Source organism: Mustela putorius, unplaced genomic scaffold (assembly GCF_011764305.1).
Source record: "Mustela putorius furo isolate JIRA1106 unplaced genomic scaffold, ASM1176430v1.1 tig00000682_pilon_pilon_pilon, whole genome shotgun sequence".
Taxonomy (NCBI): domain Eukaryota; kingdom Metazoa; phylum Chordata; class Mammalia; order Carnivora; family Mustelidae; genus Mustela; species Mustela putorius.
In genome coordinates this window covers 1,974,647-2,045,814 of record NW_025421443.1, presented here as the reverse complement: position 1 = coordinate 2,045,814, position 71,168 = coordinate 1,974,647, and the positions used below count along the sequence as shown (strand labels likewise).

The 71,168-nt window shown below is 46.6% G+C and overlaps 1 protein-coding gene and 1 long non-coding RNA gene across 4 annotated transcripts; both read left to right on the top strand.

Moving 5' to 3' along the window:
- Positions 1-14,195: 14,195 nt before the first annotated feature.
- On the top strand, positions 14,196-17,959 carry HAND2 (heart and neural crest derivatives expressed 2). Its single transcript, XM_013063287.2, has 2 exons — positions 14,196-15,706; positions 17,078-17,959. The coding sequence occupies exons 1-2, from the start codon at positions 15,152-15,154 to the stop codon at positions 17,174-17,176; spliced, it is 654 nt and encodes a 217-aa protein (XP_012918741.2). The 5' UTR covers positions 14,196-15,151; the 3' UTR covers positions 17,177-17,959.
- Positions 17,960-25,333: 7,374 nt separating this feature from the next.
- LOC123392895 lies at positions 25,334-63,632 on the top strand. 3 transcript variants are annotated; one of them, XR_006607588.1, is made up of 3 exons: positions 25,334-25,612; positions 58,192-58,351; positions 63,500-63,632. It is a non-coding gene; the product is annotated as an uncharacterized LOC123392895 (long non-coding RNA). The 3 variants fall into 3 exon arrangements; XR_006607589.1 differs by lacking the exon at positions 25,334-25,612 and adding an exon at positions 49,920-50,158; XR_006607590.1 differs by lacking the exon at positions 25,334-25,612 and adding an exon at positions 57,152-57,451.
- Positions 63,633-71,168: the final 7,536 nt, after the last annotated feature.

Sequence of the window (71,168 nt, the reverse complement as noted above, 5' to 3'; positions counted from 1 at the left end):
TATCATATCAGGAAAGTAGTGCAGATTATAATTTCCAATAAATATATACCTAAAATGTCTTACTGTTGGAGTGCACAATTAAAACGCTGGGAAGGACCATTGCCATAACGTATTTCATTTCTTTAATGTGTCATTTTCCTCCATTTAGACCGTAGCATCAGGCACAACAAACCACACTACACGTGGGGAAAACAGCATGAAACTAGATTTCCACTGACCATCTGGAAGGTTGCTATCACTAGGACCATCTCCATATTCCTTTCGGGAGCCTCTAAAGACAGACAGAAGCCATTGCCTTTACCCTGTCAACACTGAGGTCTGGAAGCCAGTGTAGGCTTCTCATACCCAACTCCATGAAATCTGTGGGCTGTCAACATCCCCACACTTAGTGGCTGTCAGGACGGTAACTGCGGCACGCCACTTTTTATGCTGTGGAGCTCCTATTAAATTTTTACTCTATGCCGGACCCTCAAGCAAGAGCCTTAAGAGAATGGTCTCAAAAAATGTTCCTCATGGGGTGCCTGGGTGTCTCAGTGGATTAAGCCTCTGCCTCCGGCTCAGATCTTGATCTCAGGGTCCTGGGATGGAGCCACATATGGCTTGGGGCTTCTGCTCAGCAGGGAGCCTGCACCCCCCCACCCCCGCCCCTGCCTGCCTCTCTGCCTACTGGTGATCTCTCTGTCAAATAAATAAATAAAATCTTTAAAAAAAAAAAAAGTGTTCCTCAGGATACTGTAAGTCTTCACTTACTATCCACCTTCTATAGACGTGGTAACTGATGGCAGAGAAGAGCGATTTTTTCCAGATTACTTGCTACTATGGGCTGTAGTCTGTGCACGTGCTCCAGAACTCTGCCTCTGACACCAGAGACTTGCTCTCAATATCGATGTTAAGGTAGTTTACATACGTAGTCATAGCTTTATTTCCATGTATTATGATGACGATTTCTTAATAACAGAACACATTCTAAATCAATTTTTAAAATTTGTCTCATTTCAAATGTGACTTTGATTCATCTTGGGATCAAAGATTTGCCAGAACACATCATTGATCTGGTAATAAGCGTCAAAATAAATTACAATTAGATTTACAGGGATTATTTTTATAGATTTTTAAAATTTTATCTTACCAGTTATTGAAAAAAAAAAAACAGTGTTAGAGTCTTTCCGACACAAAGCAGAGCATAAACAATAACCCAATAAAATGTACACGGCTCACGATTTAGTCAAATGTATCTGAGATTGTAACCTGAACTAGCACTGGAAACAATGAGAAAAATTCAATGCTTGATGCAGTTGTTTCTCATATTCAGACAGTTAACAATGAAAACCAAACAGGACTAGCTGAGTGAACTTTTCAATTGTTAATGTAGCTCTAATATTTAAGGAGAGAAAAGCCCATTGGGTTGCAGGTGCTCTTGATTCTGTGACCTTTTTTAAAGATTTTATTTATTTATTTACTTGAGATTGAGAGAGAGAGCAAGCATGACAAGCCAGAGGGAGCAGGAGCAGTGGGGGAGGGGAGAGGGAGAGGAAGAAGCAGACTCCCCTCTGAGCAGGGAGCCAGAGGAGGGGCTGGAACCTGGACCCTGGAATCTTGACCTGAGCCCAAGGCAGGTGCTTAACTGACTGAGCCATCCAGGTGCCCCTCTGTGACTTCTAGTAAAATATAGCAAGCGGAAATATGGCAGGGGTAGGGGCTGGGAATGTCGGGTGGGAAGGGCAATGTCCTTTTGAGGGCAAGTTCCTCTACAGGATTGTATGCTCCTGTTTGTGTATGTTAAGGACCCTTGAGGTTTCCTTCCCACATATCCTCATTACAAATACCTAGGTCATGATTTAAAAGCACTATAGCTTACAAAGTGTAGCCCACACCTCACAGACTCAAATACTGCTTTGTTCCCATGACTGTTTTTACCTTTGATGAGCCATCGTATTTATCTTCATGAACACTTCATTAAATACAGTCTATCCGAAAAAAGAAAAATTCAGCATTCAAACAGCTAAGTACTTAACAGCCCATATATAACTTCTATTTGTAACAAAGCAAAAATAGTCACTTAATTAGATTCTGTAATATTATTGCTGACATCATCTTTACTTGAATAGCAAAAGATGCATAGACCTTAACAATGTTTGGAAAAACGAAAAGAATTACTAAGAATGTAAGAAGGCAGTTTCTTTCTTTATTTATCCCAGAATAATAACAAAGTTCCATGTTTTATTCCTGAAAAATTTGCTTTTTCAATTTTTTCTCAGCATGTTGGAGTGTATGTAAATTATCTCATGGATATATTTCACCAGTTTGAAAAAGTTCCTTGCTTTTTGCCATGTATTCATTTAACACAAGGTTCTTTTTTTGATTGTATTAATTTAATATACATTGTATTAATATATATTGTGTACTAATTTAATATACATTGTGTTTAACTGTATTCATTTAGAAAGAACCATGGTACAATGGATCAAAGGTCCTTATATTTTAAACCAATATTTCAATATCATGGAAGCCAGCATTTTCCCATGTATAAGAATTTACATTTTTTTCCTTGTTTGGGCTTCTGCACCCCAGTGAAAAATCTATTTTTAAAAAATCACTGAATTGAAGAAAAGAAAAGCAATATCTTTGATTATATGGATCCAATTCATCACTCTCCCATTTGTAAACCAAAAGCCAGATCTTACCTAAGGAAATTGTCTTTTTCAGATTTTGTTTCTACATTCCTTCTGTCTTCTATTTTTCATCCCCCTCTTCCAGTCATCACTTCATAACTACAGTTAGGAAAAGCACTTGCTCATTTTCCCTGATTTCACATTAACAGAACTTCTTTTATTTATTTTTTTTAAAGATTTTATTTATTTATTTGACAGAGAGAGAGAGATCACAAGTAGGCAGAGAGTCAGGCAGAGGGAAGGGGAAGCAGCTCCCTGCTGAGCAGGGAGCCCAAAGCGGGGCTCCATACCCTGAGATCATGACCTGGTCCAAAGGCAGAGGCTTAACCCACTGAGCCACCCAGGTACCCCCAGAATTTCTTTTAGATGGACCACAAACAATCTCATAGAAAAACCTCATTTTCTGGTACATTCTGTAAAGGATAAGCAGTCTGTCCACTGCACTGTCCATTTGTCACCCCCACACAAACAGGGAATCCTATTACCTACAAAGGTATTAAGAAAGTGCTCCCAGCTGAAAGCATTTATCCAATTCCAATTGTTTGGAAGTCTAAAACACTAAGAGTAGTATTGTTCCAGGAGCTACTGTTTAAAACAATGCAATGCCTGTTTAGAGTGAAAAAAATCAGTACTTGAGAATCTGAGTTGGTTTAAAAAATAATAACTGTGCATCCAAAAAAGAATTCTTAAAGAAACATTTATATGCCAAGCACATGTTTTTAATTTTAATAACATTGGCTTACCTAAATAAATATGTAGAACCTAATAATTGTTCTCTATATTTTGATATTTTTGTATATTATTCTATTTTTGTGAGTTTGCAAAGAAGCTGATGAATAACAATGTTGAAAAAATATGTATCTGTCAGTACAAAGTTGTTGTGGTTTATAGATACTGCAAAATGCCATGTGGAAAAAAAATCCTGTTAAAAAAGTAGTTGAAAACTGCTCAGATTTTAAGAGAAATGAATGTAGCCATATCCTTATAGGATAATGCCAGATAAAAAGTAACCATGTTCCCTCTACAATTGTGTTTGTTGGCATTTATAGAATAATAATAATGCCTTAAGGTTATTTTCATAGTTGTTCACTTAACATGGGATTAACATCAAAATCTTCATAATTATCTGAGATCACCCATTTGAAAGCAGTGTGGTAAAACATGTTAATGATTAAGACACTAGCAGTTCTAATACTAAACAGATTAACACACATGAAAGTAATATTATAATTTGTGCATTGAATAATATGCCAGACCAATTTTTTTTGGTGAAGAGAGAATTCTCATGAAATGGTACCCTTTCTAGCTACTGCTTCCTATTTCTTGAGAGATATACATGAGTGTGCATGACATATGAACTCGAAATATTATGCTGTGGTTTTGACGTTGCACAGTTTTATGAAACCATTATTTCTGAAGTTTGCTTTAAATAAAACTGAACGCCAAAATGTTACAATAGGAATGCGATCCAGAAGAATGAAGCTACAATCCAGGTGGGATTATAAACCAAAAAAAAAAAAAAAAAAAAAAAAACCCTAAAGCTTGAAAGAGATTGCTAATTGACTAGAACAGCTATGCATTTATTTTATGACCACCAGCATACAAATGTACGTCCATCCATACCTTACACATTTTTAAATAATAAAGAAGTATATTTTAATATGCCCCCCGGGGTTCTCACAAAAATATTTCTCTGCCTCAACTTGAAGTCCACACGAGAGGAAAATGAGTAGTCATTTATAAGGTAATATGAAATCGTAAAATGACCCAAGCCGTCACCTTTCTTGGATCAGTGTGAAAATAACGTTCAGGTCCTAGACCTAATTATTCCAAAATCCTTGCTGCTTTTTGCGCATGGGATTTTCAGTGTGGTGTGAAATCTTAGAAACTAAACTGAACGTAACAAATGAAGGTGCCTCCTCCCACCCCACCCCCAACCAAGCATGAAGAATGTCTTTTGAAAGACTGTATCTGCTCAGCTGTGCCTGAGAGGGGAGGGCTGAGGGCGTGGGGATTTAAATCATGTTGTTTCCACTTATGCAGAGAAAATCCATAAAAAGAGATTTATTATCATATTTTCTTTTTGAAATGTATTTGTTTTTTACTTTAAAAGTGCTCCTCAGTACAGAGCAGCGTACTATAATTTTGTTAAACAGCAGCCAAGATTTAATTGTCTGTGAAATACAAGGCTTAGGACCTGATTTGAGTTCACTACTGTTCTGCCGACACAAACGCGGCTGGCCCGCGCGGTGGCCCCACGCACCGAGCCGCAGGCTCACACAAAAGAGCCGTCCCGCAAGAACTGAGGGAGGGCAGGGGGGCCTGCACTCGACGACGGGAGCCCATCCAAAGGGCTTGGAGCTTTAGTCTTCCTGCGGCCGATTTAAAGTGACTTTGTATAAAAAGTCAAACAAGAAGCAGAAGCTATGGAAAACGTTAACAAATCATGCTAGCAGTTTAACAGCGAGAAAGAAGGGGAGACCGGTCCCCGCTAACAAATACTAAAGAAAAACGTCATGGAGATAGAAGTGAGAGGAAAAGAGGAGAAAAGGAGCTGGATAAGGACAGGACATCGAGGTCTGCATGTGCATTGCACATTTTTTATTGCTGCACACATCTCAGGGGCTCGCCAGGGAACCTGAGAAATCCCTCTCCTTTACCATCACCCGCGCCCTTCGCACGCGGGTTTAGGAAGGGCTCCGCCGCCCTCCTCCCTCTCGCGTCACCTCCTCCAGCGCCGCCCCCCCCCCTCCCGCCAGTGGCTCTGCGGGTCGCTTCCTCCACCCGCCGAGGGTGCAGAGGAGAAAGCGGGCGGCTGCAGATTTGCCCCGGTGGCACCGCTGCCACAAGCCAACCAGTAATTGCAAAGCAAACAAGGCTGAAATATTGGATTGGTCTCAATCGTGACAAGATCTACGCTTTTGCCGCCAATTTGTTTGTGCAGCTCTATTTAAAGGCACTTGATTGAGGAAATGTTGAAAATAGCGGTGAGGGTTTCCCTAATGAGACCTCAGGAGGGAAGCGGCGGCCTTCGCCCGCCGCAGAGGGCTCGGGAATAGGTGGGGGGCGGGGGGGTGGCGAAGGGGCGGGAAAGGGCGCGGTTAACCCCTTCCTGCCCGCCTCGGGCGAAAAGTCCTCGGACACCAGCTGGGGAAGCTGGGGGTCCATCCCGCCCCGGAGCGGTGACCTCCCCCGACCTGAGCTGCGGGGAACCGGCCTCCTTGGTTGCGGACGCCAAGAGGGGGGATGGGGATCAAAAGGATAACTTAACCAGGATGGAGGGGGCGGCCCAGCAGCCAACGCAGTGGCCGGAGGGCTGGCGGCCTAAATCCGGGGTGGCGGCTCTGGCCGCGCCCCTTGCTCCCAAACCATCCCAGGGAACCGCTGCAGTCTCACATCTCACTCTCCGGCGCCCAAGGTCTTGCGAGGCCCGAGGCCCTTGCGATCTTCGCGGAGCCCCGGTTGCGCTTGGCTCAGAGCACTGAGGCAAGCTGTGCGTGCCCTCCGGCGCCACCCCGGCCGTCGCCGTCGGGCTGGGTCTCTAGCAGGCTGTAAGGGAGGAGAAGAAACGGGAAGAGGCAGGAAGAGAAAATACATAAATATTTATTGAACGCAGCCTGTCAGGCGTCTTGCTCTCGCGTGCATCTTGATCTCATTTAATCTCTCCTACACACCCTCGAGGTTGGTGTCATTAACCCATTGTTCAGACGAAGAAATTGAGGCTTAGAGACGTGGCCAATCTTGTCCGAGATCAGGCAGCGCCTATTTGGTGCCCGAGAGTTCGCCCTGCCAAACTCTGACTCCGGAGCTTAGGTTGTCACCCGGAGAGGCCTGGCCCGGGCTGGGTTTTCCATTCTCCGAGCCAGGGCCGGCTGACGCTGACCCACTGCCAGCGGGATCCATCCCGAGGAAGTTTTCCCTGGTTCTCCGGAGGGCTTGGAGATGAAGGTCTGTTCCCTAATGAGCGGTCCACCTCCTCTACTAGGTCTAGTCGTTTTCAAAATAAAGAAAACCAATCCAGTTGCAATTGGGGTGTGCGAAATTCACCCGTTTTCTCTAAGTCACACCTTTTACACAATCTCTTTAATTCCCTACTGGGTAGGTTGACTGGGGGCTCAAGGAACCCAGAGTCACAAAGGTATGTGCTGCCTCTATCAGAGAGAATATGAGGGGGTACACCAGAAAGAGGACTAGATTTGGGGGAGAGAGAAGGTCTATTAGAGAGAAGAAAAGCAACACCTGGAAAGGCTTCCTGGAGGAGGCGGCAGTCAAACTGGGCCTAGAAGAAACAAAGAAGTGTGGATTCTTTGAGAAGAGAGAGAGATGGATTGTTTGCCAGCTTTGCTGGCAAATCAAGGAATGACAGACAGCTGGCGATAATCTGGGAGTCATACTTTCACCACCTGCTGCCATCTCCTGACTGCCCCTCTAACTGGGAGAACTATGGGTTGATCAAGCCCTGAGCCAAAGTTCCAATCTCTTTTAAGATTGAAAATTTAAGGCTTGGGGACAGACACCAGCAGCTAGACCTTGACCCTTCCGGAGCCCTGGACTTGAGCCAAAAGCGATTGTCAAAGACAAGGCGGAAACATGGCACTGGGGATGTTCTCACCAGAGTTCTGAACAATGAGAGCCACACAGTGCTGAGCTTTGCTTAGAGGGATCTGCTCAGAGATGTACCTTGGCCAATCTGAAGTCTGTCTTTCTGGAGTCAGGAGCAGATGCAGGCTGGGAAAAGGAAGACCCCCAGAGGGCAAGGGAGGACTGGTTTCAGTTGTACTTTCCCGAGAATGATCTGCACCTTCTGTCAGCAAAGCAAAAAAGCATCAGTCATACGGATTTAGTGAACCCTCTAACTGTGTTCTGAGTGGAATTCTCCTTCTTCCCCCACCCCCACCCCCGCCCCGTATGCAACCAATTCCTTCTTTTGAAGTTGGATGCTTCACAAGCAGAATGCAATTCCATTTTTTGTTCCTAGAGGTTTTGGCCTGTGTTAACTTAAGTGGGCACTCATACAAGTACTAAAAAGAAAGCCATTCTTTTCTGGAAAATAGAACAAAGTAGCGCCTCTCCTATCACGGTACAGATATATAATCTCTAACAACAAATTAGCCTCCTTGTGCTGCGCATTTCCAGCAAGCATCCTGCCTTCTCTGTTTATATTATAACTTCTTTGCCTGCAATTATTTTTATTTTAATTTTCTGTCACTTTAACAGAAACCAGAGCCTTTTCTTCTAATGTTTTGTACACAACATGTTCATTTTGATAAGATGTTCTTTCCTATCCTCTTTTAGCTTGCCTTTCCTTGTTTAGAGTTCTGTATCAGGAGTTTCTAATATTTCTCCCTCTTTTTTTTTAAAGAACTTGTCCCTGTCTTGCTTTATTTGTTTGTGTGAAATTTAGTTTGAAAGGAGATCAGAGAGAGCAGGAGGGGTTTGTAATAAGAGAATGACCGAATGACCCAAAGGCTGATTATCTATCATTAACTGGAGACTCGGTGTACCCAAATTACCAGGGGGGACCTCAGTCTGCCGGATCCTTACCCAGCCAGAAAGGCAAGTGTGGAATGCACACACTAAAGCAGGCTTGTGGCGTTGCAAATGAAGACACTCTGCTCACGCATTTTCTTAAGGAGGTTTCCTCCAAAACTCAACTCAGGTTCAGTGGACATATTTATTAGAATCTGACATGTTGTACACAGGTAAAACTCTTGCTGAAAGGCCAACTTTAACATTTTTGTAACTAACATTTTTGTGTTGTTTCGTTAGAAGCAAAATTGCAGCTAATTGTCTAAGCTCCAGAGAATATTGAGAAATCAAACCAAGCTGCTTTTGATCTACTCATGCTGCTAAACCTAAGCCTTGTAAAAATCGAGGTTTGCCATTAATATTGACAATAAAAGGGTTTCTTTTTGTTAACCTGAAACCTAACCATCCTGCCTCAAGTCCCGTGTCTAGAAGCAAAGGCCCTAGAATAAAGTAGAAAAGGTTTGGAAGAAATTGCCAGGGCTTTAAAAAAAAAAAAGAAAAAAATCTATGCGAATTTGCAAAGGAGGTTTCAGAACAGGACTTCCAAGGAATGTGAGCAACCCCGCAGTTAGAACTGGGAATTCACAGGGGCTTCGGGTCACAAACAAAACCTTCAGTCACTTAAATTTGAGGCTTGACCAAAGTTTCACATTTTAAGTTGCCATTTGCTTTTTTATTTTATTCTGAACCCCAGACTGTATTGCAGACTAGTCAAAGTTAACTACTACTTATTTTCTCATGCACCATGTATGCAAAATTAGAATTACTTCCTCATCACAATGCTGAATGCTTTCTTTCTGGTTTGGAAGAAAATGTTGTCAGTGTGTATGTAATTTGCTTCAAAGAAAGTAGTTAATAGAAATCCTGCGAGATGTATTTTCTCATGCCGCTTTTGCTCTAAGCTCTATCTATATTTTACTAGAAAGTAGGAATGATCAGATCTACCTTACTTCTAAACACCATTATAACAACCTTAATAACATCTCCCAGGTATACAACCTGCTATCTCTAGAGGGGCCCTTCGTGTACATTACCTTTTGTTCTCTTTAGTCTGAATACGTATTTTAGCTTTACAGACTGGCTTGGATACTTGGCAGAGTATTTCGTTCTCCCTCATCAATGAAAACCCTCCAGACCAACACTGCCAGCTAATATGAAGATCCAGTCATTGATTATTAGAAGAAAATGCAAATTTCCACTGCTGCTTGTAGTATCGGATATTAAGATTTTTCTTATACTTTGTGCATCTTAAACTTGCACAATGTGATATGTTAATTATACCTCAATTTCTAAAAAAAAAAAAAATTTCTTAAAAGACTAAAAGATAAACTAGTATCTTATTCTTCAGTTTCTTATTCTTATTCTTTCTTAAGTCTTAAGTCTTAAGTCTTATTCTTATTCTTTCTTAAGTCTTATTCTTCAGTTTCAGGTTCAATGACATCAGAAACCTCAGAAATCCAAGCATTGCTCAAAGGCAAATTAGAAGGGAGGGGGATGGAGGGAGAGAGGGAAAAAGGAAAGTCAGGGAGAAAAGAAAGGGGAGAGAAAGGCTAAATGGGGTGGGGAGGGAGGCATCCAGCAAGTCCCAATTTTCTCCCACTTAAGTGTTTCCTCATCAAAGCTGGACTGGGGAAAAAGAAAAAGAAAAAAAAAACTGGACTGATGGAGTCATAAGCAATCAGCCCCTCTAGAGTCAATGCAGTTAAATCAGCCCCTCCCTGCCCCCATCTCCACAGATCTGCTCCGGATGGGAAAGAGGGGGCAAGAGGGATCACTCATCAAATACCCCACCCCCACCACAAAATGCAAACGGAAAATGCTCAGAACAAATAAAACCTCCTCAGCGCCCAAGACCACTATTCCAGTCCTTCATTTTTGAAACAGACATAAGATGTTCAACGAAACTTGAGTCTGCTTTGTAGAAGTGTATGTACTTTGAGCACCACCACATTTCTGGAACCACTGTCACTTGCCCTGTCTCTGGACAACTGTTCCCCAAAAGGCAAACCAGAAAGGAAGGGACTACAGACCCTGAGTCTGAAGGAGATCCTTGCCACCACTCAGTCAATGTGCCTTGTTCTCTATGTCCTAAAAGTTCTGGGACCAAGTGACTAGCATATAAAATGACTCAGACCCACCCCAGGACAGACAAAATGCAAAGCTATCAAGGTGCCATAAGAAGCACCTATCTTGGAGCAGGTAAGGGGCTATGGTTACACCTTCAGGAACACGTTGCTTTTTCTGCCACCTTCTGGGTTTGACGTTCTTTCTGGAGTTCTTAACAAACATTCTCAGGCTCACCTTATGTAAGAGCATTATAGGAATGCTCGGTCACTTCTACTTAGTTGGTTAGGAAAATAAGGTAAAATGAGACTTGAAAAACGATGAAGGGAATTGAGCCATAATTCCCGTAAACATAAAATGTGTGTTTATGGCCCTCCGGCCTGGTTCTTTTCAGGTCCAGTTTATTTTGAGTTCTTGTGAGCAAAACACGAGATACAAACTGCCCTTGCCTTTGTAATAATAAATACCTCAAAAAGATCTGTATTTTCCCTAAAAAACAGACTGAAGTTTAAAAAAATATATATTTAGTTTAAACTAGATTGATTTTAAAAGGAATATCTCACAAGACCAAAATGTTTGCTAGGGAGTGCTCAGCCTCTCCCATGGCTCTTTGAGTCTTTTCCAGAGGAAGGGGTGGGAGTGAAGAGAAAGAGCCAAGAGACATGGGTGCAAAATAAATTGTTGAACCCGGATAGGTCTCTTTAGCTGGAGGCAGAGGTCATGCACCCTACAGTGGGTATACCACCAACTACAGTGAAGACCAGACATTGAATGAGAGCATTTCTACAACACAGGGCATTGGAAAAGGAGGCAAGTTAGTATGCGCTCACAAGGATCCCTCCTACGGGCACGCAGGGTGGCCTACAGCCTTTATCATCTCAGCTGCTTGGGCCCTTGGAATACTCAGACCAAATCTCCTTAGGGTACAGCACACCAGAGTCCACACTAGGACAGTCCCTGGGCTGACAAGGAAGGTGGAAAACTCATCTGCCCCCTCTTCTTTTTCCTCATTCACCATCCACCCCACCCTCCACACACACACCCAGAAGGCAGAGGCCATCTAAACCAGGGGCAAACTGGAGACCGCCTCTGCCTCCCAGCTTTCCAAAGTAGAGACTAACCCAGCATCCCACTAGACCTGCAGCAGCAAAATGTACAAAAGAGGACATTGACAGAAAAAAAAAAAGGGCGGGGGGGACTTCTTTGGCTGTGCGTTCAGAGTGGCGGTTGGCCAGTCTGGTCTCTGCCAGTCACCAACTACAGCTGAAGATACGAGAGTTCACCCATTTGTCCCCTGCCTCCGAGCTGCCTTTCTAAGGCTGTAGAGTCACGGCTTGACTTTCTGAGCTGTACGAAGCCCTAGACCCTCACACAGCAGTAATTAACTGATAATGACACTGTCAGTGAGCACTGATGTTCAGATTAGAATCTTTTATGACTTTTTTCTGTTCCATGTTCTCCATCTCCTTTATCACTTGCCATGAAATCTGGAACCATGAAGAGATTTGCCCATTTTTTGTTTCAATTAAAAGAGCATGAGGAAGATGGAAAGTGGCTAACTCTGATGGCCTCAACAGTGAGGCCACTGGCCTCTGGTGGACACAGCATCCCAGACCCCCACTCAGTCTTCTTCCTTTCCATTCCCGAAACCCCCTCTGGGTCTGAAAGCAACCTACCAACTACTTCCCCTGAATTGTTATCTGTTTCCGGCTGGGGTGCGACCGGCTTAACGTTGTCTACCTGCTTCCAAGGCCTAGATGTGCTCTTATAAACAGACTTTTTTTTTTTTTTTTTTAAGTATCAAATGACAGAGGATTGAACTACCAGTATTTACACATTCAGGGGTTGCCTCCCTGGTGAAAACGTAAACAGAATCCCACCACACTACCATATTCTTTCCTTGAAGAAAGAGGGCTCTAAAACATTCCACTCGTGCTAAAATCGCAGACCCATCCAAGTTGGGGGTTGAAAGCTCTAGGTCACTATTTTGTTCCATGCCCAAGTGGCATTTTACCAACAAATACAATTTCAGCTTCTCCCCACACCCTGTTCTCTGCTTTAAGATGCTATGCTGCGGCCATGCAGGGAAACTGACCCCTTGCCTAGGGAACAGATGGGCCCTGAATGGACTCCCGCCCTGGGTTTGCGAGCCTACTTCGAGCCCCTCTCAGTTCTTTCCCCTCTCCTACCGCCCAGCCACCTCAAACCTATTTCTCGGTGCTGCTGCTCAGGGCTGTAGTGGCATGTGGAGCCAGCTCTAGAACCCTGCTACAGAGGAGTTGGGTGCCCCCACCAACCCCCCCCCCATTCTCACTGACCTTGCCTTCCAACCGCAACTCTGGACCCCGCAGAAAGCGTCCAGCGGGCTGAGAAAGGACTGTCTTCATGGAGCCCTTGGGGTGGGTCTCCCTCTGCGGGGTGGGACTCCCTTTGAGACCTGGGGCCTGACCCTGCCTGCTTCAAAATGACAATACCCAAGGTGAAGGCAAGGGTCTCCTCTGGTTGAGCCCAGCCAGGGCCAGGGACGAGTCCCAGACCTGCACACCCAGACCCGCACACCTCGCCCGATCTTCTGTACTCTCTGCCCTGGGTTTCCTCTAATTCACCGCTAGCAGGGTCCTGGCTGACACTCTTTTCCACACCAGACTCTGTCTGGCCGACTCCTCCTCAGTCTCCCTTCACGACTCCCAACCGAGCCCCAGGGAAATTCCAGCTCCTGCTACTGTCCACCCCCTGCCCCAACCTCTCTTCCAGCTTTCTCAAAATGCTCACGCCACTTGGGCGCCACGGCCGGGTGCCCTGCGGCCCGGTGACTTACAAACGGAGATCCATTTTCCGTTATAATGCGTTCAAGATCACTAAGGCCAGCAGTCTAAACATCCACGAGCCGTCCTCCGGGTCTGCCTCTTAAACTGCCGTTTAATGGTTCCCCTCCGATAACTAAACCTGCTTTCCACAGATGCCCGCTTTTATGGGAGAGGCAGGAATGCAGAGATATATTTATATGTTTGTTCATAAAAACTGGAAAATAAGCTCTGAACACGCTGTAAAAAATATTCAGTTACTTACCAAACAGTCTAGTTAAACCAGGAGAACACCGATACCGGCCACACCACAAATTCGGGGAATCGAGGTGCCTGTGCTTTGAAATCGCCCAAGGTCGTCGCGGGGCTGCTGTCCCTGAAGAATATGGAAATAAGAGTATTTACAATCGGCTCGACCGTTCGTCCGGGGGGTCTCAACCAGGATCTTCAAAAGCGGCCACGGTACCAGGAGCCACCTCAGACAGCCCCGGCCAGGATAACGTGCTGGGTAAGTAAAGAGACTTCTAGACGGGCATCGCCAGCCTGTGCCCAGGTCAAAGCAGCAGCCTTCCCCCCGCTGCGCCCGCCGCCCTCCCGAGCCAGGAGACGGCTCTGGCTCCCAGCAGCCCCTTTGCGGGGGCCCCGCCGCGCTCTGCCTTTGGTACCCACCCTCCCTCCTCCCGCCCCGGCACAAAAAACGGCACGAGGCTGCCTGCTTACTTTCTTGCCTCGGATACCTATAAAAACACTTCGAAAAGAGATATCTGCGTCCCCTCCACCTTTTATTTTTTTTAACGAGAAAAGAAAACAGTGATACTATACCTGGTTTGGGATTCTTCAAGATTTGAGACTTGGGGGGAAAAATAATTTAATAGTAAAGCATCTGCTAAACACTTGCATTAACCTCTGGCTGATAAAAAAAAAAAAAAAAAAAAAAGTTTTTTTTAACCCTGCCCCCCCCCCGTTTTAATTATCTCATGGTTATGAAGGGGCAGCCAATCCTGGAAGAGGACTTCGACAATTAGCAACGAGAACATCAAAAAGTTTTATTGCGGAGAGCGAGAGGCACCGCCCCTGCAGCCCCGGGATTGGCGTGAGGAGCCTCTGACGACATATATTAACCCGAGCAGCCCTAAAGATGTAGCTGTACATGGAGATCTTGCTGGGAAAATCCGCTTACTCCCCTCACGGCGTCCAGCCCAGGAGAACCGCCGCGGCTGCCACCCGGGAGCTCCCTCGGCCACCGTGCAGACCCCTCCAAGAAGCCGAGCCGCCGCCTTCGCGCTCCGAGGCGCCTGCAGGGCTCCAGATCCTTCCCCAGAAAGAAGGAAAGGATCTGAGAAAATGGATGCACTGAGACCTCTCTGAAAACCCTCCGAGGGAGCCCGAGAGGAGTGAGGACACGTTACTCGCTGCTAAAATCACGTTCAAGGACCAAAACAACAACAACCAAAAATTTCATTAAAACAATAAGCGCCCAAGAACCCAGATCGGGCTGGTGGGGGGGAGGGGAAGGGGCGGGAAGGGGAGGGTCGCATGGAGGTAGCTTCACAGTGAGCAGTCGACCCCGCCGCCTCCCTGCAGAGCCGGGCCGGCTCTCCCAACCGCGGCTCGGACTCGTCCTGGGACTCCCGAGTTAGCTTCGGTGTCAGGATCGCGGCCGCGGTGGAGCCCGGCGACTCCGCAGATCAGCCTCGCGGGAGCCCCGGCACCTTTGCATGAGCACCAGAGGATTCTGCCTCCCTGCAGCTGCCCGGGAAGCAGGAGCCGGCGCGCGGGCCGAGGAGCAAGGCGGGAGCCGGCGGCGGCGGCGGCCAGGGGCGCACGGTGCCGGGACCAGCTCGCCGCGCCCTATGGGGAGCCGGCGGCCGAAGTGCTGCTGAGGCGGGCCCCGCGGGCCAGGCGGGGGATCCGGGCCCGGGCTGCAGCAGCCCCCTCTGCGGCTGCCGGGCCGGCCCGGGCGCCCGAGGGCTGGGGGGTGGGGGGTGGGGGAGGCCGGCCAGCGCCGAAGCAAGGGCCCCGGCCGAGGCCGCGGCGGGGCTACGCGCACGCTGGGGCGCGTGGAGGGGCGCGGAGGGCGATATGAGTCTGGTGGGGGGCTTCCCCCACCACCCGGTGGTGCACCATGAGGGCTATCCGTTCGCCGCTGCCGCTGCCGCCGCCGCTGCCGCCGCCGCCAGCCGCTGCAGCCACGAGGAGAACCCCTACTTCCATGGCTGGCTCATCGGCCACCCCGAGATGTCGCCCCCCGACTATAGCATGGCCCTGTCCTACAGCCCCGAGTACGCCAGCGGCGCCGCCGGCCTGGACCACTCCCATTACGGGGGGGTGCCGCCGGGCGCCGGGCCCCCGGGCCTAGGGGGGCCGCGCCCGGTGAAGCGCCGGGGCACCGCTAACCGCAAGGAGCGGCGCAGGACTCAGAGCATCAACAGCGCCTTCGCCGAACTGCGCGAGTGTATCCCCAACGTGCCCGCCGACACCAAACTCTCCAAGATCAAGACGCTGCGCCTGGCCACCAGCTACATCGCCTACCTCATGGACCTGCTGGCCAAGGACGACCAGAATGGCGAAGCGGAGGCCTTCAAGGCGGAGATCAAGAAGACAGATGTGAAAGAAGAGAAAAGGAAGAAGGAGCTGGTCAGTACCAAGGGGCAGGGGGCAGAAGGGGTGTGGGGTTCGTGGGACCCATGCTATCGGACTCTTTCCAGTTGGGCTGAGCAATGACATCCCTCGTTCTTTGGCTGCATCCTAAGCCACGGTTGTTTGAACCAGGTTCTGGAAAGGATGGTGTCCCCAAGAAGCTGAGGAGATGGGGGAGGATGTCAGCAGCTACAGGAGGAGGAGGTTAAGAGGGATGCTTCGCGCGCTTGATCTTCCCTCCGGGTTATCGCTGTTCCCACCCGCACTTTGGCCGAACTTTTCGGACTTCAGGGTCCCCACTGATCTTCCGATTGCCCTGGCCCAAGGGTTCTATGTCTTTTAGAGCCTTCATGTGGCCTCCAGTCCTCTCTTGCTCTCAGGTGGTTCTAAAATAAATCGCCCAGAAGCGGTAGTTAGCAATTATTTCACTATTGATCCCTATCCCTCTCTGGAGAACCAGGCCACCACTGATCCTAAGAGGGTTTTAAGGTTGTTACTACAATGGTCCGAAAACATAAAGGTAAACATAAAATCAGTACTTTTAAGTTCAGAATGCACCTTCAGTTTCTCTTTGGGGATGAGGTTAAACCGCAACTTCCCAGATTAGTGAACTTTCTGGGTATTTCTTGTTTTATTTGCATGAGCATTTTAGCAAACAGTAAATGCTAATATGGTCATTGTTGTTGTTGTTAACAGTAACATGGAATGAAAATTAGATATCTCAAGTTCCTACCAAGTGCCCATAGGTTGGTGGTGGTCCGAGCAGGGCTATTGCCATAGAGGGCCTGGAAAATAATACCATTTGTCTCTTTTTTTCTTCTTTGGGGCCTGTGTCCCTTTAGTCTGTGCATGATCTACTGACCTTCCGAATAACTAGGGATCTCAGAGGCCTCGGAGGAGAGGCACAGCTGTATTGGGGGCCGATAGCCCCCAGCCCAGGCCAGAGCAGAGGGAACTTATGCCCATTTTCCCCAGAGCGCGAACCAGGGACTGCCATTGAAAACAGGGAGACCAGATTTAGCGCCCACCCCCACTCGCGCCCCTACATCTGGCGTCAGAGAAAAAAAGGCCCCCAGCTCCTCCATAAACGACTTGGAAATAGCTGGTTGTTTATAAGCTTGCCTATCCGGTAGTTGAGCGTTGCAAGCGCAGGGAGGCCTGGCCGTTGCAAGCGCAGCTAGGACTGCGCACATCTTCATAGCTTTTCTACAGAAGCTAGGACTTGAAAACGTCCCCCCCCCAATCTCTTGCTCTCCTTCTCTCACTGTCTCCTTTTCTCGCTGGAAGAGTGCGGGGGTGAGGTGGAACCAGGTCTCCCTTCTGAATTTCTCTTTGCACTTTTCTCCCTTTCGCCTCTCCTCCGCCCAGAATGAAATCTTGAAAAGCACAGTGAGCAGCAACGACAAGAAAACCAAAGGCCGGACGGGCTGGCCGCAGCACGTCTGGGCCCTGGAGCTCAAGCAGTGAGGAGGAGGAGGAGGAGGAGAGCGCGAGTGAGCCAGGGCCCAGGAGCCGGAAGCAGACCCAGGACTCCGGGCAAGCTCTCCAGGCTCCGCTCTGAGGACTTCTTGCATTTGGAATCATCCGGTTTATTTATGTGCAATTTGCCTCCCCTCTCTTTGCCCCCCTTTGAGGCATCCGCTCCCCACCTCCCCCTCCAAAAAAAAAAAAAAAGAGTGGATATTTGAAGAAAAGCATTCCATATTTTAATATGAAGAGGACACTCCCGCGTGGTAAGGGATCCCTTCGTCTCGTAGATTCTGTGTGTGTGAATGTTCCCTCACAGCTGCGTAGGCACCAGCGTTGCCCCCTCCCCACTTACTCAACCCCTTCCAGGTAAAGACAGCAGACTATAGTGTGTATGTGAAGTGTATCTTTAATACTTGGCCTTTGGATATAAATATTCCTGGGGATTATAAAGTTTTATTTCAAAGCAGAAAACGGGGCCGCTAACATTTCCGTTGGGGTCGATATCTAGTGCTGTCTTATCATCTGTGGTCGTTCCCTATTCGAAGATGTTTCCAACAGCTACTTGTTTTGTGCACTTCCGTCCTCTAAAACTAAGTGGAATTTAATTAATATTGAAGGTGTAAACGTTGTAAGTATTCAATAAACCACTGTGTGTTTTTTTTTTACAAAAAAAAAAAACAATCTTTTAATGGTTGATACCTCAAAAGAGTTTTGAAAACAAACTGTTATACTTGTTTTCATAATATTTAAAATATTTAGAAGTAAACTAAATTATCATGATTGCCTCTAACTTTATTTGAAAGAGTCAGTAGTTCGGATCAGTCCTCACCGTGAGCTCCAACCCCTGCAAGGAAGTGAGCTTGGTGAAAATCCTGCTAAAGGACCTGGGTTCTATCGGAGTTCTGTCTTCTCCCCTCTCCTGTCCCTACCCCCACCCCTCCAGTAGGCCCAGGAGTCAGTATTAGGAGGACCTGGGCCAGAGAAAGGGCTTGGCAGTTCACTAGAAATGTGGAAAGGTGTTTTCCAGAAATCAACTGGACGTCATTCTGTGGGGGGACTTTGGTTTTTGTTTGGGGAACGTGTTTTAGGTGGAGGAGACATGAGGAGGATCCCAGGAGTTATTGCAGCCACAGGAAATAGTCTATAGTTCTTAATTCAAAATGTAGGGCTTTTGTCCGGAAAAAGAAAAAAGAGGAAAAGAGGACTTTTTTGTTTGTAATCTCCATCAGGGGGATTCTCATCGGTGCCAACCTTGGAGTGGGGGGAGAGCTTTTGGGGGAAAGTCCATGATTAGGTAACAAGGAATTTTATGTCAAGTAAGAAATCGCGAACACAACCAAGGATTTAAAGGGGGGTGATGGGGGTGGGCTAGATTTACAAGGAGCTACAGGGAACTCAATATTAACTGTGCAGTGTCTGAAGTCTTCCCGGCCCCAGGCCAGCCTGCAAGCGGCTCCCTCCCAGGCTACTAGCCGCTGGGGACTTCACCCCGCCTGAGGTTTGGTCTCCTTGAGTCCTAGCACATCCCGAAAGGAAGTCCCGGAGGCCTCCTTTGCCCGTAGTCTTGGCTAGAGCCCGCATCTCTGCTCTAGGAACCAGAGAAGCTGAAGTGCCATAAAGGACTCGGCAGGCCTGCCGGGGAGGGGGTAGAGAGGAGGGGGAGAGATGGAGTAGAGGGGGTGGGGGAAGAAAGGTGAAACGTATTAAAAAGCGGTTTGTTTCATGAAACGCCATGTATATAAATCTGGTGTTAGAGAGGCTTGCCAGAGGGTTTCCATCTTGGAACCCATCCTTGGGGTGATGTTCGCACCTCGACTGCAGGCACAGACCTTCCCCCTGATATCCCAGGGGTCCCCAGGGGTTCCCACAGCTCGAGGGTGCCCACACTGAGCCTGCCGCCTGCAGCGGGCAAATTCACAGGCGCTGGGGGAGAGGCAGGCGAGTGGCTCTGCGGGTTTCTTCTGCGGGCGGCTGACAACGCGAGGGCGAGGGGTTAGAACAACTAGGCCAAAGCGATCTGAACTTTCTCCCCTCAGGTCAGGCGGCGCTGGGCCGACGTGGTGGGCCCGAGCTGTGTTTACAGACACTTGCCTTTGTTTATAGCACTGGGGAGCATAGGGAGGCGCCCTGATTTTCTATTACTCTTGGGATTCCTGTCGGTTGGACCAAGTGGCTCTCTCCCTTTCCTGCCTCCAAAAGCCTTTCACATCTTTACTTTAATTCCATCGGGAGAAAGACTTCATCATATTCCTGTGGTAGAAGGAAACAGTTTACTGAAATAGTAGAGAGAGTGGGGCGGGCAGTGGTGAGGTTTTTCAGCCAGGAACTGAAGAGGAGTAACCCACATCACGCGTGTGGGCCTGGGCTTGCCTTCCGTAGCTGGTCTTCTTTACTGTCCGGGCCTTAATGCACTCTTGCTGGTCTAACCCTTTTTTGGTTTATTAGACACCAGCAGAGGAGATCCCGAAGAGCCTGGCTGCAACATCGCTATGGGGCAGCCTGTGGCTACACACGCTTTAAAACCCACGCTGCAGAAATTCGTCCTCTTTGTCTGGCCAGGGCCAGGCTCTGCCCGCCTTCTCTCCTGACTGTCCGCCAAGCTACTTCCTCTGGCCCAGCAGCACCAGGCCGAGGCCTCAACCATCTCATCGTTCCTACCTGTGTGAAAGCCCAACTGGCCAGACATCCAGCAGACCTGACACTCCAGGGGCCGGACTCCTAACTGGATGCACATCCTAAGGAGCAAGACACCCCAGATAATGCATCTCTACAGTCACGGGGACTTCCCAACCTTCCGAACATTCCCAGCCACCCAACATCCCTGCCACAAGTTGTCGGCTCCCAGGAAGTGAGTGGTGTGCTGGGCTGGCGTTTCTTCTGAGCTTCCATGCTTACCTCTTCTACACATTTATTTCTCTTTTAACTCCCTTTCTTCTTTGCTTAAAAAAAAAGAAAAAAAAAGTTTCCAACCTCTTGCCTTGCGGGACCAGCTAAAAGGCCTCTGTTTTAATTGCTCGGATAATGTGGTTGCTGCCATTTTGTTAAAAGCAATCACTCCTGCAGCGAAATCACAAGCTCTCTAGACAGGCCGGAGCCGACAAAAATGCAGGATTTGACGTTAAAAGCTAAATGGGAAGCTGGGGCGGCGGAAGGTAAATTGATGGTAGATCTGGCTGTCAGGGCTCCGGCCCCAGACCGCCGCACAGGCCCAGGGCCTGATAACCCCGAAGCACTGGTGGGGAGAGGGCTTGGCCGCTGTGTGTGTGTGTGTGTGTGTGTGTGTGTGTTCCTTCCTACATACCCATTCTCAGCTTCTTGGGAAGTAACCTGGAAAGCTCAAGAGAGCGGGACCAAGCACACTCCTTACTCCCAATCACAATTTTCTAGGATTTTCGCCCCCAGCTGGGACACTAACGGCAGCTTTAAGAGATTTTTTCAGGTCAAAACTAGGAGAAGAATAGAGCAAGATCACTAGGGTTTCTTCCTGCCTTCTAAATCCCCGCCCCACTCTCTGGAGGCTTGGTGGGAAGCTCCAGCATCCCAGTGGGCTAGCGAATCTTCCAGGCACCTACAAAGGGTGGGCCTCCTGGCCTAGACTGCCCTTCTCAGGACCAGGTGGCCTGGTCGTCCCTGCGATGAGGTGGGGACAGCGGTGGCTCCAGGAAGGGTAGCAAGTGGGCCTGAGTCAGGGATGGAGGGTGGCGAGATCCCTTCCCCCTGGCCTGTGCCTCTACAGGCCGCTGCCTGCTCCTGGTGAGGATCACAGAGCTAGTATCCCACGAGTTGTTAAGGAAGCGGGAGGGTGAGTTCCGCGCACGCGGATTTCGCTGGAAGGGGTGCCTAGGGTGAGGAGAGTGAGCTCAAAATCAAAGCCACGGGGAGCGGCAGGAGGCAGGCTTGTGAGCTACTTCAGAGCTTTAACTTTGCAGAGAGAACCCCAGCCAGTTGTGAGCGCTTGAGTTGTGCGTGCAGGGGACAATAAACTGGCCCAAGGATGCCACAACAGCCGGAACTGCATTTGTACTGCGGGTCTGACAAAGCGCGGGAAACCTCTTTGCTACTCCTGTAGCTTTAAAGAAATGCTGTGTCTAACGCTGCCTGTGCGGCTCGCAATTTTCTCTTCCACAGCCGCCTTGCGTTCTCTCTGCTCGCGAGTCCCACCCACGCGCCTGGATTTGGAAAAGGAACTGGTGGTAGGTGCCAAGCCGAGATGATCTGCAGAGGAGGCTTGTGGCGTCCGCCTCGTAAAGGGCTGAACCTGGACCCTGGGCTCTGTCTTTTCTCGATCTGTTGTCCTTAGGGAACGCCTTCCCTCCACCCAGCCCAAATCCTAGTGTCCAGACCCCTGCGTGAAGAAGAAGCACTGACAAGTCTCCGAGACGCACTGGATTCCTGGCCTGTCGCAGCCCGCGGATCCCTCGGAGAGAAAGACCTTGCAGCCGCCCTCAGACTGGGGCCCAAGACCCCTGCTCGAGGCCCCCAGTATCCCCATTCTTGACCAAGCTCAGCCGTGCTGTAGGGTTCATGTCTACGGGGTGGCCCTAAGGCAGTGGGAAGGTGGGAGAACGAAGTATTTTTAACTGTTTAGAAAGGGCAGGACGAGAGAAGGAGAAGAATCAGTCCGACGTTTCCAGGGGACTGACAGCTCCGCGCGCGCAGCTTTACCATCCAGCTTATACCCCGGCGAGTACTCTCCGCACAGCAACCGTCTGCCGGCCTCTAACTGGCCGCTAACAGCTCAGCGGCTTCGGCCAGTCTAGTGGAAGTTAAAGTGCACTGCGTATCTGACTCACACGCGCACAGAAGTTAGACTTCTCTCCCTGTTCTCGCTCCACCCTGCCCAAGTCAGTTTCCTTCGAGGATCGCGTCCCCCGCCTCTCCCCTAAACGTGACCACCCCCCCCACACACACACACACATTCCCTTCAAATTCTCCCGGCATTTGGGCCGCTTTGATGATCAGATGGTAGAGCCCTGATTACAAATTTATTCCCGGCCGCTCCGTCCGTCTTTATCTCCGCTATTAGGGACATCTGGGAGTGATTAGCGCCGCGCCCGCGCCCGGCCGCTCTGCCTATCTCGCCGCGGCGGGGCTCGGAGCCTCGCTGACGTCAGGGCAGACGGCTCGGAGCCATCCCAGCCGAGTTGGGTGTAATCGGCGGCCGTGCGGCCAAGTCCTCCCCGGGCCAGGCCGGCAGCTGGAACGCGCCGCCTGCTTGCGCACAGGGACTTTCTAAATATGTATTTTTAGCCCAGAAGACGTTTTTGTTTTTCTTGTTTGAGGTAAGGCGGGGTCGGTTAAAGTTTCTGTCGGCCCCCTCCTCACTTTAAATTTTCCAACTCGCTGCGCCTGGTGCATTCAGCCTGGAAAAGCTTCCCACAGCCGGCCCTGACTGACCTGCGGGCGCTCCTCTATCCTAGCGCGGACGTGCTGCTCTCCTACACCAACACCTGCGGCCCTTGCCGCGGTGCCCGTGCTCGGAGAGGGAAGAGAGGCGGCGCTTAGGGCTGCCCTTCCCGCACACACCTTGCCTGGGTCCCACAGCCCTGTGGGGAGTTTCTGCCTAATGAGATGGCCAGGCAGACGCTTATTACAGAACAGGCCTCTCTCGAAGGCTCTGTCTTGCACCTGCTATTAAAGCCCGATGGCCCTAAGGAACGGAGGCGCTAGACCCTCTTATGTTTATCCCCCCCCCTTTCCCCAGTGGGAGTGCTCTTTGGCTGAAAAAAGAATGACTGGCATCCTCTTGTCCCCTACTCTATCTCGTTGCCCAGAACAGAGGCTAGGTATATTTGTGTAATTCCTGGACCGGAAGAGAACACTCTAGACCTCCGCCTTTGGCGTCTTGGGACACTGTTCTGGTCTCTGGGATGAATCCAGAGGTTGGAGGTTACCACATTAGTTATGCAATATCTCTGAAGAACTTGATAAAATTATAAATTCACTCCTCATTTCGACCCATTTATGAGAAATCCTGGTTCAGCAGGTCAGGTAGGATAAACGAAATCTTCAATTTTCAAAAGCTCGCCCCCCCCCACCCCAAGATTTAGGAAACACTGCCTGAGGCCACACACACCCACCTCAGCTGATCCCACATTCTTGGCACTCTGTCAACCCCTGCTGTGGAACACTGGACCCTAGGGGTGAGGATGGCTTTATCAAGGAGGAGAGGTAGGGCAAGGCCTACATTATTTAAAGTCTCTACAGAGAGAAAAGTGACCATCCCACGAATCAGTCCTACACCTCAATTTAATTGGGCAATGCAAGGACTCAAAACAAACTCGGAAAAAGCTATTTACTTCCACACAGGTTGCAAAGCCCAAGCCAGCATTTACAGTGACTTTAACTAGAGGGAAGAGAATTCATGGCCTGTGATTTGAAAGTAGCAATAGAAGATCTATTGGGGGGGGGGCTGGGATATAAAAAATAAACAGGAAATCCAGTGGAGAAAATTTCCCAAATGTTCACCTCTCCAGTTTTTGAGGCAACTCAAAACTCCAAATTCTGAAGTGTCTTCATGTAATCTAGAACGGATGAGGACCATTTCCTCCCAAGTCAGTGAAAATGTCACATTTGAGAGAGCTTGACTCTCTCTCTTTTACCCACGCTTTATCCCTAGCAGAAGGGGAAAGAAAAAATGAGCTGGGGTGGAGGAGAGGGCTTGGGAGCTAGGAATAGAGAAGGCTTTAGACAGCTGACTCTGATGACTGGAGAAGGAGGGGCCTTAACTCTGCTTTGGGGGAGGAGGGGCAGGTAATAGCTGCAGGATGTAGTTTCCCACAGTGCTGGTTAAGTGGCTTCTCCCTGATCTTCCTTAATAATGGAGTCTACTCAGGCAAAAAGGCAGTTTTCCAAATAATACAGACTCAAAACTCACAACAACAAAACCCCACGTTGCTACATTACTTTTTATCAATACTTTCATGCATATAGCATAAATGAATTTTAACTTGAATTAGAGGGAATGAATTCACATGGGCCACACATCTGAGAATCCCAGTTAATATTTCCAAGCAAAGGAGGTAGGCTTGCAAGCAGCTAAGCCATTCATATAAAAAGATGGGGTACTCAGCAACCTCCTCTCCAGTAATCCAGTTTTCTCAAATAGTATATTTAATGCACCACTAATTATGAACAGCCAGACCCAACCTGATGCTTCTCCGTGACCAGATGGGGTATTTCAAAATATCTTTCCTTATTGTAGAACCAAATCATCATGGGGAACAAGATCTAGAGTGAAGGAGACCCGCAGATTTTTTTCCTATAAGAAGCGGGGTCATTCACTGTTCACTTGTTTGCTTCTTCACCAGCTGAAAGGATTTAAAACACAATTTCTTATGGGGCAGAAAGAGTTTTCAACCTTTATTAAGTACATTGCCTCAAGAAGAGGCCAAAAAAAGACATCATTCTAAATCAAAGTGGCCATTAATATCTCCTTCCTGAAAAGATAGAAGCCAATGGCCATTGAAGCTCCTGCATGGTTGACTTCTAGTTAAAGTGGGCTGTCGATGCTTTGAGCTGACAGTTTTGTCTTTAGGATAAGGCAAAAACACACGGAAAAGAAAATGTGTGGTTGTTGCTTTTATTTTTAAGCGAAAAAATACATCCAAAGTCTGTAACTAGAATTTGGCGGTGAAGAAAAGCTGGTGCAGTTTTAATGGGAGAAAGTGGCCCCCAGGCCGCCTGACCATCGCCTTCGCTTTGCAAATCTGGTTTTCATATTCCCGCTCAGTAATTACCCAAAGCCATAACTGTCTCTGAAATTATTCATTAAAGTCATTTTCAGGGATTCTCACAGGATGACTCTTTTACGTTTATGATCTTCCGAGAGCAATGACATCACCCTCTGTCTCTTTTCCTCTTTTAATTAATGTGCTGGTTAGAGGAGAGGGGCCACTGCCGTGTCCGTGGGGAGGAGGCGCGCGGGGGGCGGGGGTGGAATTCTCTGGCCGTTCTGCTCCCGGCGCGGTCAGCTGAGCTCCGGCGCGCAGACATCCTTTGATTAAGGAGGGTATTTCGGGGAGTGCAGGCTGTGCAGAAGATCACGTCTGTGCCCTGTGGTGCTGTCAGCAGTGACAGATCCCAGATGGGGCCGCTACTGTATGGCAGATTGAGTTTCTCAGCAGAAAACTCACCCTCCCTCCTAAACGTCTTCAAAAACCTTCTCCAGATACTACAGGTCGCTCCGTGTGAAACTGAAAAAGTCCATCACCAAAGCTGGTTTTGCGTGCTCGTGTGTGTCAGGTCCCCACCCCACCCCCCTTTCCTTCCTCTTATTTTTTTTCTCTGCACTTCCTCCTCTCTGAGCATCTTCGACTCGCTGGGCTACCCGGCTGCTAAGAGCGCGGACCTGGCGGGCCTGGCGGTTCCAGTTCGCGCGACGCAAAGCGCCGCGACGTCGACAGAGCACCGAGGGGTCGGGAAGGCAATCCGGTGGGTAGAGCCACGGCGTCCGGGATGCGGGGGCAACGCGAAGCACCCCAGGCAGCTGGGGTGGACCGCAAGGCCCAACACTCCCTGAGGGGTGGGTTTGGTGGGCGGGGGGGGGGGGGAGGATTGAACCTTAGGCGAAAGAAGAGAGCACCGGCGCCGGGCTGCCGCTTCTCTCAGGTTTTCCGCAGCGCCGCGCCATCCACCCAGCCTGGGCAATTTCGAGGGGGCAGCGCCGGGCCTGAGAAGGGGGTGGGGGGGGGGTGTTCGGGGGCTGCGTTCGGGGATCGGGAAGTGGTGTGAAGGCGAGCCACGGGAGCCAGCGGGCCCAGCCCGGTCCGGGATGGGGAGAAGCGGGATGGGGAAAGTCCTCCTGGCTGCGGCCTCAGCCGGGAAGCTACACTAGGGCATGTCCCAGGTGGGAGGGGGCGCAGTGAGACCCAGCTTTCTATGCAAGAACCTTCTGTTCATTTGTGAGTCCGGGTTCCGAGTTTCGCCTCCCTGGGCATATACTGGGTTCGAAACCCCGTTGCAAAAACATCTGGACTTATTTTAAGCCTCTATTTTAAAAAAAATAAACAAATTCCGCTTGTTCCTGCTTCCTCGAAGGCAACGGAGATTCCTCCCCTCCTCCCATCCCTGCCGGAGGGTTCCTAGGCCGGCTCCAGGGGAGCAGTAGAGGCCGGGAGAGCGGGGATGAAAGGCAGAAAGGAAGGCACACGACACTCTTATTCTGCTCTTATATCTAGATCCCACCCACCCTTACCCCCATGGTCCACTTAATTATGGAACTTGGCGCGTTCCCACGGACTTGGGCTGGGGCAAGTGTCGGGGAAACGAAAGAGAAAAGGCAGTAAGGACAAAAACCTAGAGTTTTTTTTTTTTTTTTTAATTTAAATGCAAGTAATTTTTTTTTTTTCTTTCAACATCCCCGTGCAGTCGCCTCCACCTACTCCCACACCCCCTCCCAGTGAGGGCAGTTTGGAGAGCCTCCATTCGGCTTACAAAAGAGCCTCTAGGGAGCAGAGAGAAAATCTAAAAATACCGCAGACAGGAGGCCCCAGTCCAGGAGGCCGTAGCCACCTCCCCCCAGCCCTGCCCTACCCTGGAGGGGCCGGCCGTGGGGTCCCTTCCTTTGAGACAAGGGCACCGGCTTGGCTGGACGCCCTCACTGCTGCGGCCGGGCGAATTTCGCCTAGTCTTTGAGCCCTGAGCCGGTTACTCTTAGAGAAGTCTTCCGGTCCAGCCGCTGGTAAAATGAGATGTTACACTATTTGACCCTGTCCATTCCTCCTCTGCAGACTCAGTTTTAAGGACTCACTTTTAAAGTGAAGGTGGGACCACTGGATCCCACTTTCCGTCTAGGTCACGCACGTATTGTCCCCAGTTTGTAATGATCTGTATGGATGTGCGCAGTTGTTTGCAGTCCTGGGACACAAGCTTATTTGGGAGAAACCTGTGAATTTCTATTGCAGCTCTCTTCCGGAAAAAACAAACAAACAAAAACCCCACAAAAACCTAGCAGCTATTTCCCCCACAGTTCCCCGTTGGTTATCAGGTAAAATCACAAAACTCTTTATATAAAAGCAAAACACACACTAAATTTCAAAACTCCCGCTCGCCCCCTTTATAAAGCAGCTTTTATTTTCATGGCCCACGCTGGATGAAAGTGGTTTATTTTGATTTCCCACCGCCCCCCCCCCCCTTGTACCCACACGCCTTGTAAAAAGTTCCTGCGCGCTGGCCCGGCACCCTCTGATGACCGCAGGGCCTTGCTTCCAGACTGCAGCCCCCACCACTCGGTTTTTAAGTCTTCGCCTGGAGCCGAGGTGTAATTGTGACCCCGCCCGAGCGGCGAGCCTCCCGGGGGGACGTAAGGCCCGGCCTGCGTTGGGGCCGAGACCTCCCAAGTGGCGGACCTGGGAGCCCAGAGCCGCACGGTCCTCTCAGCACCCCCCCCCCAATTCCACCCCCGCCTCCTCCCTCCCTCCCCTGCGTATTTTGCTCGTTTTCTTCCGAGTTCCTCAGCTCGCCTGCGCTATGGCGCAACACTTCTCTTTCCCACTACTTTTTCTGGTTTTCTCTGGCCTTGTTCTTCTCTAGCACCTTTTCACAGCTCGCTCCGTGCCTTCACGCTGAAATCCCAGGCCCAGAGAAGCAAAGATGGGCTTTGTCGGAATCTGGGTTAACCAACAGGGAGCCTCTGGCCCCTGGGCGCCGCAGCAGAGTCGCAACGGGGCACGCTTCTGCATAGCGTCAGCGCGCTGGGTAATTTACCTTCCCTGGGCGTCTGTCAATATGACTAATTTCCATCGGGGTCAAAATGCCTTTCTCCGGCAGTCCATCTTGGAGCGCTCTCTTACGCGGCAGACCGGGTTAGTTGTTTTGTTTCCAGCCCTAGGAATAAATACTCTTGGGGGCAGCTCGAGAGGAGCAGAGGAATATACACGGTGTCAATTAAAAGCAGTTTTCCTTGAACTACAACTGCGTGCCTTTTAGTTCACATTACCTAACTCGTCCTTGATGCCAATGCTTTCTTTAAAAATAGGTAATCAAAAAAGAGAAATAGTGAATTGTTCAGTTTTTCTGTGTCACGTGTAAATCCCCATAGAAACATCTCCGCATTTTCAGCGTGTGATCTAAACGTCGAGTATGCGCCGGTGTCTTGCTAACCTGGCCTAGACAGCAATATATCATCCCGGCGGTGTTTTACAATAATTTCGAAACTGCTACCGACTGCTAGGTGTGAAATCAGCGCCGTGGATTTAAATATTCTCCGTGACTCAGTAGAGGCTAACTATGCTGGTTGCACAACTCCAACTCACTTTTAAGAAATGCGCTGAAGGAAGCCAAACGCGGCTTATCTAGCTAGGGCAGGGTGATTCCGGGTCTGCAGCCTTCTCTCCTGGCATCAACCGGGAGCCCAGACACGGTGAGCATTCGCCTCTGAGAGTACTAAGTCACATCCCTTGGGTGTTGAGAGAGGTAAACTTCTCCATTCCAGGAATGGGGTCCCGAAAGTCTTCAGACAACCCCTTTCATTGCCATCTAGGCTCAGGTACTAGGGCCCCAACTAAAAAATTTCCCAGAGTTAAACTGTTAACAAACTTTTGAAAAAACACATTTCTCTCCCCCAACCCCCTTCTTGTGGCCTTCAGGCAATAAGTACTTGGACAGGGGGCAATTAGGCACTTAGGTGAAACCCAAAGGAAATGTAAGAAATAAAAAGGCAAAGCAGAAGCCCTAGGAAGCTTCAACGAGGTTGGTCTCAAGTCACCGTCCCAGAACTCTGCCCTCGGGGTGGCACACACCTCTGTCCGTAGACCCTACCTCTCACCCTGGAGGTACTCCAAGGCCGGCGCCCCTGTGCCAGTCGCACGCGTGTGAATGTACATACACACACCCCTCCTACCCTTTCTCCCCCTTTCTCTCTCCCCCCTTCTCTGTTGGTGCATTTATGACCTAATGAAAGTATATCCTTTAGGGAAAATTCTGTCTATAAAACGTGAAATATGAAGAACCTGTTTGGATATTCCCACTCTGGGCCAGGCCTGATCTTGAAGTTTTTTAGCACAAACACCTTGACTCCTTCTGTTGCTTCCAATAATCACTGTTATTTTCACTAAATGATGACAATTCGTTCTAAGTGACCTCTGCTCATTCCCTCTGGAAGGAAAAAAATGTCTCCAGCCTGAAGATGTATCTTTACTTGGGGGAAAGGCATGCCTTGGGGAAAAAATATTTTTTTCTTCTATCCCTTGTCATCTTTGGAAAACCCTGGCTCCATATGTTCCAACTTCTGCAAGCAGCTGGGGAAACCAAGGGCTCTTTCAACTCCCTTCCTTTTCCTTCCTGCCCTCCCTTTCTCCCCAAATGCCACCTTTGGGGGTTTCACAAACATTGACCAGTTCCCTTTTCCCGTCCGTCTTCTGAAATCTCTCCTAATTTCCATTGTAGAGTACCTCTTTGGAAATCACGTAGTTAACCACCTGTTTTCAGAAAAAGGTGATCTCATTTTGTGTTTGGGGAGGATTTGTTAATTAACACAAGTGGGTAGAACTGAGATTATTCCCCATGTGGTTTTCTATATAGCATACCTTTAAATATGAAAGTCCCTATAATTTTGCAATTTGACCTTTGCCACCAGATCAGTTTAGGTTGTTTACTAGCAGGGACTGTGCAACAGGAAAAACTGCAGGAGATGTAAACACTAGTGTTAGCTGAAGAGCTGCGTCCCCTGGTCGGGTGGAGTTGTTTGCTTATTTTTTAAAGGGCACGGCAGTTTGAACTTCCAAGTCTTTTTGGCATTCAAGGGTATCTAAAGACCCGGGGGTGCTGGGGAATTGGGTTGATTGTGTTAACATCACTAAAGGAATTTATACCCCCCCTTTTTTTATTTAGGCTTAAAACATTGTTTCCTGAGTAGAATTTGCCTAATAAAAACTTTTAAACCTGGTTAAAGTTTAGGGAAAGGGGCAGACGTCCTAGGGCAAAGTGTTTAGCCCACCCTCAGAGGAGTGAAAGGGTATGTGTGGAGGGGCAGCCATTTCTAAGAAAGGATCTTGTCCTCCTCATACAAAGAGGAAAATTGTCCATTTTCAAGTGTCTATTAGGAAACGTCAGTCCTTTGCAGTGTGTTCTAGCTTAACCTTTCTACTTAGGACTGGGGGCTCAGCCAGTCTGTGTTCCCTGTAAAACCTGACTTAACTTGAGTAGCAAATAGCTTTAAACTGACATATATTCACATCGGGGAATAGGAGAGAGATATCGGAAGAGAGGAGTAGTGTGCATTTTGCCTCACCTAAAGTTTTATGCTTCTGCATATATCTACATAAAGTATTATTTTCTAATCATAGTTCTAGCTTATGACCAATCAAGCAAACAAAGATTATTTCATGTTTTTTCTAGATCTTTTAGATCCTCCTCCCTAATGGGTGATATTATCTCTAAATATAGTTAGCATCTAACATCTTTCATATATATCCTGATCAAATTAATTCTAATGAATAGGCAGTAATTCTCATGGTTCAAAATCTACAAAATGTACATATGAATAGTCTCTCATTCATTATCTGTCCAGGTGCTTCTCCCACTGTTCATTTCTTGAACATCCTTCCCAAGCTTCCTAAGCATAGAAAAGCAAATAGGAACATAATTTCTATGAATCTAGAATGATGCAAATTACTCCTTCTGTATCCATTTTGCTGGTCCAGAGGATTTGGCAGTGAGGAGGGAAGATCCCTGGAAGCTTTGAAGAATTTTAAAAGAGGCTCTCACCAAATACAATCTGGCCAGGGTGTAAGATGCCTCCTGATTGTAATTAAAAGTATATGGGAAAGAGAAGACGGGGCACATGCAGAGCACACGATTTCTAAAGTTCCAAACTGGGTTTTTTGTTTTTTGTTTTTTTTTTCTCTGTGGCTGCGTCCAAAGAATAAAGAAACAGGGAAGAAGGGAAGGAAGGAAAGCAAGCAGAAAGAGTGAGGTTGTAACATTCTAGAGTTGTAGGGATGTGACTTCTCTCTTTCTCTCTCTCTTTTTGGTATGGCTCTTCATCTTTTGAAGCAAACACATTGGGACACATTGGAAAGTACTACATTGTTATGCATCAAATAAGTAACAAATTCTCTCCTACTGTAAGGGAGGTTGTGCAATGATCTAGCCTGCAGATATCTTGAATGGGTTATAAATAATGGGTAAAGAGTTTGGGATATACACAGGTATTACAAAACAACAGATAAGTTTGGCAATGTAATAAGTAAGCATATGTAGACCTGAGAGACCTTAGGTATTTTGTCCTTTACAGTTCAAGGAGAGATGAAGATAAAGCCAGAGTTGATTGCTCCCTATACAAAACACCTTCAGTTATATCAGAGCGGTTCTGAGAGAGGCTCAAAGGTCTTGATGGCTGGCAATGACTGACCTTGACCATCCTTCATGACACCCTTTGTAGAAAAAGTACCGTGCACAGGGTCCTCCACCAGGAATGGAGCCAGTTCTGCTATCTACGGTGCTCTGTGACTTCCTGGTACCTGGCCAGAACTGTGGTTGCTAAATTGGCTCAAGCCTGCATGCGCCTCCTCACCACGCCTTCCCTTATCCTTGTAAATAGGGTTGGAAAGCATCTTCAATTTCTTTCTTTTTTTTTTTTTTAAGTAAATTGTAGTCATTACTTTGAGTGTGTGTGTGTTCATGGAGAGGGTTGCTAAGTGTATAAATGTTAAAAATTTCTCTTCTTTCACTTTGGGCTTCTCCTCCCTCTCTCATGGTAAAATTAAGATGCACTAATAATAAGAAAAGCTCACTGCTGATACCCTTTTTACCTCCTTTGGACAGATTCTTGCCTGTCTCTCTTAGGGACCCACTGCCAGCTTTCAGTCGTAGTAGCTGTGGTTAGCTTTCAGGGGGCTAGCTTCAGATCACCCACTGAGTTCAACTGATGCCCTCCTAGGACCAAAGGGCATTGGTTGGTGGAAAGGACCTCCAACCCTCTGCCCCCTGAAGCCCTGGAGCTGTTCATCAGACTGCAAGCCAAAGGCCCACAATAACTCTAATTAGAGCATGCATATGTTGGCCAGCCTCTTGGCTGGGTTTATGAGGTTTCACTGGCGGTACTTGAATTGGCCAGGTCAGATGAGGATTAAGGTTCTTAATGAATCATGTGACCATAAGTGGACTGTGTTCTGGAGATCTATCCCTCCTGTTCTCTTTCCATGCCTAGCAAGAAAGGCTGGGTTGGGAGGAACCAGCCAAAGAGGGCACATTAGAAGTTTAAAATGTCCTCTTCATCTGCATCTTGAACAGACCACTTACTGGAAATATACATACAGGCACACACACACACAGAGTTCAGAAGTAAGGAGAAAAGTTTTTGTCTTGAAAGTATTAAGACTGGAAATAGAGCTTTAGAATTTATCTGTTCTAGCCATTTTTTTTTTTTCCAGATGAGAAGATTTGGGCTCAAAGATGCTCCTTGTACCTAGCCAGCATGTGCCACTAATTAGTGACACTGGGAGTGGTGAGCTCCTCTCCTCTGGTTAGGTTGTTATTTCCAAGGATCTCTTTTTTAAAATAAAGGCATAAATAAGAAGGAGGTCGCTTAAGAGCAGTTTTTCAGAAAAGAAAAAATGATGTAGTGGGCCAGGCAAGAGAAGAGGTAGCCAGAGAAATGACAATCTGGGGGATGAGTTAGATGAGCAGGCCTATCTCCATCATTTCCTGAAAGTCTTTACTCCAAGACAATTATTAAAGGCTGATGTTTTCACAACACAGATACTTCTCGTATGAGTGTGTTTAAACCAGTCCAGGAGAATAGATTCTTCTCTCTTGGGGAAAGGGAATGGTGTTTTCAAAAGGGAAGCAGTTCTCATCAAAAGCCTTCGTGGATCTGGTGACAACACGGACACGCGCTTCGCTTGGAGCCTGGAAACTGTCAGGCGGTGGAGGCGGGGTGGGGGACAGCTAGAACCGCGGAGTCCCAAGGTGAGCGCGCGAGGGCTGCATTGGGGTTTGGCGGTGGCGGGGGGGGGGGGGGATGAGGAGGGGTGGTAGTTCTACGCCGTATTAGGGAGAATGCGGTCCCAGGCCTTCTCCAGTGCCTTTTTGGAGTTTCGGGAAGGGCTGTATCCCTGGACAGAAGCTGTGGCTCGGTTAGGGAACTAACGACGATTCACAGGGAATCGCTGAGAAAGGAAGGTTGGTACATGGCCCCGACAGAAAAAGATGAAATGGGGGAGAAGAGATCGCGGGAGTAGAGACACTGAATAGTCACGAAACGGGGCTTCCGGATCTCTATGGGGAAACAGAGTCCACCCACATAGGGTGACCAGATCCGGTCCGCTGTTGGGGCTGAAGATCGCGCGTACTTGGGTTGGGTGTGCCCTCTCTGTGCGTGGTGGGGAGTCGCCAAGGTGGCTCTGAGTTTTGTACAATTTCACGCTTTTAAAAGGTTTTTTTTTTTTTTTTTTTTTTTTTTGTTTTAATTCTTTTGGCGTGAGTTCTCCGTGGGATCTGAGGTTGAGGGCTCCCCCAACTTTCGGCTATCTTTCCTTACGCCCCGGAAACAGAACTGGACAAAATTAAAAATCAGCCAAGGAAACTAAACAACAGCCCCCACAAGCCATCCCACAACATAGCTGGAGAGCAACGTTCTGGCTCCAGCGCTCAGGTTCGAAAACCGAATAAATAGAGCCAGATCTTGGATTACACCCCGGGGACAGTACTTTAATGTAAATGTAAAATATGCTTGTAATAATCACTTGTGAGCCCTGAAGCAGCTTTAGAATCTCTGTTTAATTATGGGGGCATGAAAGGAGAATTACCAGCTAATTAAATCCAATCCTATTTGTAATTCTCCCTCTGCTCCCGCCGACTTTAAAATGCGAAATTGCTTTTTAAACGTGCCGGCATATTAATTTTTTAACACAGGTGAAAACTAAAAGAGAAACAAGGGGACAGGGAGAGGCGGAGAAAAAAGGAAAGCAGAGAAACAGGCTGCGAGGCCCGAGTCAAGGGGTTATCCTGCTGGATCTCCCCGCCCGGCCTCGCTCTCACTGCGCTCCTGCCCGCGCTCTAAGTTTGACCACGAATCAAGCCACTTCCTGTCTTCGCAGAGGTTTCAACCTCTCCTTCCTGCTTGTAGGACTCCTCTCCGCTCACGGACGTCGCCCCAAGAAAAGTCCAGGGGCGCGTAGAAGGCGCGGCGGCCCGAGTCCCGTGCGCCCCGAGTCCGCGCGCCCCGCGGCTGCGGCGGGCCCAGGAGCCGGTTCCGGCTGACGCAGGGGAGCCGCACCGGGAGGAAGTGAGCTCACTGGGGAAGGCAGGAAAGAAAGGCGATTCGGCTGGCCGCCGTCAGGCCCGAGGCGCAGGGCTGGGGCGCGCGGAGCCCGGGGGAGGAGCTGCGGGATCAGTTCCTACCACCCGCGCCCTCGGAGGAGGCCCGGGGTAGAGGCTGGCTTTTCCAAGTGCTGGGGCCGCGAGCAAAGACTCCACCTGGAGCCGAGCATTCTGTCCTTCCCGCTCCCGGGAACGAGGGACGCGGGGCCCGACTCGGGAGGTTCAGGCCTCGAGGATAGAAACCTGAGGCTGGAGACTTGCGAGGGCTTTATGCGAGTGGACGAGGACCCCATCCCGGTCCCCACCCTCCCGCAGTGTGAGCGTTTGCTTCCATCTTTCCCTGTGCTCGCTCTCTCTCTCTCTCTCTCTGTCACACACACACACACACACACACACACACACACACACACACCCCTACCTACTCTTCTCTTTCATTAGCGCCCCTCTCAAAACCAGGTCCTGGAACTCCGATTTACTATTAGAACGTCGACTGGGATTTGCGTGAGAAAAGCCGGGTGACCGCGGCCACCAATTCTTGAATGCGCCTTAGTACTAGTGAATTGGGATATTCTGGGGGTTTGTTCCAAATCTAGTTCCATATGTAGCCAACTACACCGTCACCGAGCTGCTCGATACAGTCTGGTCTGGGGAAACGTCCACAGCAGGGAGGCCGGCAATCTCTGGCACCAGGCCCTGAATGCAGAAAATGTGAGGCTGCAGCTACACGCGTTTCCAAATTGACAGTGCGCCTAGTAAATGCAGTGGCACCTATCCCAAAGAGAAGCATTCGCCCCTCGGCCTCCCGGGCCGCGAGTGCTACTCCAGCCAGACGGGCCCTGCATGCAGTCCTTGCTTGATGGTAGCAGAGAGGGTTCGCGCCTGGAGGACACCTGGCGACCGCCCAGAGCCGGCTCCCGGGGGTGGGGGTTGGAGTGGGGTTTGAGAGGTAGTTGGACGCTGTACTGGGGAGACCCTGGCCCCAGGCCTTCTCTTCTCTAGTGCCTTCCTGGAGGGCGCAGCCATCGCCCCAGGACGAAGCGCTTGGGCACCAACCTAATGCGGGGCCTCGGCCTGTGGTCTGTCTCCCCCTGTCGCCGGTCTGTGGTTTGGGCATCCTGCAATTAGGGATTTGTTGCTGAGGCCTGCGACGGAGAAAGAAGTCTGAACCCCTCCGTGTGCCAGGGTGGGGGGATTATTGTCAGACCATGAAGAGGAGTCTTTGTCTTCAGGACAAGGTGTGTGTGGGGATGCTTGATGGGTTTGTGCGTTCTCGATCTGGAATCGATTGGAGAAATTTCCATCAACTAGGAACTTGCCACTTCACCTCCGCTCCCACCTCCTGCGGAAAGCTCTCACATACCTCTTGGCAGCTTTACTTGATTGATAGGTTGTTTCATAAAATGAGTAAAAAATAAGTAAAAGGTCAGTCTTTATAGGAGCATAAATAGTAGGTGATGAAGTTCCAAGAAGACGCATAGTGTCAACCTCGGCGGCCACGAACGGAGAGCCCTCAAGGCATTACTTACTGGGGTTCCTCTTCTATGCTGCCAGCTTGGCCCCCAACACCCCCACCCCTTCCGTGGTAGTCTTTGTGCGCCCCGCCCCCTTGTTCGGTCCTTAATGCTTCCCGCACAAGTTCCCTCCGTGGTCCCTGGCCGGTAGCAGCGCCTCCAGGCGCCACGCATGAGGGAGCAGGGACTCCGACCGAGCCTTCCAGGCCAGACGGCGGAGGGGGCTCGCCTCCTGCTTTGGAACCTCTCCATTTCCCCACACTATTTCACATTCATATTACTTTTCACACCCTGTTAGGCAGTAATAGCACTGGACCTACTAAATACTTCCATGCACCAAGCCAGCCCTCCCGCGACCGGTCCAGATCATCCACCGTCCCCCAGTAATGGGAACGAATTTCGCTCTCTCATCTTGCGCAGAGTAGTCGGCCTCTTCTCGTGTCTCTGGCATCTACCTCCAAACCCTGGTAAGGTGGTGCTGGTGGTGGCCCCTGTTTGGAAGCCCTCAGGTGTGGCGGAGGCGTTTCGGGGGGAGGAGTTGGAGATTTGAGGACTCTTGGCTTTTGGTACTTGTATGAGCCTAGATTGGCGATTTTTTAAAGACCAAGGCCTGCCTGTTGGCCTTAAGCGAGGAAGAAGTGCTGTCCCGCATAAAAAGCACCACCTCCTCGTCTTCGGTTCTGGAGCTCCGGGCCCAACGGGTAGCATTTGGATATTAAGAGATTCTGAGACAGCAAATCGCAATGCTCTCCCCACCCCCCACGCCCTCCGGCAGCGTTGCAGCAGCTCTGAGAATCTGGGGTTGCTCCATAAATCTGAGCCCGGGGTCGGGGGTAGGGTGGGGGAAATTAAATTAGACCCCTGCAGCCTGTCCGTGTAAGGAACGTTCTGGAGGAGAGCACAAAGCAGCAAGGTTCGCCAGGGGAAGCCACCACCCTTCACACCAAGAGTTGCTTGACCTTTGGCTGTCAAATGAATTGGAGTCACTCGCACTGGAACCTCCACCCGCCGCTTTCAGAGACCAGTTACAGCAGACTGTGCTCCATTTGGTGCATTAGGGACCGCAGTGCTGGGGGCTTGCCTAGGCTTGGTTCTGGGCTCCTAGAAGGCACCTGCGGGGTGGGACTGAGAATCTGCCACCACGGCAGGAGTGAGGCTGGTGGCCGTGAGGCTTAATCTGAGAAGTCAGGGAAGTTAACGGTGGTTCTCTGCTATTCTTCCAGGACCTCTCCTCAGTTCTATCATCAAGAAAAGAGGGGTAGGGGTAACTGGCTGGCTCAGTCCATATAGTAGGTGACTCTTGATCTTGGGGTAGTGAGTTCAAGCCCCATCTTGGGTATAGAGCTTACTTAATTTAAAAAAAAAAAATTTTTTTAAATTTTGGTTGGGGGTGCCTGGGTGGCTCAGTGGGTTGGGCCTTTGCTTTCAGCTCGGGTCATGATCTCAGGGTTCTGGAATGGAGTCCACATTGGGTGCTCTGCTCAGGGGGGACCCTGCTCCTCCCTCCCCCCCACTTGTGATCTCTCTCTCTCTCTCTCTCTCTCAAATAAATACAAAATCCTCAAAAAAATTTTTAAATAAAGAGAAGTAATAAAATCTGCCTGCTCCTACCTCTAGAACATGGGAGAAAGAACTACTTTTAATGACAACCTATTAAGTGTCAAGCATTTTACAGGCTGTATAATGTTTAATCTTCACAAACCATAAGAGGAGTATTTCCACACCTTGTGTGCCTGCCAGGAAACTGAGGTGCAGAGAGGGAGGACCTCGCCAAGCCATAGATCTGTGCATCCAAACAAACTCCAGGCTTTCTTACTACCAGGCTCTTGCTTCTAACAATGTCTTGAGAGTTGATGACACCATGAGGGGTCCTGCAGCCTGGGCCAGGTCTCTTGTTGCCCTTGAAGAGGGAGATGAGCTGCCTTCCGTGAGCTTCTAATATACATTCTCAGGGAGTGATTTAAGTGATGGAAAAATCCAGATCTAAGGAGTTGACGCTTTGAACACCTTTCCAAGCTGTAACACCTTTATACCTATTCCTCCAAAATGTTCATGACAAAGTCCAAGTTAGCAGGAATCTCTTACACGCAACCAGAGGAGTCCAGAGTGTGTCATACACATATCCCTCACTGTCACTTTTCTTGCTCCATCACACCAGGGTAGAGAAGACTTAAACTCAGATTCACTGGATCTGATTTTCTGTTCTTGCCAATAACAATTAAACTGGTCCCAAAGCACTCCCCTTCAGCCTGGGGCTTTGAAGCCTGGGGAGACCAACAAAGGAATTACCTTGGTTCCTAACTTCCAAGTGACACCTTAGACCTTTCTCCACTTGTCAGGACCAGAGTTTGTCCAGGTAACAAAAGAGACCACCTAGCCCCAAGCTGGGGGAGGGCTGAGTGTGGGCTCTAGACACCCATGGTTCAACTTTTGGCAGTGAAACCCTAGGAGCTCCACCACCCAGACATTTTTATTGGCGCACCCACCTCTCAGCACTGGTTCAGTATTTGCTTCTTGGTGTCACGGACTTTCCATCTGCAGAGAAGTTTCTGATGACTGTTTGCTCACACTCGAGAAAACGCCCTGGACTTTGGATCTGAGGCATTCACGGAAGTTAGGAGGGGTGAGACAGAACAGGCAAAGCCCGAAAAGCAAGGAAGGAGAGTGCATAGGCCTGGGGGTGGGTGGGCAGGCGATTGTGGTTTGGGAGTTGCTTAGGGAAACTTTTTCTGTTTCTTCTTCTACACATATACAGTCCTAGTCTAGATCCTTTCCACTGTCTACATAATTTCCCATTTTCCTTCTCCTTACTCTCCTGATGTTGGGCCTGGCTGAGGAGAATTAGAGAGCAAGATATCCACATTTTCTTCTTTGGGTTAGTTGCTGCATGGGACACAGATTCCAGGTAGGTGTTGAGGACAAATTGTTGTAAAGAGTCCCTAAAGCTATATCCATCCTGTTGAGCCCTCGGTTCCCACTGAGCATGGAAGGTAATTTCTGGGGTATCAGGGGCATTTCCTGAATTTCTAGTTAATCTAAGACCTCTGGAACCTAATTGCCCGTGGAGCACTCTTGCAAACCTGGAAGCAGCTAAATGGGTGGTCATTGAATAGGATTAAAAAAAGAAAAAACTACCAGGGAATATTAACTCACTTTATTGTGAGTGGTTGTGGTGAAAGAGGGAGAAATAATGGTGACTTCCTAAGTGCCAACTAGTTAAGTCTCTCTGCCTCCTCCCCATGGTTTTATTTTACAACTATTGATTATCTAGCTCAGCGGTGACAAACAAGGCAGATGGCAAACTAGTACAAATCAAGTTAAGAAAGCTATACCGCTGGGGTGCCTGGGTGGCTCAGTGGGTTAAAGCCTCTGCCTTCAGCTCAGGTCATGACCCCACATGGGGCTCTCTGCTCAGCAGGGAGCCTGCTTCCTCTTCTCTGCCTGTCTTTCTGCCTACTTATGATCTCTATCTGTCAAATAAATTTTAAACAAATTAAAAAAAAAAAAAAGGAAGCTATACCACATACGCATATTTCTCCTCTAGCATACTCTGCCATAGTTTCTGCTGCTGCTTATGGCTAGTGGCACCTCACTGGACTTTAGGAACACCAACTGGAAGAGCCTGACCTTGAGACTAGGACTAGGTTGCCAGTTTGAACTGAACTTGGTTTTCCCTCCTTTGACCAGAATGGCATGACTCAGGTGTAAAATCTCTCCTCTCAGAGACACTGGCAGTCTGGAAACTCTTTAAAAAAAAAAAAAAAAAAAAGAAAGAAAGAAAGAAAAGAATCAATAAACTCGAGAGCAATATTAAAAGAACAGGGAACTGTAGGAAGAAAGGGAATGGAAAAGGAAAATACTCGTACACAAAATTGGGAGAGTGTTTGGAATTCTGCCTGAATTTGCAATGACCGAAGCTAAAGCTTGTTTGTCTCCTTTGGGTTTCTCCACTGGCTTCTCAAACCCAGTTCCCTTGCTCAGTATTTCTGGGGGCTTTTGCCTGGGAAGGGCACATTCAAGTAGGTTTGGTATCCAGCAGGGCTGTACCCACCAGTGGTGGGTAGGGACAGCGGGAGGTGGCAGCAGGTAGTGAGGTCAGAAAAGCCCTGTGAAGTGGGGTATGTCAGGTGAGACCCTCCCCATCCCTACAGAAGGGCACTAGCAGCTGCCACCCAGCACCCCCAGGGAGCCTCTGGGCTCCAGGTCACTCCAGGTGACTCGAGCCAGAGTGCTCTTATTACAGTTAATGACCAGACTGATTTTTTAAGCCAAGACCAAAAAGAAATGCATCCAAATGAAGAAAGCAGGGCAACTTGGATTCGGTATGATGGGCGTGAGCCAGGGGATTGCACCACTGACCAAGTCCCTAGCTGCTTTTTCAGCATCCACTCCCTGCCAGGCGATGAGGTACATGCAGGTGGGCTCTGAGCTCCAGGCTTTGTAGTTGTATGGGGGTGGAAGGCAGTTATAGGAAACAACTAGACTATGCCTGCTTACGGCTGGCAGAAAATGGGGTGCCCTCCTGGCATACTTAAGACTTACTACCTCTAATTCCTCCTCAGCAGTATGTTTAAGGTAAGTTTCTCCTTCATTAAGGATGACCAACCCCACCCCCAATGTCCATCGGGAGTTTGGACAGAACATGGACTCCTGGAGAATTAAGTCTCGAAGATCCCTCTTGACCTCCCTGTCAGAGGCAAGTGCTTTGTGCATTTTGTGGCCAGGTACAGCTGGGTTGGGTCCTGGCTTCTGGACTTACTGGTTCTGTGATCTCCAGCTAGTATCTTGATCTCACAGAGTTTGTTTCTGTGTTTGCAAAACCAGGACATTTGCCCAATAAGGGGTTTGAAAGTGCCATTCCTAGCCCTGGCGGTCCTCAAGGTGGTACATATGTTTATTCATCAGGGTTGGGGGGGGGGAGATGCATTTTCTTTATAGAAACTCCAGAAATGTAACAAAACTTAGAGTTCCCTTTCCCACAGGAGGTTTGGCTTGCTAGGTTCCCTTTCTCCCACCCAGCACCAGCTACTAGCAACTCGGAAATTTTCAAATCCTTCCCTCTGCATCTCACCAGTGCATTCTAGTCTTGCCCCTGTCTACATTCTCTGACTTTGGTGGCAAGGCTTGATTTTTTAAGTTCTTGTTATCACTCTTCCGTTCTAATAACCTCCAGCTACACTTCCGGAAAGCCCATATTCAACAGACCCAAAAGATGGTCCCTCGAATCAGGCCAGAACCCCCTGCAAAAATTCAGACCTTTTGATGCCAGAAGAGCACTGCCCCTTGCCCTCCTGCCTGGGGGTTGGGTGGGCCAGTCCGCACGTGTATGACTAGGTGTTCTAGGAATGGGAAGGATGTGAGGATTAGCTGGCCACAGGGACCCAGGGGCAACACCCCCACTGGTGGTACAGGATCCTTTGCTAGGACGAACCTGAGAATTTGGGCTGTGGAAAGTATTGTGGGCCTCCATTCCACTACCCCTTCTCCCAGCCTTTGCCCAGGCAAGAGGAAGGTTCAAGGTCCATGTGTCTGGGTCTCTCCCAATGCACAATGCTTCCCATGGAGTCTTGAAGAGCTCATAGGCTCCCTTCACATTTCTCTTCACTTAAGAAAGTAAATGTCTTGGGTCTATTTCCACAGTGGTCAGGCACTAATAATTATAGAAGATGGCCTTGCAGAAATTTGGCTGTTGTGGCCTGAGGACCCTGGGGTGGAGTAAGGCACTTAGTTCTTTACATAGGAAACAAAAACAAACCGTTAGTTTGCAGAATCTGGGTAGGGTCCAGAACAAATAGATCCCAGGGCTGGAAACAGGGCTGGAGGCGGGGGTCACATGGATTCCCCATTCCAAAACAGGGGCCTCTGTCACCTTGCAGGTGAGAGCTGGGGAGGCAACAAATCAGTGAGACCTGGACTGCACCTGTCCAACCTGAGCAGATGCTGTGTGCCAGGACCCCCCTCCAGGGCGTGCATTCAGCCAGCACCACCATTCAACTGGGACCCAGAAAAATCTCTTAAATTTGCAGACTTGGAGAGAGAGGAAGGTAGCCAGGCAACGGAATTGCGGAAAACATCCTCTCGGTCTGTCGCATGAACTTTATTGTGGATCAGGAAGTTATCTAACAGCTGCCAAAACCCTTCTGACTCCACTGCTCCAAATGTTGACTGTTTCTCACACCTCACTATTGGGTACTGAGTCTGCTGCCTTGAGGGTTATTCAGATTTCCCATTCTATCTCAGATTCGACCTACCCCCACCAGCCTGGATGCATTTGGAGATGATTTCCTTTTTTTGCATTCAGGAGGCCATGTGGCTCCCATACTTACCTAGGGGGGCAGTTTCCCCACCCACCCTCCTTAAGGGGAATTCCAAATCTTTTGAGGAGGGAAAGCTGGGTTGAGAAAGGGTCAGAAAAAGGAAGCTGAGCCTGAAGTCCAAGCATACATTATTATATTCTCCTCCTGGTGCCTTTGAATCATTTCAGGGGGAAAAAAAGTGCAGCACAAGAAGTAATTTTAATGGGGAAACTCCCTTTCTTTCGCTAATTCCCAGTTCTGAGCCAGGTTCATGAGCAAGAACCTAGCCTTAGCCTTGTATCTCCCATAGGGTCTGGTAAAGGTATTGAGCACACAGTGGAAGCTCAGACAAGAGATCCTGGTTCACAAAACGGATGTTTAGAAGGCGGCAATTAATCGAGAGAGCAAGTCTAAGTAAAAGCGCGCCTGTGCCCATTCCATTAATTTCAGGCTCACATACAAGATTACCTCAAGGATCTTCTCTTACATCTCACCCCGGCACCCCAACACAAGCCGATTTCCCCTGGATAACTCTAATCTTGCCATCGAGAGAGCCCCGTCCAGTGGTCCCATTTGCAGACACGCATCTCTGTGTCCTCTGCCTGGCTGTGCTCCTTTCCTCACCCTCCAGGGTCAAGGTGAGCTGAGCCCACATGACTGAGTCAGACTCAATCCAGATGACCAGGAGCAGAGACCTTCCTGGAAGCCAGAGCACAGAAAGGCGATTCCTCGTGCACCCAGTGAATTTACTCTGGGTAAAGTGGCGCCCCGGGCCGTGTCCGAGTCCCTGCGACCTCGGGTGGGACTGCAAACGCCGAGGCGGGCGCTCTGGTTCCCCGCTTCACGCAAGCCTGGGACATTCCGAGCCCCTAGGAATCCCCTTCTCTGGTCGGCGGAGACCTGATGTGGACGTGCTCCAGCACTGAGGCTTGACTACGACTCTTCAGAGGAGCCCTGATGTCATCCAACCCAGCGTCATCATAGGCCACGGTCTCGCTGTTCCCTCTCTGCGTTAAATTGCCCGTTGCCTTCGGTAATTCTCCGTAAGCGCCGAAAGCTGCCGCGTGGCGCGCACCCCGGAAGCGCTTCCCGAGACCCGGAAGCAGCGGGAGCTCGGGCGCCGCTCTGCCCGCGTGGGAGCCCTCCTCGTCCCGCCCACCTTTGAGGGACCCCAGTTTGCAAAGCCTCGTGTCGCGCGCTAGCTGGTCCCTGGTTCGCGTCACCCTCCTGCCACGGGGTGGGGAATTTCCCGCGTCTGGGTGTCTCACTGTTGGCGCGCCCGGGGCCTTCCGGTTCCCGGAGGAACCCCGGGTGGGTTTAGGTCCCTCGTTTAAGGTCGCCGTTGGGTCCGGCCGTGGGTAGAGGGAGGCACACAGAGGAGGAGGAATTTCCAATCGGCGCCTGAGTGACTCCTAAGCTCCAGAGTGTAAATTGACCGGGCATCTTCCGTTGTGATTCACAATTCTGCAAGTCATAAAAGGCCCACCCCTCCAGTGTCCCGCTTTGTTGGCCTCGCCCCAGCGAGCCGCAGTGGGCGCGAACGCGGGGAGGGCGGGAGGCCCCCGGGCGCGCCCCGCTGCTCGCGGGGGAGCCGGGCTCGCGGGCGCCAGGCGGGCCCCGTGACCCGCCGTCGTAAGAATGCTTCAGATCCAACCTGGGCTCGTTTCCGTGACGCAGGAAACATCTGGGGAGTTTGCGCCGGGCGTTTGGGAAACTACTTACTTCCGAACTTGGCGCGAAGGTGTTCTAGGATCCAGACAAACGCGGGCCTGAACGGGGGATGAGGCCAGGTCGGGGTGGCGGCCCTGCCAGCTGCCGGGGTGCACGCTGGGGAGCGAATCGGTGGCGAGCACTGGGGTGAAGGACGAATTAAACACTTAGGGCCCGGTCCGCCCGTTCTGGCCTCATTGTTTTAATGTCGGTAGTACTTAGGCACAGTTTGAGAAAGAATAATGTCTTTACTTTCAGAAAAAACATCAAAGACCAGGGGCTGCTCAATATGGCGCACATATGGTAGTCTCCGAAGGCCTTGCCTGCCAAAACATGTTTCTCAGTATTTTTCTCCTTTCCTTTTTCGATCCCACGACCCCCATCATTTTTTTTTTTTTTTTCTCCCCGAATGGGAGGGAGCCGCGGGCTCGGGTTACCTAGGACATGTAGCGTTTACAGGAGGCAGTTGGCGGCTCTGCCGAGGCGATCAATGAAGCCTTTCAGGAACTGAATGTAGCCCAGGACGGGAACCTTGAAGATGGGCCGGCTGCAGGAGCCAGGCTGGGGAGGCCTTGACTCGCCCAGGACCCAGAGCCGGCCATGCAGAGTGAGGCCTTATCAGATTCAGAGGCTGTAGGTCGCTTTTGGCATTATATCTGAAAAAGCACGTTTTCCTGTTAGTGCTCCCTTAATGCGGTCAAGTTACACTGGCTGAATCCCCAGGCCTTAGTACATTGCTCAAATAGGGGGCACTTAAATATTTATTGAACGAATGTTAAATGTACTAAGTGAAGGCAATAGCCTTCAAACTGCTTTTTTTTTTTTTTAACTTCAGTCTAAGCAAGAGTTAGTTGCAAAGTTCCTTTTCTTCTTTAACTTGGTGCTATTACTACTACTGCTGCTGCTGCTGCTGCTGCTGCTATTACTACTACGTAGACCTCTAATCCAGGTTTTTTCTTATTTATTTAGCAGAGAGAGGCAGGAAACAGCTGGCTGAAAGATCAGGCAGTTTTCTTCAGGAATTTCTCGAGAAGAAATCTCAGAATGTCAGGGTCATTCATCTGATCTAGTTCAACTTCTGAATTTCTCTGAAGATGAACTGAGACCCAGAAAGGTAGTTACTTGTTTAGGGCACACAGCTGGGAGGGAGCTGGGAAAGAGCCCTCTTTCCTTGCCTAGTGTCTGCAGGACTCACTACCTCACATTACCCTCAAGGGAAGGACAAGCTGGATAATTTCTTCCTTTTTAGCTTTTCCTATTAAATGGATTCCTATCATCACCTCTGAAAAATGATATTCTCCTTCTGCATATTTACATGTAGGGTAAGTATTAAAAGCAGGGGTAAATTCTTGGGGCTCCCATTTAAAAGAAGAAGCATGCTGTCGCCAGAACTTCAGCTTTTTCTAATGCAATATTAATGATGGTGGGGGAAGGAAATACATCGCACATGGAGCTGATTAAACATGAATCTTATTGTATCTTCCAGCGTTCTGATGCCTTATACGACTTATACAGAGAGAGCAGTGGGCACATTACTTGACAAGTAGTTCAAAAATCTGGACTTTAGACTTGGCTTTACCATCAACCTGCTGCATATCTTGACCAATCAATTTTGCTGGATCTATTTCTCTCTCTCTGTCATGTATGTGTATGTATATGTATATATACATACACACTCACACGTGTATGTGTGTATTATGTGTCAATAATATATACACACATATATTAATTTTTAATCTAGGTGATCTGTTCATAAATCCAATTCTTGTATCTCTGATGTATCAACATACAGTGAACACCTTCCCCAGTCCAGATGGAAAAACAAGAGTCAACACTAGAACCCTTCTTATTCTTGTATTAGTACTGAGTGAATATTAAACTGGCAAAGTGCTTTAGAGATGCTTCTGCCCCTTCATTCTGGAGCCGAGAGCTGATTTCCCCATGCTGATATTGTACAGCTGGAGAGCTCAAGTTAGCTTCCTGCTCAGGAAGAGAGTTCCTACTTCCTGAAGAAAGTTATTGCAAATGGGGGGGGGGGGTGTCCACCAGTCTCCATGACAGGTTTAAATGAGCATGGATCAACTAGGTTCTTAAAAAAATTTTTTTTTAAGATTTTTTTTTTTAATTTCTTATTTTTATGCAATCCCTGCTCCCAAAGTGGGCCTCACACTCACAACCCTGAGATCAAGAGTTGCATGCTCTACTGACTGTGCCATCCAGCTCTGCTGCTGGCCGCTTTCAAGCATGGGTCAATTCTTTAGGATGCTTCCTTCTACTACGCATTTATCCACATTCCTTGCCCCCACTTTCTCATTCAAACCAGGAATAACTTAGCTAGAACGTAATAGTTTTGGGTTCAGGACAGTGAATTTAAAGCAGAACTGGAAGTCAGTACCATTTTACTTGGGCAGTGGTTCTTTAAGTTGATCAGCTCTGTTGCAGGAGACTTTGAGCTCTCAAGGCCCATTGAGACAAAGGTTAGGGTTCCTCTAATGAGTATAGGAGCTGGTCTTAACTTATTTTTAGAGTCTCAGCTCCAACATAAACCCTAGTCAAATTTAATAAGCAAAATAATAGAATAAGGCCAATGTTCATATTTATATTCAACTGATCCTTTTCCCTCACACAACAAACTCCCAAATTATCAGTGTCTGGGGTGAGTTGCAGGAGGAGCTAACAAATTATCCAACATTAAGAATAAGATGATGAGGGATGCCTGGGTGGCTCAGTTGGTTGAGCGGCTGCCTTCGGCTCAGGTCATGATCCCAGCGTCCTGGGATCGAGTCCCACATCGGGCTCCTTGCTTGGCGGGGAGCCTGCTTCTCCCTCTGCCTCTGCCTGCCACTCTGTCTGCCTGTGCTTGCTCTTGCTTCTCTCTCTATGACAAATAAATAAATAAAATCTTTAAAAAAAAAAAAAAAGAATAAGATGATGAAACTGTTCTTGCTTGTTTGGGGAGAGCACCTTCTTGATGATAAAATGACTTGGGGACTGTCTGCCACATTGAAAAATCAAGTCTAGGGCACTTTCTCCCTCCTGTCCACCTAGCCCTGGTTGACCTTGACTAGCCTGATGCTGCCTGGTTGGAATCCAGTGTGTTTCAAGGAATAGTTGTGATGTGTTTTCCCTGGGTATGGAGTGAGACAGGAAGCTTCTCTGCACTGAAACTGACTTTTTCTCCATCACCTTCCTGCTTGGGATCTTGATGCCTTGGGGGCTAAAAGAACCCCACATAGCACCAGGTTTGAGGGGCTCTCCCTGAGCAGGGACTTAGGCATGTGGAATTGGTTTGCCCAGCCCAGACAGCCACTCTAGGATGTTGTCCTAGGCATGCAGAGAAAGGATGGAGCTGAAAATTCAGCCAACTGGAAGTTGGCATGTTGCCTCTTGTGTTTAAATCTGGCTGATAGGGACACCTGGGTAGCTCTGATGGTTAAGCCTCTGCCTTCAGCTGGGTGTGTGATTCCAGGGTTCTGGGATCGAGTCTCACATTGGACTCCTTGCTCGGCTTCTCCTTCTGCCTGCTGTACTCCCTGCTTGTGCCCTCTCTCCCTCTAACAAATAAAAAAATAAATGAATAAAATATTTAATTAATAAATAAATTTGCTGGTAATGTAGATTGTTCTTTATGGCTATAGCTGTGCAGTATTATAGAAAGAGATCCTCTTAACATCATCCTCAGGATCCTGCTTTGGGCCTTTGCTTATATGAAAACCTCTCCCTGAGTTATAATTATAATACTGACTTCCTGAGGTCATGATGGAGATTAAATGAGAAAATCTACTAAAAGTGCTTTCCCTGGTGCCAGATATATAGCAAGTACTCAGTGCATTTTAGCAATTATTATTAACCATTTTATGATTTCATTTGGTGGTAAGGACATATTTGTCTACAGTTCAGACCTTTTCTGGGCTTGCTAGACCTATCCATCCCCATACTGGAGGTCATTTACATGTAGATGGACATCGATTTGTAAGACCCACTATGCTCAAAACAGATTGGATTTCTAGTTCCTGCTGCACACTCAGAGTCTGTTCTCCTAATCTCCGTGACCACACCACCACCAGTCAGGAGCTCAGGCCAGTGACCTGGGACCTGTCACCAGGTGCTCCTGAATAGCTCAAATCCACACAGGACCTCCTACCTAGTAATGACAAACATCGAGTTTTGCGTGTTCTCATTCCATCATTTCCCCTACATTATACTCTCCAGTCTGTCCTCACAGCAGCGGGAGTGATCTTTATGCAATGCAATTTGATCATGTCATTGCTCTACTTTAAATCTTTTATGCATTCCCCATACACAGCAGGAAAACCCAAATGCTGAGTGTATAATGCTCTTTATAGCCTCCTTTCTCACCACTTCCCCTTCACACCTGCGAAGCCCTGGCTCTATTGAACTACACTGAGTTTCTTTGTAGGTTTTTTGTTTTGTTTTGTTTTTTGTTTTGCCTTCATGCTTCGCACATGTTGTCTTTCGCCTGGTACCCAGCTCCCTCCTTCATCAGACTCCTGCTGCTTGCCCTTCAAGATTCAGCCTGTGTGTTCTCTTCTTGGAAGCCTTCACCAAGCCTCAGGCTGATCACAGAGTTTTTCTCCTGAGTTTTACAGAGTTTTATAGGATTATAATTGCTTTCTCTTCTCCACTAGGTGTTAGTTCCTTGAGGGCAGTGGAATAAATCTTTAATCTTTGTGGCCACAAGGCTTTCATGCCTGGCCCAGAGTAGGTGTTTATCACATGTTTGCTGAATATAAGAATGACCCAGAATTAAAATAAATGACTGGTTCTGTAGCTTCATATCATCAAAATTGGGGGAAGTTATTTTTCTGAGCCTCAGCCTCAGATGGGGACTAAGAATATCCCCCTAATATTGTGAGGATTAAATGAAAAGTGAATGCAAGTCTTCTGTAAACTGTGTAGTGCTGTACTTCAGTCGTTGTTATATAAGTACAGATCCACATTTCCGATGCATGTATATGTTTTCATTTGTGCACTGAATGTGCACCTATTGTATGCATCCATATGTCTGTATTTGTTTACCTGCATGGTTACATGGAAAATCATACAGTTTTGCAGAACCTTTACAAACACTTTCCAAACATACCTTTCTCTAGATTCTAACCTTTAAAAGACTTGTTCAATAGGTGGATAAATACTTTTGATAACTAGTCCAGGTTCTGGATAAAGCAGTTTGTACCAGTGTCCTCCAATTAGCAACCATTCTGTGGAATCATTATATCCAAACACACATACACAAACAGTGCAAATTTATAGAGCACTGAACGGGTAATTACAGCCCATTACTATTTTTACTACGGCTATTATTGTACCTTCCTACTCCAACGGTAACATTGAAACACTTTCCCGCCAGCTTTTCATTTTATTTTTACATGGGTCACTTGGAGCAGTGATGGATGGCGTTGTTTTCCTCGTCTTGCATGTGAACAAACGGGGACACGGAAGATTCCTTTAACAACCTGCCCTCTTTCCAGTGTCGCAACCGGGTGGAGATCAGAACCCTCGGATGCCCTTTCTCCTGTCTTCTTTCTTTTTCCACGGTCGCCGTAGGAAGTTTGCAAAGAGTAAGTGCTTGCTGCAAATGAGCCAGAGCTGACCAAGGTGTAAACTGAGCCGTGCTTATGTCTAATGTTTTGAGTTGCCACAGTTATTTCTGTATATTGGACCGGCCTTAAGTGTGGAATCCGCGATTCTCACATCAGTTCCGGGCAGGGTAATTGCCTCTCCTTCCGCAGCGCGCACTTGCCAGCTGCTCGGCTGCCCCGGGGGCTTTGAAGTGCAGAGCGCCCCAGGGCTTGCTAAACACCGCCCAGGCCCGCGGTGCTGAGGAGCGCGGCGCGTCTTCTTCGACCTCAGCCGCCTGCGGATCCGGTTCTTCTTTAAAAAGCCAGGTGGCGCCAACTCTCAACCCCTGCGAGAGCCGGCGGATCCTACGGCCCGCGCCGAGTGGGGAGGAGAGATGGAGGAAGAGCCCGGCCCCAGACGGGCGCTTTCGCTCTGCGCCTTTCGCTCTGCGCCCTCCGCTCTGCAGAAAGGAACATGTGCTTTTCTCTTCTCCGTGCGCCTCGCAGGATGACGGCAAGCCCAAAGGGAAACGAGGTGTCCTGTGTGCCACATGGAGCTTGGGGAACGGAAATAATTAAAGCCAAGAGGTTTCCTGGCTCTTCGCGGTGTTAACGGTGGGTTTTGATTTGGGGAAGGAGAGCGAGGAGAGGTTAAGGCCGGTTCCAATCTGCCGGCATCCTGTATCTGTCTGTGCGGCAGATGACGCGTGGGGCCGGGAGGGCGCTCGCGCCTGGGTGTGCGCAGAGCCGTGGGTGCAGGAGCAGGTCTCGAGGAGTCGTGTGTGATGGCCTACCTACTCCTATAACAGAGTAGGTGCGTGTTTATTTAAAAAAAAAAAAAAAGTAGAAATCCTCCCAGCTGTGAACAGAGGGCTTTGAGGTTCCCTCCTGTGACAGCTGAGGGTCTGAATCTATTATGGAAGGCACACGTTTCAATTTTCAAACCCCATTTTTTATCCTTGAAATGTTTCCAGTCTTTGAACTACTGTTATTTAACAGGAAGAAGGGAGAAACTCCATTATATGAGCATATCGATTTACTTGATCTAAACCAAACGTCACTGAATAAAAGATGTTTGTTGAAACTTACAAAATACCTATTAATCTGGTAACTGAAAATTTAGCCATAGCATGTGCTGCTGTTGCAAATCATCATCGAATTTGAAGATGAATTCAGTCAAAGAAAGGGGTTTTGTTGTTGTTGTTGTTGTTGTTGTTGTTGTTTAATTCCCTGGAGCACTGAGAGTAGAGTTGGTATTATGGCCTATAGCAATTTTAAGATTTTAATTGAAATGACAGTAACATCCATACGGACACATAGAGCACTCAGCAACATCAGTAATGATGACAGTGTGCTATTAATGCTGCTTTTTATATGGTGCTGGTGGTGTGTTTATTGCAGCATGTGCTCCGTGGCAGTGTTTCTTAAACTGCAGGTTGCCAACCGTTAGTAACCCATGAAATCGACCCTCTGGGATTGGAGCAGTATTTTTTTTTTTTAATGAAATAGAAAATAATGAAAAATATCAGAAGGATTTAAGAATAAATGCTCTTTCACACGTCTTTTTTTTTTTTTCTCCCCATTTTTGTATACATCTGTCCTGGATCACAGGGTAAAATGTCTTTCTTATCATGGTTTACATTTGAAAAGGAGTCTGAAGGGCATCTGGGTGACTCAGTGAGTTAAGCCTTTGACTTTGGCTGAGCTCATGATCTCAGGATCCTGGGATCCAGCCCCTCATCAGGCTTTCTGTTCAGCAGGGAGCCTGCTTCCCCCTCTCTCTTTGCCTGCCTCTCTGCCTACTTGTGCTCTCTCTCTCTCTCTCCTTGTCAAATAAATAAATAAATAAAAAGAAAAGGAATTTGAAAGCTGTGGTTTTTAATTAAACATTTATTTTATTTTATTTTTAAAATAATCTCTAAACCCAGTGTGGAGCTGAACTCACAACTGGGCAATCAAGAGTCACATGCTGTACTTGACTGAGCCATCACCTTGCCGCCACCTCCCCCTGCCCCCCACCAAGGGTATTCGGTTTTAAAATCTCATCATGGTGGGTCCTTTTCTGATTTTGAAGGTTACACTGGATAAAAGAGATCTCAGGCTTAGGGCCCCAGGGAAAAGACCAGCAAGAAAGAAAGACAGAGAGCCCTGGCCTCAGAAAGGAAGATTATTACAGGAACCCTGGAGCAAAGACCAAACAAAGCATTAGCCTCCTTATTCTAAGCGGTTGTGGGAGGATGGTCCGTCTACCAGAGGGGTGACTGGAGTCACATGCTTTGGTAAGGGGACACATGATCTTAACAGGAGCAAGTAAAATAACCTTGAACCAGGAGAAGCGAGTTAGGAACTCAATGATTGATCTGGGGGGAGGGAAGGGGTTAAGTATCCTTCCATTTCTTCCCAGTCTTAGTGTTGAAAAGGAGCTGGTATTACTTACTGTCCCTGGTTTGGGGCGCAGATTGGGCCATATTGACTAGAAGCCAGGTCATGTTGTATTTAAAGGCAATGGCTCCCTTTGGCTCTTTCTTCCAGTTCCTGGTAAGTGGACCTACTAGGTTCAGCCTGCCCTAAGGGATGACCTCTAAGGGTTGACATCCCTTTCTCACTCCAAATACCAGGGCTAGTTAGCTGAGCCAAGATCCAGCTTGGGTGTGGCCTTCCTATTCTCTATTCACCTGGAAACCTGCTGGTCATGGCTTTGGGTTCCTGCATCCATGGTCAGCCAGAGGGAAAGGAGATGTTGGTTTGGACTTCAGAGTAGATGGATCTACCACATGCTCCATGCAGCTTGACTAGAGCTCTGTGCTGAGACATATGCCATTTTTGCCTCTAGTAATCAAGCAGCCATTGTTTTCCATTTGTTGTTGTTTCAGAAATGTCTGAATGTCCCTATAGGAGTTGTTCTCAAACCTTAGCACGCATCAGAGTCACCTGAGAGGCTTGTTAAACCACCCATGGCTGGGTGCCACACCAAGTTTTGATTTACCAGGTCTAGGGTGGGGCTTGAGAATTTGCTTTTCTAGCAAGTTCACAAGTGATGCTGCTGCTGCCCCAGGACCAGACCCTGAGAACCACTGCTCCATGAAATTCTGAGAAGGGTGTGGAGTAGAAAGGTGACCAGCAGGGCAAGAGGAAAACACTCCTGAATTTTGGACCCTAATGGCATCTTAATTCCATGAACCCCACACCCTACCACAAGCCAATCCCCCAACACCCAAGGCTGCCAGGGGATCTGATCTAGAGGAGACTGACTCCAGCAACAACGCCACTCTCAGTGGTTAGTTTGGGGATGCTACATCTTGTGGGGGACTCAGGAGAGTATGGGTTCAGGGAACCTTATTCTTGGACAGACCACGAAGTAAAGTGATTCACTGTAGAGTCCCCATAGGACTGCTGGTTACTGCCTATGCGATCGTAGGCACTATGTAGCCACTCCGAAGTTTCTCTACCTCCTTGTAATATGGGGCCTAGGAGCGTAAAATCCAATTCCTAGTCACCTTTGCAGCTAGAATTCAAGGTTCTGAAAATGAAATGCAATCACATAGGATTAAAAGGTCAAAAAGACAAGCACGCTCTCTTCCTTTAGCTTGTGGATGCACAAGAAGACTCTGGAAGGCATGAGTGTGGTCAGTGGCTGCATTCCATGGTCCACTGTCTAGTCACCAGCCTTGTGGTTGTGGGGGCTCTGACGGCTTCCCCCGACTCTATTCCTCCAACCCTTCCACTCGATAACTTGCATTAAATCCCTCTGAGCTCGGAAGATCTAGATTGTCTTCTGTTTCCTGTATTAAGCCCTGACTGATCCAGGGAACGAGGTTGTTTGGGAGCTTTGTATCCGAGGTCAGGATTAGTGTGGGCAGAGAGGGTAGTAGAGACCCTGCAGGTGGTGAGATGACTGTCCACAGCTGGTAGCAACTTGGGTGCACCAAGCCAGATCCCATCGAGCCTGCCTGCCATCCAGAAATCGGGGAGGGCGAAGAGATGAGCATGCTGAATCGCTGTCATCTTGTTCTGCCTCTCGCAGGAAAGCCTCACTTCTGCTGGCACCCCCTTCTGATTTTCACAGCAAAGCAGGAAAAAGAGCAATTTTTGGAGCATTCAGGCAAACATTTTTACTAAGGCTCAGTGACTGTCTGCTCTGCCCATTTTGATATTTGATTTTTACTGTCCTGTGCTATATCTGGGCACTCACTCCATGATGAGGTTATCACCGATTTAACGGAAGATAGTGACTTTTCTATTTCCAGCCTGAGAATGAATGATGAGTTACTTGGGCAAATCAGCTTCACTCCGTGTGATCTAGGACTTGAGTGGATGTTGCAAATTTCTGCTACAGCCCAGGGAGTAGGGCTGTCCCCTTTGCTCACCGTGTTGCCTAAACCCTAGCTTAGGGCCTTGCACTTGCAGGAGCTGATTCATTGACTCATCAATTCTTCCGGAGCAGGGACGACACCAAATATATGTCACTTAATTAATTTTTGTCCAGAAGGAACCGATTGTTCTGGTCACTGTGACCTTGTTCACAAACGCATGGTACTGCCCCCTGCAGGAGGCACGCACATCCCCACTCCGGCTTGCAGCAGTGGTCACGTGAGACTGGCCATAACCAATGATGTCTGAGTAGAAATGACTGTCTTTGGTCCGCATGTCAGCAATGATGCTGATATATACAGATGATTTCAGCCTGAGGCCCCTGAGCAAAGAAAGTGGAGCAGGGCTGTCAGAATCCAGAGTGGACATGTTGCTAAAACTTATGTTTTTATATGAATTCCGGACTTGTTAATTTACTTCTGTGAAGTAATTGGCATTCTAGAAACCTAATAGATCACAGATCTTGTCCTGGCCAGAGTTTGGTCCCAAAGGCCAGGACACCAATCAAATCGCCCTTCCTCCCCCACAGGGTCTGGAGGAGATGCTCCAAAGGAAAACATTAGGCAAGGGAACTAGAGGTTTCTGAAGGGATTTTGTTACTGTAGAATTTTATCACTCCACGTATCTAAAAGAATTTGCCAGAAATAGAAATACCAGGAGAGCCATAAGGATGTTAATTTTTATCTCATTTTTATTCTTGCATATTTGAAAGCCAGGGGAAACATCCAAGTGACAGATCAAGGCATTGAAAGAAGTTTAGATAATGGTAATCCTAACGGTTACATTAAATAGAGGTGATTTAGTAGCACACAGCTGCGATAGGAAAGCAGCTCCATGGTAAATGGGAACCAAGGCTTGAAGGTTAGTAAGACTGACTTTCTGTCGGGCACCTGGGTGGCTCAGTGGGTTGAGCCGCTGCCTTCGGCTCAGGTCATGATCTCAGGGTCCTGGGATCGAGTCCCACATCGGGCTCTCTGCTCAGCAGGGAGCCTGCTTCCTCCTCTCTCTCTCTGCCTACTTGTGATCTCTCTCTCTGTCGAATAAATAAATAAAATCTTTAAAAAAAAAAAAAAAAAAAAAAAAAAAAGACTGACTTTCTGTCAAGACATCCCTTGCTCCAAGGACCTGGCTCATTGTTAATTGATGGCCTGTGGCTCCCAGCACAGTGCTCTGCTCTGGCTGCTGGGCCTGAGGGAAAAAGACTTGTTTTGAAACACAGTGTTCTTAATGAAGCAGATTCCGACCCTGAAATGTGCAAGAAAATAATCTGAAAGTGTGATGAAAAACTGCCCATTGAAAAGTCAGTGACCTTTCAAATGTTGATTTTAAAATAATAGATTTGTTTTATTTGACACTTTGGTAAATGCTGTAATAAAACACAACAAGGTCAAAGAAATTAGCCAGTGTGTTTTGTGCCCTGCAGCCTGAACTGTCTAAACTACATCCTTGCAAATGGGCATCAGTATTAGTGAAATTTTGTTGCAAATTTTGGCATGGACTGTTTTGGAGTGTCAGACTTTAAGGCGCTATCACAGAATTGGCAAGATTCGAGGATTTTCTTTTTTTAACTGATTTAATAACATTTTTCTTTATTGTCCCCATAATCACCTGCTTTATGAAGTGTGGCTGGAGCTGATGTTGCAACTGGTAATTTTCTTAGAAGCCAAATACATTTATATTTTTCCAACTTTTGATTTCCATCATTTCTGGGAATTGTTAGTAGATGGAATAAAAAAAGAATACATTATAAACAATTCAAAACACCAAAAACAAAATTCCTTGGACCTTTTACAGATACCACACATGCAAATAAATGTGGCTTTGCATTCCAATGACATTCAAGTGGGGATTACATTTTCCTCATTAACCTCTTTCTTAACCAAACAGTATTGTTTTTCAAGCCTGTTTTAAAGAAATCAAGTCTGACATCTTAAATTAATTCACACTGACTCCCTTCAAGTGAAGAGGTAGACTGTCTTCTTTTGATCCTGGTCCTTTATGCAGTTCTCGTTGAACTGTACCAAAGCAGCCAATTAGTTTAGGATGAAATCTGGAGATAGTGTTGCTTGCAAAACCAAAACATTCGAAGTACTAGGTGTGGTTTTTACTACATTTCTATGGAAGGAGTGGAAGGAGTAAACAATGTACACCTGAGGTCTGAACGTGCCTGCTTTCCTGAGGCAAACCATTTATAAAATGAATGTACTTACTTCTAATTGAAAGAATACCCAATCTGTTTTCCATCAGTCATAACCAGTAATTCCTCTGCTAATATGTGAACCTTAATTTGAAGCACTGGGACTCTTCTCTTTCCTCCAGGAAAGTCAACAGAGTTGTTTAGAGAGATTGCACAATTCTGGTAGGAGCAGAAATGTAACTGGATTGTTTTCTAAGCTTCTGTAAACACTGGTGCATGAATATGCAATTTGCAGGGTATACATTGTTTTCAGCGTCGATATTGGAGCATGGGTGATGAAATATGTGTGTGTGCGTGTTAAGTGTCATCTATCTCAGTAAAATGAAAGAGACATGAAAGTAACTCTTGGAGTTAAACCCACCAATCTTAGGATATCCTGCTTTAGTTGCGTTCACTCCGCTGTTAGTTCTGTCTCCTTTTGGCAGGCATTCTGTTTCATTCCACCATCTTCTCATGAATTGTTCTTAGATTTCTATAATCCTGGCTCAAGATGGCATGAGTTAGAATTGGAGAGGGAACAACACTAGTTTTCTTAGCGTCCACGGTCTCGAAACGCGCTCGTTAACGTTACTCGACACCTTTTCTACATGTGCCTTTCTTTAGAAAGTGGAAAAATACGTTATTGAGAATTTGTCAGATGAAACTATATTGCCAAACATTTGCAAAACTGAATTATTGACGAAATGCATGTGATTCCAAAGGGGCCTGCTTAATTGAAAGCAGTTGCGGTGTTTCAGCATGAGAATGTGGCTTACCCTTTCTGTTGTCTATCTGTCTTTAGATTGCTATAGAACATACCTCTGGACCTCCACTGTCCCCAGATAGCAGTTTCTACACAGCTAACTCAGAACAGATTAGAGCTAGAGTTTTAGGACACCCCATGGCTTTTATTTCTTGAGCAAGCATTAAGGAAAATCGCATCCTCATGTTCTCCCACGGTCACCTCTCATTCCGGGAACGCTGAATTCCCGCGCATGCCCAGAGTGCCAGGCCCAGTCTACCAAGTTGCGCAATCAGGCTTGTGCACTCCCCGCGTGTGCGGTCGTTGCCAGGATGCAACTGTGCCATCGGTAGGACCTCTGAGGAGATGCTCGCTCAAGTCACGCAGCCTCGGGGCTGATTTGTTGCTCACTCTTAAACGTCCCAGTTTGGCTGACATTTAGCCTACCTCTGAGAATGACACTAAAGTCAGCTCTGCCACTAACCAGAAACAAAGCTATTTCCGTGGTGAAAGAATAGTCCGCTCCATGGAAAATTGCACTTGCACACTCGGAGATCCTAATTAACAATTAGAATTGAAGACGTAAAAAAGCCCAAATGCGCACTGTGTGTGATGTGTGGTAAGGGGAGATTTTTCAAAAAACCTAATGGATTTGACATCTCAATTGTCTTTTGACTAACTGAGGATTGGCATCTTGAAAACTGACCAAAGAAGGAGAAAAGAAATTGTGTTTCATTTTGTCATTTTAAGTATACTTTCTTTGTCAAGTGACTCTCTTAATTAATTAGGGAAACCATCAAGGGCAACGTAGTTAGTTCATCTTCATTTGCGATTTCAGAAAAGCTAATGGCCCAAACTGTCTTCTGAACTTTTCAAAGGACCTTTTGCTGTGGAGCTTCATCTTGTTTAAAGATGTTAGAGCTGTGTTGAGATTAATATCAACAATCAGAAAGTAATATCATGGTTCTGGTTGTCATTATCCTGTTTAGACACGCTAGAACTAGATTGCCTGTGTTAAAACTTAATGACTAGAGAAGAAAAGCATCCAGAATCTTAATGATGGGAGCTTCCACTCTCCAGGCATTTGCCAGATGTCTCAATTTCTAAACTCAGAACATCTGATAAATCCACAATTTGCCTCACTTAGGGTTCTCAGTCCTGGCTGCACATTAGAATAATCCCAGAATTTAAAAAAAAAAAAAAGGTAGATAGATGGATAGATAAGCAGGCCCCACCCTTCTAATTAAAGCAGACTCTCTCAGGGTAGGCCCCCAGACTTCTTTTTTAAGTGCTTCCAAGTGATTTGAACGTGCAGCCAGGTTGAGAATCACTAACCCACATGATAATTTCATCTTTCAGAAGGGAGAGGAAGTGATGAAGAGGATTAACACCCTGCTTCTAATTCTGGCCAACTCGGAGGCCTTGCATGGAAAATCAGAAGTGACAGGAATCCTGGAAGAGAGCCACCTGGCCATCAGAAAATTCCAGAGGGATGTGGTCACTGCCAGACACACACTTGGTTAGTTGGAGTTTTAAAATATCTCAGGAAATTATAAAAGCTTGACTTTGACTGCCCCATCTGAGATTCCAAAAAGAAGCAGGGGAGAGTCCTCAAAATAAAATTTGGATGCTGCTATTGTAAATGGTCCTAGACAGAGAGGGGGTGGGGAGACGAAGAGAAAAAGGAAGGAGGTAGCCAAAAAGATTTAGTGTCTTCGTGCAGGAAGCCGTCTGCTGAGAGCAGATATATTTTTAAGTGGTATATGTAAAATGTGAAAGATGAGTTAGAAAAACAAGCATGGATGCAAAAACTCGGTCAGGAATATATGAAAAAGTCAGAAAGATTAAATCCAGGATAACATTCTGGATGATGAAGAGGGCTGTTTGAAAAAAAGCTAGCAAGCGTAGAATCCACGCAGGGCTGTGATGATGTTAGGTGGAGGTTATGTCAATGGTGAAAAGACAAGGTGGCTACACCCTCAGACTCCATTTTTACTCTTTAGATGAGGAAGGGCAGGACAAAGTTTGGGAAGCAGGAATTGAGAAATAAGACCACTTAGGAGCAAATGCCAGCTGTCCTAAATAAATTCAAACACTGGAAATAACAGACCAGAATATTATCAGAATTTTCAAATGAAATGGCTTTCATCTTTAAAAAAATATGGAGAATGAAAAAAAAGAAAAAGAAAGAAAAAAAAGAAAAGGAAAAGACATATGAAAAATGAAAGAAGTACCTGAACGCTGTCCCACATTTTTTAAAAAGATTTTATTTATTTATTTAACAGAGAGAAAGAGAGAGAGAGAGCGCGCATGCATAAGCAGGGGGATCTCCCCGTAGAGCAGGGAGCCCCATGTGGGGCTTCATCCCAGTACCCTGGGATCATTTTCGGAACTGAAGGCAGAGGCTTAAACCACTGAACCACTCATTTTTTCAAGAGGAAAGTAGAAAAATTAGATTCAAAGTCCTGTTGATTCTTTAGTTCAAAAATCCTAGAATTTACTTTTACGGGCAGTTTGAATGTAAGACTTGCCAAGTTAAATCCTACCCATAAAACTGAATGGGAAGAAATCAGAAAGGGAGACAAACCATGACAGACTCTTGACTCTGGGAAATAAACTGAGGGTTGTAGAAGGAGACATGGGTGGAGGAGTGGGGCAGCTGGGTGACGGGCATTAAGGAGGGCACATGATGTGATGAGCACTGGGCGTTATACGCAACTAATGAATCGTTGAACACTACCTCAAAAACTAATGATGTACTATATATATGTTGGCTAATTGAATTTAAATTTTTAAAAATCCTCCCTATCACATAGTTCATGAAAAGACCAGACACAAGGCATGGTAAAATTTTAAATAATTTGAATTCAGAAGTTTGCAACCCTTCAGAGTTAGATAATAGTTAAATACACTTTTGAAATAGTTGGATATTATAGTAAAACAAACTATTCCAAAACTTAGTGGCTCCAAATAACTACTGTTAACTCATTCACAATTCAGCTGTTTTGATGTGTCCCTCTGGGTGGTTCTCCTGCTGGTTTTGTCTGCGATCACTCAGGTGGCTTTTGTCATGTATAGCTTAACTTGAGCTAGATGGCCCAAGATGGCCTTAGACACATGTTTGGTGGCTGTTGCTGGCTGTCAGCTGAGCCACGTGTCTCCCTAGGAAGAGCAGATGCTAATTTACATAGTGAGGGCAGTATTCGGAGTGCCCCCCCCCCACAGCAGAAGCTGCAAAATCGAGGCTGGAAGCCATATAACATCACTTTTGTCTCATTCTAACGGGTCTGAGCAAGTCACAAGGCCACTTCAGATCAATGGTCAGGGAAACAGGAAATACCTTTAGGCGAGAGGTACCGTAATTCATATACCCAATCTACCCCATCCTATGTCTCCTCACAAAAATGCTTCTATACATAAATATTTTAATTTCAGGGGATCCACGATCCTTCCAACCCAAGTTAAGGGCCTTTAATCTGTTCTAACCATTGCATATTTAAATAAGGAAATGAAAGCCCAAAAACACTTGCCTTGAGTCCAACAGGTATTTCTGTAGTATTAGTATACATGCCCGTAAGTGTGCTACTACGTATGTGTTATAATACCAATCCTGTGCCGTTTTCATTATGCCAGTCGCTGATCACCTTATTATTACAGGGAATGGATTTTAGCAATGTTATAAATGGCCATTTGACTACACAATCAGGATAATGTAAGTCAAATGTATGCAGGGAAATATGAATGTTTTATTTAATTTGCATATTCTGTACATACATTCAGATACAAAAGTAGGCCAGTTAAAATATATATGAGGACTAAATTATTTAGTTAATATGCAAACAAGCACAGCTTCCAGTTATTTCTAAATTATGGGCATTTCCTGAAGTCTGGCTCTCTTTTTACTGACAGGTACTCTCTATGCTTCAACTAACTCTTACTGAAAAGTTGATTACAATGGATGCTCTGTGATGAGCAAGCTTGTTTTCATTTTTTAAAAAATTTAATTTAATTTAATTTCTTTTCAGTGTTCCAAAATTCATTGTTTATGCATCACACCCAGTGCTCCATGCAATACATGCCCTCCTTAATACCCACCACCAGGCTCAGCCAAACCCCCAAACCCCTCCAAAACCCTCAGCTTGTTTTCACTTTTAAACCATCTACTTAAAAGTCATTCATTAACAAGAACAATAAATCATCAATTCCACTGATTTTAACTTATATAAAAACCAGACACTGTTGCCATTTCAAGTTTTTGGGTTTTTTCCTATAAGATAAAGTTAACTAAAGGAAAAGTGATGTGGTTTAGTTTAAATTACTGCCTTTTGTGGGGTGCCTGGGTGGCTCAGTGAGTTAAGCGGCTGCCTTCAGCTCAGGTCATGGTCTCTGGATCCTGGGATTGAGCCCCGCCTGGGGCTTTCTGCTCGGCGGGGAGCCTGCTTCCTCCTTTCTCTCTGCCTGCCTCTCTGCCTACTTGTGATCTTTCTCTCTGGCAAATAAATAAATAAATGGTTGTCTTTTTGTTTGTTGTTGCCAGTAGATGACTTTTTTTTTAAAGATTTTATTTATTTATTTGACAGACAGAGACCACAAGTAGGCAGAGAGGCAGGCAGAGAGAGAGGAGGAAGCGGCTCCCCGCTGAAGAGAGAGCCCGATGTGGGGCTCAATCCCAAAATCCTGGGATCATGACCTGAGCCAAAGGCAAAGGCTTTAACCCACTGAGCCACCCAGGTGCCCCAGTAGATGACTTTTCATGTGAGGGCTGCAGGTATTATTAAATTTTTTATTTTTTTTTTAATTTTTATCTATTTTTTATTTTTTAATTTAATTTTATTTTTTCAGTGTTCCAAGATTCATTGTTTATGCACCACAGCAAGTGCTCCACACAATACGTTTTTGAAAAACAATTAGTATCTATATATTCATTTACTTTAATTGTTTTAGTGAAATTGGCAAGTTTATCTGGTTCACATAGATGGACAGAAACTAGTATAAATGTCCAACTTTCAGACTAATAAAAGTAAGGTTTTTTTTATCATAAAATTGTTCAAATATGCAGAGAAATAGAAAAAAATAGTACAATGCGTACTCACGACCCAATACCTTTAATCAATAGTTATAATCATTTCGCATCTTTGCTTTGTATGTTCTGCTGTTGTTGTTGGACTATTTTAAACACCCCAAGCACATCTTTTTACATAACCAAATTCTAATATATCTGATTTAATAAATTAATATTAATTCCCTAGGATCATGTAATACCTGGTCCATATTTAAATTGGACATACAACAATTATTATGTCTTTGGTCTTTTTAACTAGAATAGCACACACAAACCTTTTCACAGAGTTGTTGACATTTTTTTTTTTTAAGATTTTATTTATTTATTTGACAGACAGAGATCACAAGTAGGCAGAGAAGCAGGCAGAGAGAGAGGAAGAAGCAGGCTCCCTGCTAAGCAGAGAGCCCGATGCGGGGCTCGATCCGAGGACTCTGGGATCATGAACTGAGCCGAAGGCAGAGGCTTTAACCCACTGAGTCACCCAGGCACCCCGACTTTTTTTTTTTTTAAAGATTTTATTTATTTGACAGACAGAGATCACAAGTAGACAGAGAGGCAGGTGGCAGTGGGGTTGGGCAGGAAGCAGACTCCCTGCTGAGGAGAGAGCCAGATGCGGGGCCCGCTCAATCCCAGGACCCTGAGATCATGACCTGAGCTGAAGGCAGAGGCTTAACCCACTGAGCCACCCAGGCACCCCCAATGTTGACTTTTTGAAGGTCAGTTGTCTTATCGAATGCCCCAGTTCTGGACTTTTGATTCTTTTGCTCTCCCATCTTCTGCCTATCCCTTAGATCTGAAGTCTTGATGAGACTCAGGTTATACATTTTGAAGAATATTCCATAAGTGAGGGTGCCTGCTTCATAGGGCGTGACATCAGCAGTACATTAAGCCTGGTTGCCCCACTGTTGGGGACATCAACTTTGATTACTGAGTTAATGTGATGGCAAACACAGTTCTTCTCACTAGGAAGATGCATTTTTTGCTTTGTAAGTTAGCAAGTGTACCTGTGAGGTGGTAGTTTGGCTCCATGAAAACTTTAGTTCCCTAAAGTTAGGTTGTTCTTGTTGTTGTTTGTTTGTTTTAATTTAATTTTTTTTCAGTGTTCTAAGATTCATTGCTTATGCACCACACCCAGTGCTGTTTTTTAAAACATAACTCCTTGTGCTTTTAGTTTTTATAAAGAATTTTACCCATTTTTTCAGAGTTTTCACTTAGCTGGGTATTTTCAACCTAGAATTATGAAATTCTCTGTTCATATCTTTGTCATCTTGGGTATCATTTTGGTTTACAAGAGTTATGCACATCTGGGCTAGTGAATTGGGCATTAGTGGGTTACCAGGGCTATGTACTGTCATTCTCCTATTCACTCATTTTATTTTACGATCATTACATGCCAGGTTAGAAATGGAACTATGTAGTGTTATAGAAGTGAATGTCATGTTGCCATGAATAAGGCAATGAGATCCCAGCAGCACCCACTGTACCAAGAAGCTGAGCATTGACTGAAGGTATAATGGCTACTAGACTCTTACCATGAGCTAACTGCCTCACATCGAAATTGAAATTTTGGTCCCTTGGAGTAACTTCTTTGTTTCCCATTTTTAGGTCAGAAGACACGAGTGAAAACATACCAGTAACCAAATATAGTGGTATCAAACCTAATGAGGAATTAAAAAAAAAATTTCTTATATGTTTATTTAAAAAAATAAATAAAAAAGTTTTTAAAAAATTTCTAAAATCTGTGTCTGTTCGTTTTCCTTGTTTCATTGGTTTTGTTTCACCCTCATCTGTGAGTCATTTGCCTTTCGTCATCTTCCTCAATGACTTCTGCAAGAATATCAGTCTTGAAACGTACAACATGGCTCGCACCCACTTCTAACATTGTTTCAAATCTCATTTATTATTTCGTACTGTGGTCTCACTAAAAGCCAACGTTCCTGAGACTGCGAAGCACATACCTTCAATTCCCAGGGTGAGAGGGGAAAGAGAGAGCAAGAGCAAGCCAGAGAGAGACTTAAAACTGTGAGAACCTCCCCAGCAGGCATGAGAGGAAAACAAGAAAAATCAGAAGTCTTACAGGCAGCTGAAGTCTCCAGACACAAGAAAACTGGAAATTGCCCAAACCTAGACTCGGTAGAGTATAGAAATGTGATGAAGACCAGGAGTAGTATTTTCTCCAGCGAGAGGTTAGTTACTTAAGGACCACATGCCCAGGATTACAAGGATTTGCCTGAGTAGCCCAGGGAATACTTATTTGCAGTAGAATTAGTAAAAGGGAGAGATGAGATGCTATGTGAGCCACCTCTGATGTGAAACTATATTAAGAACTTGAAATTAACACTGGGAATAATCCTCTTAAATGGATAGCAGCAGATGAAAGCTATAATAAGTAGGAATTCTATTTTTCTAGTTAGCTTCAATTTTCAGATACTAAAATCCAAGTGTTTGGGGGAGCCAAATCCAGTCACTAGGGTTTAGCATCATTCCTTTACAGAAAAACAAAAGCAAATTCTCCATGTTATCCAGCCATTAAGGGACACTGAGTTGCCCATCAGCCTGGTTGTTCATGGTCACAAATTCAATCCCTTCAGCTCTTTCTGCCTCATGATGGTGACTGATGCCCAGGGAAACTTTCAGTCTTAACCCTCAGCCTCTGGGGAAGGGAGAGGGGCTGGAAGTTGAATCAATTACCAGTGGCCCAGTGGCTAAGCAATGATTGAATCAATCATGGGTATGTAGTGGAGCCTCCATGATAACAAAAAGGAAGGAGTTTTGAGAGCCTTTGAGTTGGAGGCATGGGGGTGTAGGGAGAGTGGTTGGCTCTGAGAGGGCAAGGAAGCTCCGCAGACTTTCCCCACACCTTGCCGTGTGCTTATCTTCCATCTAGCAGTCCCTGAGTTACGTATGATCTGGTGGTCTGGTAAAGAAAGTTTCTCTGAGCTCTGTGAGCCACTCTAGCACATTAATCAAACCCAAAGAGGGGATGGTCACGGGCACCACCAACTTATAGCCAATTGTTCAGGAATACAGGCGACAACCTGGACTTTCAGTGGCATCTGAAATGGTGAGGCAAGGGGCAGTGTTGTGGAACTGAGTCCTTAACCTGTGGAATTTGATGCTGTCTCTGGGTAGAGAGTGTCGGAGTTGAGCTCACTTGCAAGACGTCTGGCTGGAATCACAGCATTGCTTGATGTGTGGGGGTCAGCAGTGAGGCAGCTGAGTAGAGGAGTGTGAGAGTCAGAGAGAGACACGCAGGGGTGTTTCTCCTTCGGGGACTGGAGTGATATTCGTCACTGCATTCACTTTGTTAATATAGTTCATATGTTTTTTTGAACGATGTGTTGTACACAAATCTAGGCCTTTTTAGAAAATCTAAATTTGACAAGAAAATAAAAATGACAGAATAACTCAGAGTTACTCAAGAGAAGAAAGTGAACGAGATGAGAAATCCTTCTGTGGTGAGTTCATATTTTGAAATATTAACCTTTCTCTCTCTTTCTCTCTCTCTCACCCCTCCCCCTGCCTTACTGCCCTCTCCATTTAATTAAACTAGGCCTTTCTTTGATTATTGAATCAAGGAAGTAATGTGACAGCAAGACAAAGAAAAAAAGGGCCTCTTCCAGGACTTTGAGTTTCCAAAGACAAGGCCTTAAGGCGTCAGAAAACATTCAAGTCATATGAATGGGTGTTATATGCAGCTGGGTGTTATATGCAACTGACAATTTATTGAACACTACATCTGAAAATAATGATGTACTACTGTAAGTTGGAGAATTGAATTTAAATGGGAAAAAAAATGAAAGAAAAGAAAAAAACATTCAAGGCATAGACCAGGGGCTTCAAGGGGGGCATCTTCCTCCCACCCCTTAGGTCCCTTAGGGGACATTTGAAAGTGTAGTGAGGGATGGTGTAAGTGTTTGTCACACAACTGGGAAACATTATTGATTATGTGCGAACAGTGGATGGGGCCAGGGATGCCAACCATTCTGCCAGGAGTGAGGCAATCCTGCATCAGGAGGAAGATCTGACCCCAAGTACCAGGAACAACCATTATAAAACTCAGCAGTGGACAAGAATACTGAGAAACGGGAGCCCTGGTGTATGGCTGGTGGAAAGGTGAAATGATGCAGCCGCTGTGGAAACAACATGGCAGTTCCTCAAAAATTAAATAGAATTACCATATGACCCTGTAACTAGATGAGCTTCTCAAATGCCTTGGCTCTGTTAACCATCTCAGAATTCATAGGTGACACTAGGGACAAAGACAGTTCCTGAGTTGACCAAACAATGGCTTGAAATAGACTTGTAGCCACATCATGAAGTTACATTTCTTGTACACTGAATCTCCAGCCTGACAGGAAAAGCCATCCTTACATTCCTTCCAGCCCTCTAAAGGCTACCCACTTGGGGTCACATGGGGCCTTCCCAATAACATTCCACTTCCACACTACGTGTTCACTTGTGTGAGACTTCCATCATCAGCGACTTCAGTTCGCATCTTTGGGTGATGCCTTGTCTCTTGTTTCTTTATTTTACCTGGACTGGAGGGAAGAAATCAGCCGTCCCATCTGTCAGAATTTGAAGTGGGAGAGGGCATCACCGCAGGTAAGTAAGTTTACTGAAAAGAACAGGAGGTACAAGGTGCAAGCTTGGGGCCCTGCCTCCTTTGGCTCTTCCGGCCGAGGTCCCTTCAGCAAGAGCCATGACGATTGCAGTCTGATGCCTGTTACTCTCTTATCTTATATCCATACCTCTTTCAGCTTCCAGGGTGAGGGGACCCAGCTGTGGTGAGCTGCTGAGTAAATCACTGTCCGAAATACAGGTGTGGTCTGGAGGTCGACCTCTTTATACAGAGGTGTGACTTAGAGCTTTCTCAGAAAAGATAGTCAGAAAAATAGTCACTGTACCAGAAACAGGAAAGTTTTCTTCCCATCTTCTTTTTCCTCTGGGATCTTGGTTTACTAAATGACATTTCCTCCTCATGGTTTCATCTAAAATTGAAAAATAAACGATCCCTCAAGAAGCATGGGAATTCATGGAGCGCACTCAGAATATCATAACCATGGCGACCACACACAGGGGACAGCTGTCGGAGAAGGGTCTGACGTGAAACTAAGAAGTCTCGCTCTCGTTCTTCTGGATCCTGCTCGTGGTTCTGAATGATCAATTAGAAAGTAAAAACGTTTTTGGAAATTATCAAACTTGTAAACCTGAAATGACTGCTTATATATTCTGAAAGGGTGAGCACTTCTTCACGACTCTCCCTGGGGAGGATTCACAGGTAAGGGGAATGGAATCTAACATTCACCTCAAAAGGTAAGCATGTGGGGATTAATGGAGGCAGTGTATGTCACCCGTTTAGTGAATGCCTAGAACTTGATAATCATCTGAGAAAAAGTTCCAAATTGTGATGGTGAAGACAAGGATGTCATTAATTCCAATACCTCAGTTTTCAAAAGTTGGTTCAATGTGGTAAATACTCAGCCAACCTTTTTTTTTTTTTTTCCAGAAAGTCAACTTGTAACAGACATGTTTATTTTTCAAAACCACAAACGTGCTTAAACTGTTATCTGTCGTGACCCTGCCAGTGTGTCCTCCTCAGCAAGAGAATGTGTTCAGACCCCTCAGCACAACCCGGAGGGTATTTCAAGGTTGAGCTACTGTGGACTCCTGCAGCCTTGCTACCTCCTCCCAATCCCCGACTCCTACTGCCCCAGATCTGTCAAAATATTTACAATGGACGACTGATTCCTGCCTCTTGCCCGTTCTGCCCAGAGCTTTCTTTCCCTTCCTCTCTCTGTCCAATAAACACCCATCCTCATTTATCAGGATTAATCCCAGGATCCGTTGAGAACTTTCCTTCCCTGCACTCCACCAGGTGGCTCAGCCTGTCCCTCATGGGCATCACCCATTTCGTGGAAACTTCTATCACCTCTCTGATAGCTGGGTGGCCGCATAATTTATCGCCCAAGTTAGGACACTTCTGTAAATAACAGGGAGCTCTTAAGTAGTATTTCACAACAACAGATGTAAAGGGGGACTGCTCTGGGCTGATAGAATGTGGGTTTATCCCACCATTCACACTTCACTTCATACATATGTGTATTGAATCATTATGTTTTCTATCTGAAACAGAATGCTATAGGTCAGTTATATCTCAATTTAGAAAACAAAGAAATAATCTTCTTTATTTCCTAATTTAGTTCGTTCCTGGCTGACAGGAAACAAGTCTCTCTCCTTTGGCATCTGAATGCCTTGCCTGGCACCATGTGGGGCATGTAGTAGATACTCGAAGGAAGTTTGTCCAACACCCACATCATTGACAGATGAATAAATGAGCAAATTAAATAGTGCCTAATAGTTTTAGAAGAGTTTTTGTTCAAACAATAGCTTTGCAGATAATCCTGTAAAGGCTAATTTCTCCTTAAAATGTCTACTCAAGTCTTCCAATGTTCTTTTTTTTTGTTTTCCCAAAGATTTTATCTTTATTATTTATTTGAGAGAGAAAGCATGGATGGGAGGGAGGGGAAGAGGAGAAGCAGGAAGCCTGACCCAGGATTCGATCCTAGGACTCTGGGATCTTGGCCCAAGCCAAAGGCAGACACTCAACTAACTGAGCCACCCAGGCACCCTCAATTTCTTCAAATGTTCTGTAGTCAAATTCTTGAACTTACAAATAAAGCATAATTTTATACATGTAAATCTATCAGCCATCTTTAGTAAAATTATTGAATCTCACTTGGTGTGGTAGTTAATTTTCTGTGTCAACTGGACTGGGCCACAAGGAGCCCAGACATTTGGTCAAATGTTATTCTGGGTGTGTCTCTGAGGGGGGTTATGGGTGACAGTCACATTTTAATTCAGCAGACTGAGTAAAGCAAATTGCCCCCTTCATGTGTGTGGCTTCATCTAATCAACTGATGAGCAATAGAACAGAAAGGCTGATCCCACGAGTGAGAGGGAACTCTTCCTTGTCTGATGCCTTCGAACTGAGACACCAATTGTTTCCTTCCTTTGGACTCAGATGGAAACAGTGGCTCTTCGTGGGTCTCAAGCCTGCGGTTTTCAATCTAGAACTATATACTATCCATGTTCCTGGTTCTTAGCTCTTCCGATTCCAACTGGAACAACACCATCAGTTTTCCCGGTTTTCAGCTAGCTGATGGGAGATCTTGTGAATTCTCAGCCTCCATAATCATGTAAGCCAGTTCGTTATACTAAATCTCTTTCTATGTATATGAGATACCTATTTCTATAAAATGAAAGTGCAAAAGGAAATCTAATTTTGTCAAGTTCAACCATGAAGTATCATAAAGGTTCCCATAAAAAATAATACTTCTAAAGTTAATGTACCGGAGATGCAACCAGTGAAGGAAATAGTATGCGATGAAGGTAAAATATGCGAACACATCTTGCATATTATTAGTTACTCCATGGCCATATGTTAAACATTGAATTTTATTTTTCTTTGTTTTCTTTTTTTAAAAGAAAGTTTATCCCATAAGAAATAAAGGCTTCCATGGTAAAAATGACAGTGGAAAGCTTTGTGCCACAATCAAGGGAGCAACAGGGTAAGAAAAGGAAGAAGCAGAGGTGGTAAGAGGTCAGTGTGATGCTTACTCTCAGAACTCATTGCCCATCCTGCCCCCCTTCTTCAGTAGTTAGTGCTCTTTCATGATTGGGGGCTACAAAAGGCTACCAGAGTAACCATTTCATGATTTTGATGAGGCAATCCACTCCAAAAACTGGTTGGCCCAGATTGTTGGTTTGATTTTTACTTGGAAATGGTTGTTTCAAAATTTTAATTTTTTTAAATTGAATTAAATATGCATTTGAGTTTAAAAGAGAGAGAGAGAGAGAGAGTGTGTGTGTATGTGTGTGCGCGCATGCATGTGTGTGTGTGTGTGTTTTGGGCAAAGTGTTGGTAGACCCCTGAGAAGAGGACTATTGGACTATTCCAATTTCTATACTGAGCTGCCCCAGGGATGGGGGGATTCTCACCCAGAGTGCAGTTCATGTGTGAAGCCCTGTGGAAGCTAACCACAATGAAGAACCTACAAAGAGTCTAGAAGACTTTCTTAACCCTCCAAGCCAAAAATGCACTGTTTTCTCTCAAATGCACTCAGTATTTATCAGGAACCTACTTTGTGTTTGCCATTATACAGGGTGACTTCAATTCTTTGCCTTCAAATAGACTTGACATTTATTCTCATCAATCTACCAAGAGATTTCATTTTTCTAACTCTGTACTGCATTTCTAAGCTCAGTATCTAGGGTTAATGGACTTTAAAAAATCTTTGTGCATAGCCAATATTATTTCATCACATAACCCAGTTGCTATGCTTCTTTTTTTAAAAAAATATTATTTATTTATTTATTTATTTGACACAGACAGAGATCACAAGTAGGCAGAGAGGCAGGCAGAGAGAGAGGGGGAAGCAGGCTCCCCACCGAGGGGAGAGCCCGATGCAAGGTTCGATCCCAGGACCCCGAGATCATTACCTGAGCTGAAGGCAGAGGCTTTAACCCACTGAGCCACCCAGGTGCCCCACTATGCTTCTTCTAATGTTCAAAAAATAAATAACTTCAGTTTTTATTTCTTCATAAATACTTAACCTTCAAAGTTTAAAAATGATAAGACTTTCCTTATTTCTTCTTAATTCTTACTCTTTGACCTTTGGGGAAAATGTATTTAAAGACTATTGCTCACAAAGGTTATTTTTTTTTTAATGTCTTATTTCCTAGAGCCCACTATTATTTCATAAGATTTCTTCATTTTATTCACCTTTGGGTGCTAAACTATGAACATATCTAACTTTTAAAAACTATTAAATAAAACTTATATTCAACTGCTTTTAGTTAGGATGACTGTTACTGAGAGTTCTCACAATGCTTAAAAGAACAAATCAAGACATTGAATGCAGATAACTTCATTGAACTGTATTAAAAAGAAATAAAGAGGAAAAAAATAAAATGAAATAAGGAAAAAAGTCATATGGCTTCTTTAATAGTATATGAAACAAAAGCTCATCTAAGTAGCAAATGTTCATATGAAGTGCCTTTAAATCAGAAAACGTCAAGGATTCCAGTTTGCTTCAGTGGAAGGGTGAACGCCCCCCCCCCCATTGTCTTTGTGACCACTTCTGAGTAACCAGAGACTATGGGACAAATCAGTATAAGGGAAACACCAAGTCAGTGGGAGCTGATGTCAGTCATTTAGACTGTAAACACCAAGAGGGAGGGATTATGCCATGTTCATCTTGCCTCTATCCTT

Bases quoted from the DNA above. Each gene is read 5' to 3' on its own strand.
- HAND2 (XM_013063287.2), top strand. From the start codon at position 15,152: ATGAGTCTGGTGGGGGGCTTCCCCCACCACCCGGTGGTGCACCATGAG. The intron at 15,707-17,077 runs GTCAGTACCAAG...TCCTCCGCCCAG, and splicing joins AGAAAAGGAAGAAGGAGCTG to AATGAAATCTTGAAAAGCAC.